General features: G+C 34.3%; 7 protein-coding genes across 9 annotated transcripts in view; 4 read left to right on the plus strand and 3 right to left on the minus strand.

Annotated features, from left to right (window-relative positions):
* The window catches only part of LOC120773953 (squamous cell carcinoma antigen recognized by T-cells 3), a 4,435-nt gene extending 3,922 nt beyond the window's left edge, over window positions 1-513 (plus strand). For both annotated transcript variants that reach the window (XM_040103181.1, XM_040103180.1), the window contains exon 13: window positions 39-513. In XM_040103181.1, coding sequence (XP_039959115.1) covers window positions 39-296 — 258 coding nt within the window. In that variant the 3' untranslated portion in view covers window positions 297-513. The remainder of the gene's footprint in view (window positions 1-38) is intronic.
* Window positions 497-2,003, minus strand: LOC120773954 (something about silencing protein 10). The gene has a single exon (XM_040103182.1). The coding sequence runs from the start codon at window positions 1,935-1,937 to the stop codon at window positions 597-599; it is 1,341 nt and encodes a 446-aa protein (XP_039959116.1). The 5' UTR covers window positions 1,938-2,003; the 3' UTR covers window positions 497-596.
* An 8,476-nt stretch (window positions 2,004-10,479) lies between these two features.
* Window positions 10,480-28,117, plus strand: LOC120773826 (hexokinase type 2). Its single transcript, XM_040102939.1, has 2 exons — window positions 10,480-10,989; window positions 24,368-28,117. Exon 2 carries the CDS (start codon window positions 25,290-25,292, stop codon window positions 27,042-27,044), a length of 1,755 nt encoding a protein of 584 aa, XP_039958873.1. The 5' UTR covers window positions 10,480-10,989; window positions 24,368-25,289; the 3' UTR covers window positions 27,045-28,117.
* A 38,093-nt stretch (window positions 28,118-66,210) lies between these two features.
* Window positions 66,211-66,680, minus strand: LOC120775087. Its single transcript, XM_040105084.1, has 2 exons — window positions 66,629-66,680; window positions 66,211-66,569 (listed from the first exon to the last, which is right to left on the minus strand). Exon 2 carries the CDS (start codon window positions 66,559-66,561, stop codon window positions 66,256-66,258), a length of 306 nt encoding a protein of 101 aa, XP_039961018.1. The 5' UTR covers window positions 66,562-66,569; window positions 66,629-66,680; the 3' UTR covers window positions 66,211-66,255.
* A 343-nt stretch (window positions 66,681-67,023) lies between these two features.
* Window positions 67,024-69,339, plus strand: LOC120773534 (ribosomal RNA processing protein 1 homolog). The gene has a single exon (XM_040102490.1). It carries the CDS (start codon window positions 67,121-67,123, stop codon window positions 69,227-69,229), a length of 2,109 nt encoding a protein of 702 aa, XP_039958424.1. The 5' UTR covers window positions 67,024-67,120; the 3' UTR covers window positions 69,230-69,339.
* Window positions 69,340-69,380: 41 nt separating this feature from the next.
* On the minus strand, window positions 69,381-71,111 carry LOC120773535 (mRNA cap guanine-N7 methyltransferase). 2 transcript variants are annotated; one of them, XM_040102492.1, is made up of 4 exons: window positions 70,963-71,111; window positions 69,934-70,905; window positions 69,721-69,873; window positions 69,381-69,572 (listed from the first exon to the last, which is right to left on the minus strand). In XM_040102492.1, exons 1-4 carry the CDS (start codon window positions 71,018-71,020, stop codon window positions 69,493-69,495), a joined length of 1,263 nt encoding a protein of 420 aa, XP_039958426.1. In that variant the 5' UTR covers window positions 71,021-71,111; the 3' UTR covers window positions 69,381-69,492. The 2 variants fall into 2 exon arrangements, with proteins under 2 accessions (XP_039958426.1, XP_039958425.1); XM_040102491.1 differs by having other exon boundaries at window positions 69,934-71,110.
* A 345-nt stretch (window positions 71,112-71,456) lies between these two features.
* The window catches only part of LOC120773536 (peptidoglycan-recognition protein LE), a 2,209-nt gene continuing 1,576 nt past the window's right edge, over window positions 71,457-72,089 (plus strand). The window contains exon 1 of the mRNA XM_040102493.1: window positions 71,457-72,022. Coding sequence (XP_039958427.1) covers window positions 71,797-72,022 — 226 coding nt within the window. The 5' untranslated portion in view covers window positions 71,457-71,796. The remainder of the gene's footprint in view (window positions 72,023-72,089) is intronic.

Genomic DNA, 72,089 nt, shown 5'->3' on the forward strand with positions numbered 1-72,089 from the left:
AATTTTGTTGTCGTGTATTAAATAATTTTAATTTACAGATTACAGTAGCGATCTCAGCACCGCCTCCAAAACCTGCTTCGACCGCCATAAATGCAAATAAAGTGCTTGGCATAAGCAAAAAACATAATAAGGCTTTTGATCAAAAGCCACGCATGTCACTTATACCAACAGTGGTGCGTAAACAACTTACCACCGCGCAAGATACTAATGTCACTAGTGCAACAACTAGCAAAGCTACAAATGGAGCGTCTCTTTCCAAAACAAATGAGGACTTTCGAAAATTATTACTCAAATAAGTGTGGCTTGTCGTCATTGAATGAAATTACAGCCACCACCGATATTATATCGGTAGTATTTATCTACCCCATTGTGAATTAAATAGTGATTAGATCGTAAATATTTAAACAAAAAACAAGAACAATGCACCATAATAATGTATTAATCTTTGTTTACATTTTGTCCTTCCTTTCAATAACACGAAATAAAAGGTAATATATATATTTTTTGTAAGAATCACTTTGTGTTTTATATTAACACTCTCCACGTAATATCTACTCGCCAACATTGTAAAATTAAAAATATATATTTTGAATTTATTATACTTTGAATTTGACACTCTTGCTGACCGTCGCTTTGATACCGGATATTTCGCCACCATACCGTTTTGTTTCTTTGCGTACGGTGCGTACTGCACCCTTGCGTCGCACCAAAGCTTTGCGGAACTTGTTGCGATGTTTGACGCGTGGATTGCGCAATTCTTTCTTGCGCGCGGGTGTAAGACCTTTGTTTTTGGCAATTTGATAGGTAATGCCACGACGCGTATCCTCATCCGCATATGGATCAGCTTCAGTAAGATCCATATCTTCATCTTCATTGTCGTCATCATCGTCGTCTTCAGACTGCTCATCAGCGGGTTTGATATCAACTTTACTTGTCTCATCATATTTTTCGAGTATACCCAATTTCGTCTTCTTCTTCGATTTAGTCCTGTCAGCGATATCCTTAACATCCAATACTTGGAATTTATCACCATCCACAATTCGCTCTAATAATGCCTCCAATTGTGGCCGTATTATATTATCGTATTTGTCTTGTAACTGTTTGATGAGTTTTTTCAATTGTAATAAACGTTTTGTAACTGGATGGTTGCGTACAGCGGTACGTTTAGCTTTCAAAAGCAAATAAAATGCTACGTTCGAGCAATAACTGAGCGCTATATTTTGATAGAGCTCTGCAAATTGTAAAGCAGGTATCTTTGGCACATTGTTTTGACGCACGTATAGCATAACGGGTGCTATAATCAGTTCCACCTCTTTCACATAATTTTCAAAATCGTCCACAAGTGGTGCGAACTCTGGTGAGTCTTCTTGAAATAATCTTAATTTATCTCGCTTTGTAATACCAGCAAGATCAGCTTTAACTTCGATTGGTTCTGCCGCTGCAGTTTCCATTTTGAGCTTTTTTTCTTTAGGTTTAACGGCATGAATAAGTGTGTCATCCAATAAAAAGTCCTCTTCTTTCATTTGTTTCGCTAAACGCATTTGTATCTTTTTCGCTTCCTCTTCCTCTTCCTTAGCCATCTCCTCTTGTTCCGCAGTATATGTGCCATAATCAGGATCCACAAAATCCGTATTGTAATAATTGCGGCTCTTATCGCCCCAATTTGTGGTATCGGGTAAGTCATCATCACTCTCGGCGCCCTCTATATCACTGTCCCGAATTAAATCGCCCACATCATCCTCATCATCGTCCTCATCATCACTTTCATCGAATGCCATCAATTCGTTTTCTTTGCTATCAACCTCACGTTTACGACCTTTTCGAACTTGGCGCAACAATTCTTTATCATCCTCACTATACTCCGCTTCAGAGTCTGTAGGTTCATAATCGTCAGCATCATCGTATCTTTTTTGGTCTATATGAATTTTATCTCCCATTTTACCAAAAATTAAAATTAATGGTTGGAAAAATAACTTTTAGCTTCACTTATCACACACGTGTGATTCGCGTCCAATCAAAAAACAGCTGTTTAATGATTCTTCCTCTTACTTCGTGACATTCACAGATAAATAAACAATTAGTAAAGAGTAGCCAACGTATTAACTATTTTAAAAACTGTTCTATAAATATGAGATGCATGTTGTTTAACTCATCTAAGAGATCCTAACGCCAACTTTATTCCGCCTTAGGCATCTCTAAAGGCCGTAATATTTCCCGGAAAGTCAGGAAACGGGCTGTTTCGACGGAATCGGAACAGAAGTAGATTGATTTAGCGAGCCCTGCACACAAATGGTCAGTGACATGCGGGGACTCTTTGCATACAAGACATAAGTTTTGTGTTAACCCTGTTTGGGTTGTAATGGGTTGCGTTCACGCCTCTGGGTAAGCAGTAATAGTCGTAGGACTATACCCAATATTTACTCTGACGTTCTCGCGCACTCTGGAAAAGACGCGGTAGCCAACCGGTGTGGAGCCCGTGGTCACGACTAAACTACAGGAAGTTTCAGTCGACCCACTCCGACATATTCGATTTAAGGGTTTGCTGAATAATAATCACCAGGAGTGCCCCCGCGCGTGGGTGTCGGTCTTGAAACAAGTGGCTCGCTATATAAATGTGTATACAAGCAAATTGATGTCCTCAAAAAAGTAAAGGCTGACATCACCGCCGTCCAACGGGACATGAGCGGAGACGAGTAGGTCCTTGTGACATTTGTTACAACGGCCATATAGTAAAGGAGCACAAATTCGGTTTGCGATTCGGGGTGGGAGAAAGACTTACTTCGCCTCACGTTCCAAAGGAAGAGAAGGACGATATGACAAGTCCCTCGTCATTCTCGTCCTGCTATATGGTTCGGACGCATGGACAATGACATCATCTGATGAGTCGGCCTTAGAAGTGTTCGAAAGAAAGGTTTTGCGCAAGATTTATGTTCCTTTGCGCGTTGGCAACGGTGGGTAGATCAAGGGTCACCTTATCAACGTTCCTAACAATATCGCCCCCTACAACTTATACTTCGTGAGCATCGTTAGATTCATTGCTGCACGTCATAGATCATTTGTCAATGTACACGCACAACAATAATTGCAATAACATTCAGATAGTTAATGTTATCACTTACTTTGCTGCGGCCGAGTTTAAAGCGTGCCCCAAGGCTCACTGTCATGTGATTATAGTTAAATATATATTCTGATATTAGGGTGTGTATTTTTTTATGCAATAACAAAGTACCGCACTGAACATAATACAGGGTGGCCACGAATTGTGCTATAAAAAACAAACCGTAATAACTTTTTTTTTTCTCTGCGCAGGTTATTATTAATATTTCTTAAATTAATGCTTGGGATACCGAAAAGCGGGTTTGGATAGTGAAGCGGTACCATGTTTTGCAGTCCGTCATTTTCGTGTAAAGGGAATTCAGACGGGATTTTGGCGGCACTATCCCGAGTAGACCGATGGATCATTATGAGGTTGGTAAACATGTTTGCCGAATCTGGGAGTATCGCAAGAATACCGTACCATCGAGATCCCTTTGTTTTCAAGAAACAATTGCGACTATCGCAATATCAATTATGGCAAATCCATGAGTTTCGACACGCAAGTTATTGGCGGATCTTGGAGTTAGCAGACGGTCATTACAGCGGATAATTAAAGATTACTTAAACCCGTTTCCGTATAAGGTTCAAATAGCAAGCCGATTAAAGCTTCTAGATTTGCTTATTCGTTTGGAATTTTGCCAAAAATTTATTGAAATGGCCGAACAAGACTATAACTTGTTAAATTACATGTTTATGTCTGATGAGGCCTATTTTCATCTAAACGGAAACAAGCAAAATTGGGGTATATGGAGTAAATCAAATCCAGAAATAATCCACGAGAAGGAACCACCCAGGACGAACCAGAACGAGCCATTATGCGGTGTACAGTTTCATCAAGGTGTATTGTCGGGCCGTACTTCTTTGAAGAAGACGGGTGAAACAGTAACTAGCAATAGGCACCGTTATTTAAAGTTGTTGAATGAGTATTTTTACCCAGAACTAACTGTGGAGAAGAAAATTTAGATCCTTTTTTGGCGGAAAGTGGCATCCTTAGCAGCCTGGTGTAAGATATGGGCTTGATATTATTTTTGCTACTCCATGAGTCTTCATTTGAAAACATAATAAAAAAAAATACTATCTATTAGTTAGTCTACGAAACTCACATGATTTTCATGAAGGTCACAATTTGAACGTTTCGAAAGTTTTGAAAAAGCAAGTCCGGCCCTGTAAAAAGTTGATGGCACATATCTCCCTCCTTAGTCCTGAATCTCTAAGAGGCACAATTTGAATTGTGCGAAATTTGAAAAATTATTACATATTTTTAAATACTAAAATTTAATTATTTTAAATAGCTTTTGAGTTAGAAGCTTAGTTCAGTTCAAACAGCTCTATTAGTTGATCTTTAAACTCATTTTTTTTTTTCGAAACATCTCTTGAATTTGCTCCAATGATTACTAGGAGATAACTTATCTGATCCCTGTGACACAGTGACCTACCAGTTTTTTGATATGGTTTATATTTAATGTTTAAAGACTCTGAATGATTTGTAGTTGAGAAAATTAGAATAGTATAAAAGATGATACAACTATAGTGGTACTTCATTCCCAAATCGCAATTTAGTACTTTTTAATTTATGATTAAAGAAGTTCTATATAAAAATATCTAGATTAACAAATCGCACGTGCGGCCGTCGCTGATTAAAATTTCATTTGATTTGTGTTCGTTGAGAAGAACTGCTGGCCCCATAGCATGATTTTTGGAAATCGCTGGGGTCCAGGTTAACAGCGGCACGGCTATTGGCGGAATATGTATATAAACGCAATCAAATATATGGGATCTGCTTTTAAAGATCAAAGCTCATTGCAACTTTTTGTATTTTACTTAGTGGCTCCCGGTGACAATTCAAAAATTCTTATATTTCTAAGGCTACTTAAGGCACACGACTGCTGATAGCAATGGATGATAATTGAATGTGTTTTATGTATGATGTGATCCGATGAACTGGCCTTAAAAAATTTTGACAAAATTAATTGGCAAAAAATATTATCAGTAAAATTCGGTTCATTCTGGAAAAAAACTTGAAGATAAGGGGTTTGAAAGTGAACGCTATAGAATGAATCTATTGACGTCACGCGCAGCTACAAACGTACATATTTATTTTATGTACAAGCACGACGTTAATCGATCGGAATATTCTTGCGGGTCAGGGTTTATTATAAAATTTTATAGATTTTTTGCAAGCATGTAATTGACTATTGGAAAAATTATGCTGGAGCTCTACATTTATCACTGTATTTTTTGGAATTTTTTCACCTATTAAATGAATTTAATTTTTATTTGAAAAATATAACATCAAATATATAAAGACGCAGTTGAATTAATAATAAAATCTGTTTACGCAGTCGAAACGGATGTTCTTCCAGATTAATATTGACCCATCTGAAATTTTACGAACACTTTTTTTTCTTGTTTGTACATATAAAATTTACTGATAAACAATTATTTGTTAAATTATGCTTTCACATAATTATGTATACATTTGTGTATATAATTTTTATACCCATTATCAAGAATACTAAAGTAGTTCATGGTCCAAGAGAGTAAACAAATATACATGAACTGTCTTTTTTACGGTCTTTATTATCGTCTTCAAAATCTTCCTGAGCCAATAAAAGTGCTGTATGCTAACCATTAAATCAATTTCTCATACACTTAGTATAAGCTTCTACAGGGATGGCCTTTAGTGCCTTCAGCAAATTTAGTTTTTTTCGGTTTTGACTAATTTTTAGAGCGCCATTCGCTAGATTCTTGGACAATTATATGGACCAATCGGGACAAATTTGATCAGATGAAATATGATTATTATTTCGTCTTTTAAATTATGACGCCAGAGAGTATAAATGATCGACGATATGCATGTTGAGTTAATATATCTATTCTTAAGGTAAGGAATCAGAATTTCAACAGCGATACGTCCGAACTATATTGAATTGGCGTTATTGGAACATGTTATACCAACTCAATCGGTTAGTTAATGTCAAAGGTATTCAATTCACAAAATAAGACGCATCCTGTACCATATATATTTTTTTTTTTTACTTCCCATAAATATATTTACACTATAGATGCATATGAATATTTTTAAATTTCTTTAAAAAAATTTCCAAAACATACGCTGGGTAAAAGAATTTTGAGTATAATCGCAATGAGCTGTGATGCCTTTTGCTGGGGGCACGTACAAACGCTGATCATAGTCCGGCTGATAAATTAATGTTAGCCGTAAAAATAAAAAAGAAGGTGTGTTTTTTACAAAAACCATTTTTTATATGTTCATACGTACATAATATATAGGGACTATGAATGTATGTAAATGTGTACTGTATGAAATCAACCATTATTGAGGATGATGTCCTCAATCAGGCGTATTTGTTATGAAATTATAGCCCCAAATAACATCAAAACCAGCGCATGCCACAACAAACTAAGGATTTATTATTAAAGTCTTTAAGTTCCTTTCCTTGCTATGAAGTTCTCTCCCCCTGCTAAGAAGTTCTTTCAGCAGAAACCTTAAATCCCATTAGACCAACATACAATATAGAATTTGGTATCTGGTGGAGAAATCCAGAAATCTCTTATGACTTGAGTGTGAAATCATGTCTATAGTGATTCTAATTATTTTTTTTTATTATACTCGAAGTATAGAGACAAATTTCTATACATATAAGCAACTATGAATTTATAGAATAACACCCACAACATCCATTATAGTGTTTAGGATAAGTAGCTATTTTACGAAAAAGGGAACAGTCCCTCTAACAATAAATCTAACTATCAATGTGTTAACTTGTGCCTTTTTTAATATACATACATACTTGTTTGTATTTGTAAGGTAATGATCGAAGGAGTAAAATTTTTGATAACCTTCAGAAAAAATTCCTTTTTTTGGGAAGCCGTCATTTTTTTAAACAAGAAAATTTGGACTAGTCCTCCGATCATTATCTGTATTAATCTATTGTTATAGTAATTTGTTTTAGTATCTCGAATTTGAGAAATGTTTAAGCAAAAAATCGTCCTCATCCCAGATACCATTTTTCGAAGGTCCACCTGGAGATCGGCTAAGGGATCAAGGGAATTCAAATTTTTTCTAAATAGATCAGCGCACATACTCGGCTATTTTGAAAGTTTTTAAGGAATTGTAACGATTGTTTCAATAAATTTTTTTAAATCGACTCAGCCCTATTACTTTCCGGACAAACCTTGTATTAAAGTTTAGAAAATTCTGTAAATTTATATTTATTATTTAAATAAAATGCCTTTCAAAAAAAAAACACGAAGAAAGTGAAAAATTCCTTAAAGAAACTAAAATTTCGATTGCAAATTTTATTAAAAGAAATATTTTCCAAAGGGTAGTTGGTCGCTTCAGTTCCTGGTAGAACAGAAAAATGATTTTTTAAGTAGAAATCGCAGCACTGTATTTCTTCTTTTTACAGTTAAAGATTGTAAGTATTTATATATATTATAGATGATAATAATATAATTTGGTAAGCATATTCTATGAACGCTTTAGTCTGGCAACGCTCTGCTTGTTGTACATATTTAAAAGCATTTAAAAACTAAAAACTAAAATAAAAAACACTATAACAACAAGCAGCTGGGCAAAATCTTATTGGTGGAAACTGATGGGCTCGTCTAGTGCAAATGCAAATATGTTGGTGTGCATGCATGTGTGTGTGAGCTTTTGATATACATATGTATAGACAGAAATGAAGGGGCGTGAATAACCAGCTGATTACGAGCGTCAAAATACAATAATATTTACTTCGCTATGGTCGAGTTGAGTTATTTTATTGTCATGAATGCACAATAAATACGTTAGTATGTATGATTATATGCATATGTACTACACATAGATATAGATAAGCGCATGTAATAAATGTCTACCCGATCGATGCTGTATAAAAAACTTCGAAAACAGAGGATTATCAACTCTTCATTCAGATTTTTGCATTTGATCGCCTCAAACGATTTTAAATATTGTATTATTCACAAATAGTAAAGGGGCTTGTCTTGGCATCGTTTTTTCAGTAAGGAAAGCTTTCAAATAATCGAAATTTGAAGTACGCGAACGAGAAAATAGCGACTCGAAATTTTTTTTGCTTAAATATATTTTTTTCTTTTTCAACTAAGGAACTATATAGAGATTAAGCAAGACTTAAAAAATTTCGTTTTTAGCTTCTTTATAATATAAAAATTTAGAGTATTAAGCGATTTCTAATCAAAATGGTATGCAAATAAGTGATATTTTCCGTATTCTTAAATAATTCAAAATTTTAGCCAAACGATTATGGAAAAAGTGGTCTGGAAGATAAAGAATATTCTGGCCGGCCAGACAGGTTTGCAGATAAGGAACTGAAAGTATTACTCTAACAAAATTATTGCCAAACACAAGAAGGGCCCGCAGAGTATTTGGAAGTCTCTTAAGCAGCCAATTCAAAACGTTTAAAAGCAGTTGGATACATTCAAAAACAAGGAAATTCGGTGCCATATATATTGAAGCCAAGATACGTTGAAAGACGACTTTGACGTTAGAAACGCTGCTTGAACGCAGCAAAAAGAAGCTGTTTGCTTCGGATTTTGACTGGTGATGAAGAATTGTTCCACGACAGCCATAAACGCTAAAAAAATCATATGTGAAACCTGCCTAACGAGCGAAAACAAAGGCAAAGCCGAATATCCATGACGCCAAGGTAATGAGCGGCATTTTGTGGCATTGGCAGGACGTGCTGTATTGAGTTTCCAAAACAGGACGCTACCCACAATAATTCATCAAATTGAAGTGATTGTCGAAAAGCGGCCTGCTATTCCCGACTAGACATGTTGCAACTTAAAAACTATTTGGAAAAGAGCGGCAAGGAAGTATTGTCTCACTCGTCTTATAGACTGTACCTTGCCCCTTCATTTCTTCCAGTCGATACAGAACGCTCTCATTGAAGTACGCTGAACATCAGAATAGGGTATCAAAAATTGGTTTTATTCATTCTTGGCCGCCAAGCTGGCATAGTTCTGTTGGGATGGAATCCACAAACTGTCAGAAAGATGGGAAAATGTTATAGTTTCAGATGATCATTACTTTTAATAATACAATTGGGCATATTGTTCTTAAATAAGAGATCCAATTTTTAGAAAAAACCACACGACCAGGAAAAACTGCAAGTTATACATAGATTTTTAAATTAGACCAAAACACTACGCATATTTTCATATTACACTAGTTAACTTGTAATGAGTACTTCAACACTGGAAACTTTAATATTATATTATTTATTTTTATTTATTTGCGACACTTTTAAAAATTAAAAAAAAAATATATAAATTATAGTACTTTTATTATTTATTTCTATAAAGACTGATTTAAGAATTTAAAACAATTAAGTTACATATAAAATTATATTTCAATATCTTCAGAATGAATAGCCATTTCAGATTTCACTGTCTCTACGTCCAACCCATCCACCGATTCCACCGTTAATCGACTAAAATTTGCAAAATTTTAATGAAACATGACTACGTCTAAAAAGTGCTATAATTTAGCTACAGAAAAAAAAAAATATTAAAAGTAAGCAATGCAAAACTAAAGAAGAAAAGAAAAAGAAGAAGAAAACACAATATATCACACGCACATAACAGTCTAGTCGATCGGTCTATAAGATGAGTAACAAAACGCTCAGAAACACGTGCTTTAGTAGTATCAATCAAACAGCAAAAGTAGCACCCACTTTGCAGTCGGTTGTATTTTCCTGTGGCCAAGGGTTCTCTAGTGTAGACGTGACGTTTGAATATAAATTCAAAAAATTTGCCTTTTCGCAAAATATTCCAATAACTGTACATGTATCAAAAAAATAGGTGGGCGGATGGGTGTGTGCGTCAAAAGCAAATGGAAAATTTAAAAACAACAAAAAAATACATTTGTACCAGAAATCTGCATATACTAAGTATGTAGGAGAATATTTATTTTTTCGCCAGATCTGCTTGGCCATCCCACATTTTCGTTTTGTTTCGCTTTTTCGCGCGTTCTTTTCATTTCGACGCTTTCTGTGGAGTCACATGAATCTGAATCTCTGTGATCTTGTTGACTTGCGTTTAAATACTATATATAGTATGTGCATACATATATTTATAGCAATGTATTATAGCAATGTAGTATAATTTTGTATATAAAAGAGGACTATCAACGGGGCACGTTCATATGTATATTATCAGTCCCATGCTTGATTTTAAGAACATACATTTCGTTTAGTACTTATTTCTTCCCATTTTTTATTGCTTTTTGTTTCATTCGAAATTTTTGAAATATAAAAAGCGCGTCGACATTTTGACACATCATTTGAAGAAGGACGACAATACCTTGAAGAACACACAAGAATTGTTTAGTGATTCAAGAAAAGTGCTTTTTTTAGTAAAGAAATTTAATATTTCAATATTTAATAAAGAAAGCAGTAAGGTTGAAATAATTGAAGGGATAATAAAATTATTTGTAATTAATCTGGTTTATATGAAAGTCCTTCAGCAAGTAAGGTTATTGGAAAAGCAGATTATTATAACTGCAGCGTTTTTAAATCGAGTTGACAAAAACGTACATAAAGAGACATTACACAAATATACATAAGTGCAGATAATAGTCATCGACGGAATACGCAAATATTGGCATTGATTATTGGAACAGCAATCTGAAATATTGCGTGGTAATAAGCAGAAATTACTCGCATGTGTGCATCCTGTCAACAACCATAATTGATTTATTTAGTTTAATACGCGCTAGTGATCAACTCGCTTGACTTTCAACTACCGATAAGGCAAATAAAATCAAGTGAAATTACACAATTCTCCAATAAGTATAGATACAATCAATTATATACATGTTATTGTATATATAGTTGCTGTGCAAATTTAAAAGTAAGTACTTTTACGTGTTCTATTTATTATACAAATGAGAGTACATACAGACATACGAATATAGCATATGCAAATTCATTCAACACACATTTTAGAAATTGTCTATTTTACTATGCAAAAATACCGCATGAACACTCGCTTTTGTTTTTCGATTGTTTTTGTTTTTGTTACTAAAACAAATATCACACGAATACGCATTGGTGGCCATAATACCTGTGCGCAAGACAGTGGTGGGCAGAAAATTGTGTCAAAAAATCATGAAGTTGTAATTTTTTTTTGCAAAAGTGACGGAAAATTAGTTAGATAAGGAAAGAATAAGTGATCTTAATTAGAATTAATATCGTGGTTGCAAAAAATGCATTAAAAAATAGTTGAAAAATAATTATATTAATTATTATAAATATGTAATCGATTTGTTTTTTTTTGTAATCCCGAAAATCCAAAGTACCAAATTGAGAGAAAAATTAAAAATAATTTTTTATGCCAACTACCGAATTGAAAAATAAAAAAAAATATATGTACATACATACATATATGTATAAATAAATTAATATCCTGGTTGCAAAAAAATGCATTAAAAAATAATTGAATTATTTCTGTAGATAAAAGATTTTTTTGTAATACCGAAAACCTTGATTAAAAAAATTTAAAATTTCTAATCCCAAATACCGAAATGAAAGTTAAAAATAAATTTTTAATACCAACTACCGAAAAATAAAAAAAAAAAATTATCCAATTTATAATTAAAAAATAATAATATTAATTTTTACACTTGCGTATTTCTAGTACACCAGTCTCAACTAGAACACGCACAGAGCCATCATCCTTCCAAAGTTCGAATTTAAAATGTAAACTCTGATTTTCATTCCAAAATGTTTTAATTAATGCTCAAATCGGATTAGTATACACTTGGAGACTTTTATCTTTTCATAAAAAGTTGATATTGGTTGAAATAGGCTGAATATGAAAACATTTTGACAGTACTCTTTTCTAATACAGCTCTGGCTTTCTAAATAAACATATCGTCACCTTAAATGCAAAACAACGCATGTACATATCTTCAAAAAAAATTGAAAATTGTTGTCAGATATAACAACGAACATCTAACCATTTTATAACGAAAACTCTAATTTTGTTTCAATATGAATGTATGATAACCAAAATATAACCATTTTATAACCAAAACTCAAATTTTGTTTCGATATTAGTGATTTATATTTATTATATAGTTATCCTTCGTATGTAAACTTATGAAAAATGATGTTACGTTATTTTGCATTTTAAGTGGCGATCTATAGTCTATATACCGACAACAATCTGCCGAAAAATATCTTCAACAATTTTTTTAAATGTTTTTATCTAATCGATATATAAACATTGACTACTACTACTATAACAGTTATAACTGAACTGTATGAATGCTTGTTCTGTCTACACATACTCATTTAATTTGGTTTAGTTGGGTGTATAAACAAAACTGGTCGTTTAAAGGTCAAGTTAAAAGCTTATAGACAACAGTGCGTTTACATATTTTCTTTGACTTTTATACATACATATGCATGCAGATGTGAGTTTGTGTATACATACAAACATATAAGACATTTATTATAATACTTAGAAACTTGCCAGATTTGCATAGTTAAGCAGGCTTAGAGAAATAGAAATTATATAAAAACAGTGAGCTTAGAGTTTCTAGTATTTCAGAGCGATTAATGAACATTTAGTCAATTAATTTAAGCTTTTGGTATGTTTGGCTTGATATATAGATAAAATTTAAAAAAATATATAAATAAATAAAAACTCACCAAAAAATTGAAGCTGGCGCAAAGGTGATTGATTGTTAAGGTGACACTGAAATGAAATGAGAAAAACGTATGATTTTATATGAATAATATGAATAATTTATAAACTTGTTCCATTGAAATTTAATTTTAATGGCATTAAATTATTTTTACAGCAAAATTTATGAAGATATGCCTTTTTTAAATATAATATTTCAATTAAATAATAAAAATTTATATTAAAAATAATTTAAGAACTGAAAATTAACTCATTGATGAAATAGTAGTTTATTTACTGCCTATAATACACATTAAACTATAACAAACAATAACATATTTTTTGGGAGTAAAAAATGTATTATATTATTCCTGAGCTGAGTCGGTTTTATATAAATTTTTCTCCCCAATTTGTTGAAACCGAAAATATAGGTCCACTGTAGCAAATTGCTGCCTTACAAACTGACCGAACAAATCAAGTTAATAATGTTTTTGTATTGAAAACTTTTTGATTTGACAAATTATCTACACGAAATTTGTAATGGATTATTGATCAAGGCAACAAAATTCTTTTATTCTATAAGAAAAGCATCTGTAAAAGATATTAAAGCTTCGGCTAGAGTAACCCTACTCATCTGACAACCCTCTCGCTATGGTCCGACCCCGTCGAAACAACACGTTTCTTTGGCCAACCGTTGGATGAAGTCGACGACAACTTATCTAATCCTTACCATACTAGCGAGGATTAAGTACCCGTTACAACAGCAACAGAGTAACAAGGCCTTGACTATTTCTTAATAGAAACGCTATTTTTATTTTTTTTTATTCTACTTTAACGGTACTTGAACTTTAGAATTGAAAATACCAAAGTCATTAATAAATTGCGATATATGTTTTTTTATTGTTTCAAACATTGAAAATTGCTTAAAGATGTGATTTAACTTTATTTATTTTATTCATTTTAGACTTCCAAAACTCCATACAAGTCCATTCAGTAAACAAATAAAACTGAAAAATTTTCGTTAATAATATTAGTAATTTTTTATAAAATAATAAATAATCATTTTACACGTATGTTTTAGCAAGTAACCACTTAAAATGCAAAATATGTACTCATATTAGCAAAGAACCGTTCATTCCATACCACAAAATTAATTAAAAATATTTAAAATTCAAATATCGTTAATTCAAAAATAGAATAAAACATTTTACTAAAATATGTTGCGCGCAAATTACCGGTTAAAGCAAATATGTATGATATACACAAGAATTAAAATATATTAAATTGCTACAACAGCAAAATAGAAACCGCTATTTGTACGCCAATACAACCGAACCCGTTTACGTCAACAGGCGCCAAGTGGAAATAAATCTCAAAGCCAATTTTTTCTCAGCGCAGATGCTCAAGCCGCTAGCAAATGAAATACTATATTTTTTATTTTTTTATATCTATTGCTTTTTAATTCCACTAAAGCGGCAATACATAAAAGACAACAACTTCTAGTTGTATAATGAAAAGTGCTGCGCATTTTTTCGCTAATCATTTTAGCCTCCTTACCACCTCTCGCCTTGTTTAGGTATCATACACATATGCATACGTAGATACCACAACAACACACCTACGTCAGTCAGCGCATTTTGAATTGTCATTTAAGAATGCGTAGGACGGTTAGAAACATTTTTTAGTTAAAAATATATTGGAAGAAAGCAAAATGTAGTCTGCGGTTTTTTTGCATGCAATAAATTTACAGTTCGCGGAAATTTTTATTTTTTGTAAAAAAAAAGTATATTTGGCAACAGACCAAGGTCCCAAACAATACTTCAACGGGGGAATAAGAACAAGCAGCACGGGACTTGAAAAGAGTGGGTGCAATGACGTGCCTTTCTTCGCTTTTCAAAGCGCAAAAATGTACACAACTACATATGTACGTATATAAATACCATTTTTTGTTGTATGTACATACATACTTATGTATGTATGACTTTAAAATCGTAAATATTGCAAGGTATGTACTGTTGTATGTACACGTGTACATAAATAAACGTGCGTCATAGAAGTTGACCACGTGAGTGGCTAACTCGGCATGTTTAATGAAATATTGACGCATTGATGTATAATATACAATGTTTCCGAAAATATTTGAAAATTTTCCATTGTTAGCGCTGTTTAATTATACAAGATGTTATTAATGAAAAACAAAATATAAACTAGTAAATTTTAATTACTTTGATAATTATATTTAATTCTGAAAGTATTCACAAAAAAATAAAACAATTTATAGATCACCAAACATTTTTTTTTGTGGCAGAATACTATGACTTGGTTTCCAATCAAAAATTTAAAAAATGTAGATTACTAAAAAAATTTTTTTGTTAGATACAACTTTTTTTCAATCAAAAATTTTTCGCTTTTCCATAAAAAAAAATATAGAAAACGAAACAATGATGACGAAATAATTAAAAATTTTGTGTTTCTCATTATTTTTTTATCTGACTCATAAGTACGACATAGAAATGTGCAATGATAACACAATAATGGAAATATATATACATACATATGTATAAATACATATCAACATGTTTAAATAACAGTATTATATATTTTATATACGTACTTACATATGTACATATATAATCTACAATATATAAACAAGTGTTTTGCGAGCGCACAAACGATTAGCTATTCGGTACTTTTCCCTACAAAATTTCCATTACCGCGCCCATTGCATGCTCTTCGTTGACCCGCTTGCATATTAAGTGCAGCCGAAGAAGCAGAATGCAAGCGGCAGCAGCGAACGAGCCCACTTTCTGTTGGCGCGCAGATGAAGCGACGTCATACGATAAGGCTGCAACAACAGTAACAAATTGAAAATAAGAAGCAGAATATGGTCAATAGTATATAGTATGAGTCTAAATGCAAGCAAGAGATACAATATATGTAATAATATGTACATACGTATGTATTCCTACAAGCAGGCCTCAAGTCATACATACATAACTACATCCATATACATATGTACATATATGTATGTATAGGAGTGTGAATGTAATTGAGAAATAGCGGCAAAATCAGAGTCCACTGTGAATTTCAGCTCCAAATGTGCGCATTGATAAAGTGCATGACAAAAAACAAAAACAACAACACAAGTGCATATTTTCAAAATATGTTTCTTTATACTTACATATGTATAATATTATATATGTAGATACATACACACATGCATATACTATATACGAAGGAATATTCATGTACAGACCAAAGTCCGTTGAAGTAGGCACGTTTAACCTCAAAAACGAAAAAATCAATTATTTCCCATATTTAACACAGATGTTTTTACGCTTGCACGCATACACATTTATATGTTAATGCATATATGTAGATTACAAAAATTGTGTATGTATAGCACAAAAAGTCACCCGGCCAACAAAATGAATACATATACACAAACAGTTCACATGCAAGCGCACATTTCGCACTTACGTACATACACAGGCAAGCGCGCACACTCGCGCAAAACGACGTCAGACCAACCTCCAGTATTTTGAGGCGAGCCCCCTTAACTGGATTTAGTGAAGAATGTTGTAGTCAAGATGACAGACACGCTGGCGGGGAGGAACAGCAAGGTAAATAGGCATGAAAGCAGAGACCGACAGCAACAACAACAACAACGCTATACACATAGTACATATCAGGGGCAACAACTACGGCATTGTATTGGGACAGAGCGCGGCAAAATGTGGAATCGTCGACAGCAATAAATAGCAGCTGTAACAGCAACAATAAATCAACTGTAGAAGTAGTGCAGGGAGTTAAGGGGGGCGCTGTCGGCGAACTCACATACCATATTTGTAGTAAACCAGCAAAACCAAATGCCGCAACAGCGGAGTATGCGCGATTGTTCAGGTAGGCAAAGAGAATGAGAGCCGTATACCGTATAGATATAAAGGTGCAAGCCACAGATATACTATATACATACATATATGCTATGTATATATGTACATATGTATGTATATGAATGTATGTATCTATGAACTGGCAAAGACGTCAGACAGTTGGCGGCTTTTGCTGAATGCTGCTTGGAGCGTTACAGCGCTGCAAAGGAACGGTTGAAAATTGCACGGCAGTGAGTGAAATCTATATGTATAGAGGCAGATGTGTGCTGCGCCGTCGCAATGGCAAATTACACTTTAGCCATAGGTTCACACATATACAGATTTCCGCTGAAAGCCACCAGCTTTGAATTTTTAATATACATACATACATATGTATGTATATCCGGTAAACACAGCTCGGCATATACTACAAGTATATAAACATGTTGCGCCAGGAGCATTTGTGCTGGCATGCCGTCGTACTAAAGCGCCACATCGGCTGTTGTGTAATTCACAATATAACTGATGTTATTCCCCACTCAGAACGGGAGTGTAGAGCGTAAGCTGAGCGCATCCGTGAGCAAAGTCAGTCGAAAGTCGTAGAAACACGCTGGAAAATGCTAAAAACTGTGCGAAAATGCTGCAAAGATTCGTCGTCATCACCATCAGTTCTTTACCTCCCCCCAACACGTGCATAACCTACATACATATTTATATGCATATATCGTTTGGCAGTTGGAAATGTAGTCTTTAGCTTTTGGGCGCAGCTCAGCTCCAAAATGGTGTAGGTGGGTACTATTTGGTCCATCTACGCGTTTAAAAATAGATCCAGTATATATTTACATGCATAATACACATATACATAGATGCAGAAGCGTGTATATATAGACTTCCAGTAGTGCTTGCGTATTCGAAAGCGTGTTGCGTCTAGTACGGAGAGAATTTATAATAAACTTTCAGCGTGCGGGAAGGTGTGTCCGCATAAATTCTAACCGCGTGGTTTTCATGTGTCTACAGCAACGCCAATAAAATAAAGAAATCTACTTCAAGTTCTTAACGATATATCCATACTACATATTTATGTATGCGTGTAGCTAACTATGAATATATCGTTGTTAATTTCTTTAATCGGATATATAGTCAATACAGGGGCTTAAGTGCATACAAGTTAATACCGATTAATTTATGTATGCACTATGAAATTACAAAGAGCGTCCACATACATATTTTACAAGTGTGCTGCATAGTCTTCACCAAATGTGATCAAACAAATTATATTGAAAATGGGTTTGTTAGAAGAGATCGCATTAGAAAACTAAAATTACGTTTAAATATTTCTCGCTTAACATTTTGAGTTAGAATTTATAAAATATGTGTGAAATTAGCATAGCTACCACCAACAACAAATACTTTTCAATAGTCTAAATAAGAAACGAAATATGTATTATAATAACAAGAAAAGCAATAATACCCTTCACCAATAAGTTTTCCATATAAGAACTAGATTTTTTCGGTCAGTTTGTATAGCAGTTACATATGTTATATGCTATAGTGGTCCGATCTAAAAAAAATATTTGGAGAAGTTAGTGTTGCCTTGGGCAATAATCTATACTAAATTTTGTGAAGATATTCAAATAAAAAAGTTTTCCATAAAAAAGCTTGATTTGGACCTTTCAGTTAGTATGATCGCTAGATATTAGAGGAGTCCAATAACGACGGTTTCGACAAATGAGCAGCTTCTGGGAGAGAAAATACGTGTGCAAAATTTAAGATCGATAACTTAAAATCAGTCTTAGGGACTAGTTCCCGTATATACAGACAGACGGACATGACCAGATCAACTCAGCTTGTCATGCTGATCACTCATACACATACATACATATGTATACTTTATAGCATCTCCGACTTTTCCTTAGTGGTTTAACAGGCTATAGTTCAGGGTATAAAAAAATGTTCAGTATTGAAAGTTGTCTGATAAGTCTTCTGCAAAGTACATTTTAAGCCAATGAATATTTATTTATATATTTTGCATATTATTAATAAACCTGCTTAAGCAGATGCAGTGTGTGTTATTAGTGATCTAATATAAACTTGTTCGGCTTTAGTGTCTAAATAAAAGATTTTTATGCATAACGAAAACATTAACAGACTTGTAAGAGCAAGCAAATCCAGCAGAATTGCCACTATTCACAGGCGTAGATTTTACTTTCAATTTATTTTAGGCAATACTAGCAGCCAAGCAGCCAAGCCCCCTTGGAACAATCCACAAGTTGTATTGTTGTTGTATAATATAACGGAATATAGCAAATTATTTTCAAATTGGGGGTCTCTTCAAAAAAATTAAGTAAAATTTTATTTTATAATTCCATGTTTTTAACTACGATTGACATTTGTTGTTTACTTATTGCAACCACTGTGGCAGAGTTGATGAAGAATTTTTTAAATGCCGACCAAAGTACACAAAAAACTATAAACTCAAATTTTGAGTGTCATTTCCTGCTTGTTGCTGATAACATTACATGTACATGGTAGTACATATGTATGCCTGTATGTATGTACATATGTTTGCATGTTGCCTCCCTAGCTATTATAAGAAGAACAAACTTTAATGAGTTTGACTGATTAAGCGATAAGTCAACCATAATAATAACGAAGAAGAAATGAGCTATCGACAAAATACGAAGATCTTTAATTAATTTCACTAACATAAAATGATTTTACACTTTCAATAAAGCAATTTGCAGAAAGCTTCTATATAATACAAATATTTATATATGTATAGTATATATGTATGTATATTCATACATATTTCTTTCCCTAGAGCCTGGTCATATACATATGTACACATATAAACATATAGTATACATATTTATTTATCACACCTCCTTTGAATATTTTTCCTTATCATACAACTATGATTCATATGCACACCCACTCAAACCCTATCAACGCTTATCAACGAAATTGATGAAATTTACACTCCAAAATTATCTCTCTTTAAACAGTTTGGCAGTATATCGTTCGATATTTTTAAGCGCCATCTCAACATACATATGTATATAGTATACCTCATAACGGTTTTACGTAAATGTCAGATAAATAGGGTATTAATATAGGAGTAATCTGCCAATGTTGGGAAGTCACCTTGCAATTTTCAAATAAATGAAATTTTTTATATATGTAACTTGATTTCACGATTAGATCAGTTCAAAGTCATTAAGAGTTTGAATTTCATATTATTTCACCATAATGCAATCTCCAGCTGACAGCTCATATGTATGATAATTTGACATTCACCGAACATCGAAACATCGAGGAAAGTTGTTCTAACAGTTTTGCGTCATTTGTTAGTACATAATTTTATGACTTGTCTAAGTATTTAACATTTGTTTGTCAAGCTTCTTTATTTGCTGGTTAAAGTCTATAAGTTGGAAGTCAAGGAATATATACATACATACGTATATATGTATATTTACTAGTCAGTACCAAAATCATTATACGATATTAGAACATTTGTGACTATTTGGAAGTTATATTTTAACTTTAAAGATTGAGAACTATACTAACAATTTTCTTATTATGATACATAATGTCATAAAAAATTAGCTCCTCTTGTTGAGAACAAGATCAAATTGGAGTATTAATGGTTAAGAATTTTGAAGTTTTGAAACTGCGTTAATTCCTAACTAGCTATATTTAATGGCAATTTTTGTTGGAGTTCTTGGAAAATATATACATATGTACATTGATTGACATGAATAGTTACATAAATATAAAAACATATTAATAGTTATAAAAATGTAATATAAATGTTGATATGTATGTGAGTTAAGCTCTCTTCAATTAACCTCAAAATGACTACTGGTGAACCAGTTCATAGTATATCTATGAATGTACATATGTATTTGCGAATGACACGACAAGAAACTTATGCCTCTTTGGGCCCAAACTCCATGCATTAACGTGTAGTATATGTAAAAGCCAAAACACCCACTAAAATATCACATACATACATACATAAAGCTGTCTAATACACACACATACATACACACATACATAAATATAGCGCACACACGTGTGCTGAAAACCTGTCGCTCACTCACACATGTGTAAGCACATCAAAATCCACCGCCATCGCCGACAAGCCAAGTACATATACATACATATGTACATATAAATATTAAAATATGTCGTATATTCATATGTATATATGTGTGTATGTATGCGCATACATACATATACATAGAGTATAAATTCCATTCAACCGGGCACCTACATACCTTGTAGCTGCTCGCCCGTCAAGGCATTAATCGGTGCGACCGAATATGCGACACGAGCACGTTTTACGCAAATCGTATGCACAGTTGCGAAAATATTTATACGCTTTTTAAGACGTCTGCGATGGGGAACTATTTTTAGTATACATACACACACACATATACTATGTACATATGTACATATGTATGTTTGCGTACGAGTATCGGTAAATATGCAAAGTTTAGGTTTTTAAGCAAAAAAACTATAATTTTGTAGTGCGCATTAGTTTGTATGCATAAGGTGTGTACCCAGATACATATACATACATACATATTAGTTGCTTATGTATGTATGCGAACATAAGTACCTTTGTGGCGGGAGCAAGTTGGAGTGCTAAAGGCCACTGCGTATACTTAAAAATTTAACGAAAATAAGAAATGGTTATATCTGTGTGTATGTGTGTGTGTGTCGAAAAAAATTCGTTCAACGTTCAAAGTAAGTCGAACGTCAGCAAATTGCCAGAGGTTTGGCATATGAGCGCGTGACGTTACCTTTAGCGAGTATGTATGCGTAAAAGGCGAAAGAAAATAATAATATAATTTGTGTATTCCTCACTTTTTGGCTTTTCACAAAATTGAAATATTCAGCTGCAGATTAATTTCGACGAATGAGTTAAACATACAGGAATTGACTCATACAAACGAGCATACGCGGTACATTCATACATATATGCATGTATATTCGTAAACCTATCCATACAAAAACAAAAACTCATACATATATCTGGTTTTCTGCATGCATTCATTATTTTGTGCTTACGAGTGCAATATCGCGTACGCACGAGCTTTTTGGAGAGCCTTCAGGGGTAAGGCACACATGCGTATACAAATATGAATATAGGAAATACATACATACATACATACTGAAAGCAACATCTGTGTAATATTGCAAAATAGAATGCTTCGTACTACCGTTCCATTTGAAACGATCAAAACAATACAAAAGGCGACTGTACGAGCTCATGACCGTTTCGTCATTGGCGGTCTGTGCATTTGGTTGGACAGTTGCAGTCGTACATAAGTATGTATGTACATATAAGTACGTACAACAATATACTGACAACTGAATATTTTGGCATTTTGTTTACTTTTTTTATGACACTGAATCAAACATTGATGGGCATTTAGTATCTGGACCTGTACCGGTGATGTGTTGTATTTCTGTTTGTACCTGAGCTGAGTTGTGGCACGTACGAATTATTTATGCCGTGGAAGCGGCAAAAGGTATACTTGAAGCAACAACTCACCTTTACCTACATATGTTTATGTTAACATACATTCATACATACATATGTAAGTCTGCACTCACATTTGCTTGCACGTGGGTGTTTACACTTAAATACAATTCATACAAGTCACTTCAATATATAAAAATGATTTAAGTGCATTCAACATTTCTTAACCTCAAGGTATGCAAAGCCGCGAAGGCGAGCCCATTTCTAGGAACAATAAATACCGTGGAATTAATATAAAACAAAGTACGGGGGTTTTTCTTCACATTTCCTCTACTTTACAGAGCGAACAATACCACCCAACCTGCTTTGACTAAAAATCCCCTTAGCTTGATGAATACTATGTATATGTATGGAAGTGTCGCATATGTACATACTACTATATGTGGCTGCCTGAACCGCATTCCAAGCATGCAACATGCGATACACTGTGAAAAAGTGACGTGAAAATTTGTTGTGAAAATGCAGTTACACAAAGACAAGAAAATTGAAATGAAAAATATAACGGTACTTTAAGAAAAATACAAAGAATTTAAACGAAAATAAATAAAATTTTATTTTAAGAAGAAAATATTTATAAATGCTATTCATGATCTTATATGAAAACTGTAAAAAAAAAAAATTTTTGTTGCTCAAGGAAGCTAATATTTCAGAAATATAACTCCAATAGAATTAGGAAAAATATATCATAACGAAATAATGTCTCCAAAACCTCCATAGTCTATTGTTTTGAATGTTTTACGGCAACTCGTTGGGGCAAGTACCGAATGAAGCATAACTTTGTATCATTAAAAGCGTAAATTTGTATAACTTCGCTCTCGGGTTTAACCTTCAAACCAAAAAGGCAAAATGTCATGGAAAATTTCAACACTCTTTTTGGAATCATCTTATGAACTGACTGATAAGTAGGTCAGTTTGGACCGGTTATTTTTTTATCATTACTTAATACTATTTCATGGATTCTTCGGCATAATTTTGATGTCTAAATTAAAATATAAATTTAAATTACTCAGAATTGCCAAAGAAGTGACATTCAAAGCTTCGCTTACAAATTTCCTCTCAGTGTAGATTTTTCGAAATCAAACGCGGCAAAGACTGAAACAATACAAGACTTCATGTCTATATAAGTAACTTAGCGTCCTAACCATAAACAACTAGCATTCTTTACTACCTCTGGAAGCAAAGAGTCACCTCAACTTATTGTAGTTAACATAATTATGGGTTGACGACAGACAGCACAACGGAGAACATGTCGTTCGGACTTTACGATAACACGTGTGAGTTGTGAGTTGAATTAACGAGGACGGATTTAATGAATTAGTCAGAACCGTGCCCACATTGAGAGCGCACCAGAGAGAGCGTCTTTATAGGGGAGTCAAAAATTACGAGCGAAAGAATATAATAACTGGCATACCTGCAGTAAACTGTACGAAAAGAGCATATACCAGAGGTAACACAAATTGATGTGAGGAGTTGAAAGAAAAAATGAACAAAGTCGGAGCAAGTGATTTTTTTAGAGAGCGTAACAAACGTGCCTCCAAACTCGGCACTACTACATAAATAAATCATATGTATGGGTGTATATATATGAATGTAAGCACGTGTGTTGCAAATACTATATGCATACATATGTATGTGCTATTTCCATGCAAAGCACGAGCTCATGAGTTAGTGACTACGCAAAACAATGCTCGTATGTGCTTATTAACTTGACGCTGTGGTGTTGGCAAGTAGTGTGGTGTATTTAAGGTAGATACAAATATATACATACATATATGTACATATACTAAGTATGTAGGTTTGTGTATATGGCCAGTACGCGCTCACACATAGGCTGGCGCGTATTTGCCCACTTTTTAGAAGTATGCTGACTCATGCGTACTCGAACGCTCTCGGCTCTCAAATTTTATTGCTCCAGCGAAATCTGTTATTGGCGTTTTTGTATTTTTGTTATTGTTGGGGCATACGTGGTCACATTTACTTTTCGATACATAATTTTTGTGCGCTCTCTTCCATAACATACACACAAACACATACATATACATATAGCTAAGTTAATATATAAGTATACTTAAGTACGTCTGTATGTATTAGGCATTTTTGTACTCTCATACAATTTTGTACGATTCATACGCGCTCTGTACATACAACCTACTAATTGTCAATTTTGACCTTCAAGGTTCCTTCAAACTCAACAACGGAGCCGCCGCTACGAGCTGTGAGCTGTGAAAACGAAACTGAAACGGTTATTCAACCAACAAACTGAATTGATTCCGAGGCGAACGCTTAAAGACGACGGTTGGTCGAGCGGGAAATTGAAAATATAATACAAATCGTACAATTCAAAAAGTCTAAGGAAATAATTCTGTAAAGAATACACTACTTTGAGTTTAAGACATTTTTGTAAAAGTCAACATCACTAACGGTGATAATTAAGCATTGCATTAGTTTTTGCAATAACAACAACAACGTGCATTTAACATTGAAACGACGAAGTTGAAATTTGTGATTCGTGCATTTTTTGGTTGTGTTCAATTTGTTTCTGCATTTTCATGAGTGCAAAGTCAAAGACTGCATTTTGAGCAAAACAAAAGTCAACAAAACATACGACATACTAGCAAAGTGTTACGAAAATAACCGAAACTACTTGTGCATTCAACAACAACAAAAATTCACACAAAGAATTGCAACAGCAAGCAGAATAAGTGCAGAGTGCAAGCAGAGAATAGAAAGTAGAAAGCTTTGAAAAAAAACTCTTGCAGCCAAGGAGATAAACAAGAGGCAGGAACAATAGCACAATCATATTGTAAAAAAAATCGCTAATAAAGTGTATATAGCTTACTCAATTCAAACCTACGCACACACACCCCACAGTACTGCGCAGGTCTTTGTAAAAAACAAAAAAAACAACAACTAAAACTAAAACAAAAAAAATATATTTCAAAGTCACATAAAGCTTTGAGAGCATCTAAGTAAAACGTATTTGTGCGAAAAAGCATACATACCTACAATTTGCATTGAACTAATCGCGGAAGCGAACGAATTGTGAAAAAACCAACACTAGATACCTCGTAGTGCAAAAGCTAAGCAAATCGACAGAGATGGAGAAAGATTTGAATGGTGCAATGCAGAGCCTTGCTATTAATAGCAGTGGCAGCGCTATTGTCAATGGTTGTTGTCGCGGCACCGACGGCGACGTTAACGGTAAGCTTTCGTGCCACAGTCAGCAACAACAATTTGACGATTGCAGCAAGCTGAGCAACAACCAAAACAGCGGTCATTGCGGCGCATGCAAGTGTGACGATAGTACACAGTCAGCGGACGAGACAGATAACGTACGCGTTGCTAACGGCGCAGTTGGCGGCGTAGCCAATGTTACATCCAGTTTCGCGTACAAATCGGCATCTGCGCAGCAGCTACAGCAACTTCAGCAGCAGCAACAGCAGCAAGCACAGCCACAAACACCACCGCCACCATACGCTAACGCTAGTGCCGCGGAAAAACACAAAATGGTTCACGAGTTATGTCAGCAATTAATATTAACGGACGAACAGATCAAGGAATTAAATTATCGCATCCTGCATGAGATCAAGCGTGGCCTCAACAAGGATACACATCCCAAAGCCGATGTCAAGTGCTGGGTAACGTATGTACAAGATTTGCCAAATGGCAATGAACGTGGCAAATTCCTTGCCCTCGACCTTGGCGGCACCAACTTCCGTGTGCTGCTCATCCATCTGAAGGAGGAGCATGATTTCCAAATGGAATCACGCATTTACGCTATACCACAACACATCATGATCGGTACCGGTCAGCAGTTGTTCGATCACATCGCTGAATGTTTGGCCAGTTTCATGTCGGAACATAATGTGTATAAGGAGCGCTTGCCATTGGGTTTCACCTTCTCCTTCCCACTGCAACAGCTGGGTCTGACCAGAGGTCATTTGTCCACATGGACGAAGGGTTTCAATTGCTCCGGTGTAGTTGGTGAAGATGTTGTGCAACTATTGAAGGACGCCATTGCGAGACGTGGTGATGTACAAATTGAAATTTGTGCTATTCTAAACGATACCACTGGTACATTAATGTCGTGCGCCTGGAAGAATCATAATTGCAAAATTGGTTTGATTGTTGGTACCGGTTCCAATGCTTGCTATGTGGAGCGTGTCGAAGAATGTGAATTGTTCGAAGGCGCATCTAATGGCAAATCACATATGCTCATTAATACAGAGTGGGGCGCATTGGGTGATAACGGTATGTTGAACTTCCTGCGCACCGAATTCGATGATGAAATCGACAGACACTCCATCAATCCGGGCAAACAACTGTTTGAGAAAATGATTTCTGGCATGTACATGGGCGAATTGGTACGTTTGGTGATAGTTAAGCTGGTCAAAGCAGGTGTACTCTTCAAGGGTCAAGATTCAGATGTGTTGATGACACGCGGCCAATTCTTCACGAAATATGTTTCAGAAATCGAAGCTGATGAACCAGACAATTTCACCAACTGCCGCATGGTGTTGGACGAATTGGGCTTGAACGACGCCACCGATGAGGATTGCGCCAATGTCCGTTATGTCTGCGAATGTGTCTCAAAGCGTGCTGCGCATTTGGTATCTTGCGGTATTGCGACGCTTATCAACAAAATGGACGAAAAACAGGTGACAGTCGGTGTTGACGGTAGCGTATATCGTTTCCATCCGAAATTCCACACGCTGATGGTGGAGAAAATCACAGAACTGATAAAGCCAGACATTAGCTTCGACCTGATGCTGTCCGAAGACGGTTCCGGACGTGGTGCGGCGCTGGTTGCGGCGGTAGCGTGTCGGGAGGACAATGTCGTCAAAGCGAAGTAAAAGCAATAGTCCATTACAAAAAGGAGTTTTAGTATAGTATGTGAGTAAGCCGATTTAGTAATGAAAGCGAGCGCAAGCTACCAGTGCCCCTCTCCCTCCTAAGCAAAACATAAATATGTAGGTGAATTAAGCTAACGCTAACACGCCAACAAAACAACAACAGTAATGTTAATTCATATGAATGTGACAACCGTCACACAATTCAAAAAGTAGTAGTAGTGATGTAAAAACAACAGCAACACAAAACATTTAAAGCAAAAACAAAGAAAAAACTACGATGCAGCAGCAATCACATGACATGACGTTTTACGCGCAAACTCAGTGGTGAAAGCAACAAAGTGATAGATATATATTATTAAAACAGGATACAAAGGATGGCGAGTAGATGTGCTGTGCGATATACATATGTATATTATATAATAATAGTGCAGAGCAACGTGTGAGAGATGGGGAAGGCCACACGGCAGCCCTCCAAAGCATGCAGTGAGTGATGTGACGAGTATTGCCGCAAAAGTTGTACAGATAAATAGGCAGTAGTAGCAGCAACAACAACTTCAGCAAACAGTTGTCACTAGCTATGTATATTTGTTGATTTTTTTAGTGATAAAAATAAATTAAAATTATTTTAACTATTACATAATGTAGAGAAATAATTATACAAATTTGCACTATTTTTTGTTTAAGAAATTCGTTAACTTATTCCTATAGCAAAGCGAAAGCGAATACGAATTTTAAACATTGTAAGATTTGGCACAAAAACGTATTTTTTATTTAGTTTTATGTTGCCTTAGCACCTTTTTAGACTATTTAGTTGGTTAAAATTAGCAGCAAAAGACAACTGCGTAAAACTGCTTTAAGGAAAATATGTATGTACGTTCAAGTAGATTTCGAAAAAAAAAAACAAACAAGAACACAAATGAATTATATACATTTTAAAACTTGTGCAAAGCGTAGACATTAAAATAAATAATATAAATACAAAAACGTTTAGTTAATGCCGTTTTACTTTGTAGCAAAGAGAATCTAAAAATATAAACAAAGAATTGAGTTAAATAACAAAAATTAAACAAAAATATATACTATATATATATATGTATGTATAACAGCTCGTCACTAACGACCTCCTTTATTTTCATTCATCAACTAAAGAAATGTTCACTCATACATTCATGAAATTTGTAAAAATGCGCATCCATATTATCTATAGTCTTAGTTTGTTAGTTAATAATATATATACTATATAGTTGTATCATTTTTTTAGTTTGTTCCCTTTTTGTTGTAAATTAATCTAAAGAAAACATGCAAATGACGAAATTCGTTGAAGCAAAATTTTATGATTATGAAAACCAAACTTTTTATTTTTATTTCGAACTTAATGTTTTATTTCGTTTAACTGTTATGTTAACCCAAGATATTCTTTTGCTTTACATATTTATATACAAAATGAAACTTATAATATAAATGTTTACATAAAAATACATACCTATACATATAATATATAAAAAATAAATACAAATTTAAGTTGAAAAACTCATGAAAGCAACAAATTGTTACTCAATGTTGAAACAACTTTGGCTTTGTGACTAGTTTTAAATTTATAAATATATATAAATACTTTAGAATCAAAAACTGCATAAATAAATTGGCAAACAAATGCATATTTTTAGAAAATATTAAAAACAAGTTTTCTTTTCTGTTTTGATTTCTATAAACGAGGTGTGTGCTGGCTGACTTTTATTTGCTTTTGGGTGCTAATTTTGATTTCGAAATTCTTTCTTCGGTTGAGTTGAGTTTCTTGGAAAGTGCCAGTTGGGCGTTGAAATAAGAGGAAAAACGGAAAATATTTTAATAAAAAAAAACATAAAATAAAACAAAATAAAATTAAATTAAATTAAATAATATAAAAAAAATTAAAATAAAATAAATATAAAATAAATGTTAAAAAAATTTCAAAAAATAAAATAAAATAAATTTAAATTAAAAAAAGAAAGGAAATAAAAGGAATAAATAAAAATCTAGAAAATAGCACAAAATAAGATAAATTAAAAAAATTAAATAGAGGGAATCAAATAAAATATTAAATGAAATAAAATAAACACAGTAAATAAAAAATTACAATAATGTTTAAAAATTAAATAAAATCAATAAACAAATAAAATTTAATAAAATAATATAAAAAGATTAAATAAAATGATATAATATAAAAAAATATAAATAAACTTATTTCAAAAATAAATTAGAGAAAAATAAATAAATAAACAATTTAAAAGGAGGTAAATAAAATTATAAAAATATAAACAATAAATGAAATTTTAATGTTCTAAGCTTATACATATATATATAATATAACGATAAATTTATTTAATGTAACAAATCCAAAAATTAAAAAAAAAAAAGAAAAAATGTTGAGAGCAAATTATAAAATTTCAAATATTTTAAATATCAAGCAAAACATGAAATAGTACTGAATTGAACAGCAATATAATAAAAAAAATAAAAAAATTAGTTTAACATGATTGACAATAGAATGCTTGAATGAAGAATAAATGGTAATGATAAGCTGTACACTCGCCGATAGGTTTTAAACTGTAAAATAATTATTTATAATTATTTTTCTGCTAAATAGAAAAAAAATTATAATTAAAAAAGAAAAATTTAACAAAAAAATAATAAAATAAAAAATAAAAGATGATACAAGAATAAAAAATTAAAAATTATAATTTAATAAAAAAAATAAAATATGAAATAAAAAAGGATACAGGAATAAAAAAATAAAATTTTAATCACTTCAAGTATTTAAAAAAAAATCGACAGCATTAATTAAATAAATTTAATTTCTTGATATTATTAAATTAAAAATAATAAAACAAACCAAAGCATACCAAAGTTTAAAAACAACTTGAAAAATTAAATAAAATAAATATATGTATATAAATGATATAATATACATATATAATATAAATAAATATACACAAATAATAAAAGTCCAATAAAATAACTGAATCAATAATAATTTAATAGGAAGCTAAAGAAAAAACTGATTCAAATCACCAAAAATATGACTAAATATCACAAGGTACATACAACACTAAAGTGTTCAAACTTTTTCTATGTATAATTTTATATTTATTTTGTTAATTTTGTGTATGTATGTAATTTTGCGCCAAACAATTGCCATTGACACACTCATAACGAACATATGTATGTACGTATTTAACCTTGGTTGAACTTTATTGTATTCAATTAAGCCCACTTCACTTTCTTCATTTTCGATAGATGTACATAGTATGTACACAAAAATATTTGGTATGAATTGGAAAACCATCCAAAATAAGCGCACAGAGAATCATATGGGATACAAGTACACAAGCATATGCACATGTACATGTATGTACATATATATGTATGTATATATTTAAGTACATACACAAAGATATGTTATCATGTGACTAAAATTGAAAGCAGAAAGTGAAAAAAGTCATCATGACAATATCGCAAAGAGCAGCATTCGCCTTTTCATAACAAAACAAAAGCAATCCACAAATAAGAATGAACAAAAACATATAGTGAATGCAAATAAAATTCAACAAAATATATTTTTTCATATAAAATGAAAAAGTTGTATTTACACAAATTGTAAATATTTATAATTATAATTTATGTAACAAAACAACAGTTTTCAGTTGAGTTTTATGCGGGCTCATGCGAAAATAATCTAAAAAGCCTGCGAGGTTTTGGCAGTGCGTAGCTTCATAGCTCAAAAGTCACCGCCAAGTTGCAATAAATACCGATTAAAACACACACAAACATATGTAGATATGTTGAGACGATAGTTATTACCAGTTATCGGCGCCATAGCCGAATAAAAAAACAAACAACAGATCGAAGCGGAACCAGCATAGCAACAATAGCAGCAGTAAGAGATATTTATTGATAAAGTGTACAGCAAAAATAAAACAAAACTGGTTATTGTTAAATAGTAATTTAATACGGAATTTATAATTTGCACTTTTTGAAAATTAATATTGTTATTGTAACAAAAACAATACGAACATTCCTCAGTAGAAATATTGGAAAAATGAAAAGAGGTTGGAAGGTATTGAATTTAAATGAATCTGATGCGGGTAAAGGCAGCTTCTGCATTGAGAAGAGGACATGAAGAGGATTTGAAGGCATGTGTGCAAATTAGTGGTAATTTCTATCATAATTAAGATGCAATACAAAGTAATGAAAGAGATGGTTACTAATTGATTGATGTATTTTCGGTTAGTTATGCTGTATTTTTCTTAATTTTTTCAAATATGCTATAAATTCTTACAATAATATCAAAATCACACTAAATACCACAGCTGTAAATTTAAAATCGGCGTTAATTATGGTATTGTATTGCAGCGATAATTACATTTACCAAATTGCAAACGATTTTGTATGAAACACAAAATAATTCCAATTACATACTTACTATAGAAATGAACTGAACTGAAAATGATTACTTGATTTCGGTTGTGGCACACAGAATGTGAATATGCTTTTGTAATCTTTTGTGGTAAACAAAACACAAATTGGTGGATTGCGCACTAAGATTGTATGAGAAGACCCTGTATGAGTTTATGAGTATGTACTAGATAATGTAATGAGCGAAGATGCTGCATAGTTAGAGATATTGTAAATTATATGAATGGAAGTGTACGGCAAGAAATTATGAAATAAAGAACGAAATCTGCTAGGAATGACAATTGGCAAAATTACGAAATAAAAAGTAATATTACATTGAATGCCTAACTGTGTTTTACTAGAAATATATTTTTTTTTAATTTTTTTTATTTTTTTTTGTGGTGGTGATATCCCTAATGCGTAAGGAGATATACACGCTTTATTCCACATAAAACACAGACGAATTAATGGAATAGCGAATATTTTAGCATAGTTTATTAGTTCTATGACTCGTTTTAGTCGAATAATAACCCTCTTTCTAGCATAACCGGCGTTATCTCGCTAATGACGCACTGACTTGTGGTTTCCAACTAGATATCTGAAGCTAGTTTCTTCTCGGAAAGCAATGGAGTCTAATCAAATAAAATTTAAATACACATTTATTGATAAGATTCGACCACCAAAGTGCAATCGTGATGACTTCACATCCTTTGTTTCTTATTGCATCGTTGATGCGGGGAACCAAAAATGGCCCATCTTGTAATTACGTTCCTATAAGACAGTCTGGTCCACTGCTCGCACAAACTGAATAGGCAACTGTTTATTTACGATGAGAAAAAACGATGGAAAAAAATTAACGAGTTAGCTAGAAATATTGTGTTTCTAAAGGAATCATGGCTACAGAATAATTGAGAATAACTCTTAAGTATTTTGGGTAGTCTATCCCCGCAAAACTAATACGTCTGTGTAAACCGACGTTGAGCAATACCAAAAGCTTCGTCAGGATCGGGAAGGACCTCTCCAAGCCGTTCGATACCAAACGAGGTTTCAGACAAGATGGTTCCCTTTCGTGCGACTTCATCCATTTGCTCTTGGAGAAAATAATTCGAGATGCAGAACTAAATAGGGAAGGTATCATCTTCTATAAGAATGTACAATTGCTGGCGTATGCCGATGATATTGACATCATTGGCCTTAACAACCGCACCGTTAGTTCTGCTTTCTCCAGAAGGGATAAGGCAGCGAAGCAAATGGGTCTGGTGGTGAACGAGGGCAAGACGAAATATCTCCTGTCATCAAACAAACAGTCGTCGTACTCGCGATTAGACACCCGTCTATCTTGGAACTAGTATTAACAGTAACAACAATGCCAACCTCGGTATCCAACGCGGAATAACTCATGCCAACAGGTGCTTCTTCGAACTGAGTAGGCAATTGAGAAGTAATGTCCTCTCTCGACGAACAAAAACCAAACTCTATAAGTATAGTTAAAAGGTAGCGGCTACGCTGGCTAGGTGTTGTCGTCCGAACGGACAAAAAAACTCTAGCGCTGAAAGTTTTCAACGCAGTATCCGCCGGAAGAAGCAGAGAAAGAGAATGACCTCCACTCCCTTGGAAAGACCAGGTGGAGAAGGACCTGGCTTCGCTTGGAATCTCCAATTGACGCTACATAGCAAAAAGGAGAAACCACTGGCGTGCTGTTATTAACTCGGCTATAACCACTTAAGCGGTGTCTACGCCAGTAAAGAAGAAGATTTTGGGAAGTCTACTTTATCGCGAACACAAATATGCTATCTATATGAAAAGTTAAAGAAATAGTCCTTGAAAATTGCATCAGAGGAATAGCAGAGCATCCCAACATCTCTAATGAATCGACTCAAGATATTATGGTTAATGTTTTGGGTGTGAAGCGTGTCAATGTTGGACTCGTAGCAAATGAGCTGCACCTTTTACAAAAACTGCCTTGAAAAGAGGTCGCAAAGATGCTTGACAACGTAGCAGAGGACCCTACATTCTTCAAACCAGTCCCGAGACGTTGGTTTATGAATAAGATCGAAACTGTCAAATAATTTAGCCAGCATAGCCGATGATTACAACAAGAGTATGGAAAATTGGTTTAAGCGTTGGATTTTTGTATTTGCTAAGGAGTCTGTTTTGAAAGCAATAAAGTACGTGCCAGTCCGGATCAAATTTGATTTAATCAAAAATATCTGATAGTATTCGTATCGAACCGGAGAGCTATTTAGTTAGCTTAATAATCGAAATAAGAAAATTTAATTAAATAAATAAAAATATCAAATGTAACGACATTGAAGAACCTTGGAGAATCTCGTCTCTTGAGCAGTAAAATATCGTAAAAACCATATGATCTTTGTTGTTATTATAATGAAATATGCATGTATGTACATATATATATACTCGTAAGTGGTCAATAAACCTGTATATATCCATAATAAGGGTTCATATAATTAAATAAACATATACGAGTTTTAAAGATTATTAAAAAAAACTTTATGAAATACATAATTATATGAATAAAAAAAGTATTAATAGTAGTCACCAAATTGCAAGGTAATATACAAAAATGCCGATTCATGCTCTTTGCAAATTCGTTGAGATTGTTTGGAATGAATGCAATCACTTGACGGGCACAAGTAAACAAACAGTGGCCGATTGATCTGTCATTGCTTTTAAATGAGTCTAAATAAAGTAAGCGACATAATTCGTAAATTCGCTACACAATTATGCAGTTTTAGTAAGTTCAATGTCACTATTTCTCAAAAGCTCGAAGCAAAAATATTGCATACTCGGCCCTAGTGACGCTTAAAAATATGAAAAAAAGCCATTACAAAAATAATCATATATACAATTTTTTAGAAATTGATGCTATCTGGGGATTACTGTTATTTAGATTGTTGTTGTTTAACCTCAATCGGCAATTGAACTTTGGGTTATAGCGAGTCAGGTATTGTTTATGTTCAAAGTGCGAAATAAACAGCGGAAGAAGACGAATTGCACACTATACGATGTACTTATAAATGCATCTACGTATCTTTAGTATGATATTGACGTATGCAATTTAGAAATAGTCATATATGAGAGGGATGGGTTTTCGCGTTTGTCATTAGATAAAGATCTTTCATTATTTTTTAACAAAAGAGCATGTGTAATAAATAGATGCAGTTTACATACATACATACAAGTATATGAATTAAGTAGTCGGACTACTCATGTGCTCATATGATAAATGACATATGTATATCATAAAAATCGATTGACAAGCTCAAAAACGAGTTTATATTCTGACACCTTTGGACAACAGGCTACTCCCTAAAGCCCCCACCTATCAACTTGCATACCTACATACACATATGAGTATAAAATAAGAATAAGAATATTAATATCCGACACGTGTATGCGGTCAAATAAGCAGTTGTAACTCGTTTTCGGTGACTCCAAATTTGTCACGTTCGATTTGAAAGCACATTCATTGAAAACTGGGAGAAAAAAATTAAAGTCAAATTTACCCACCTCATTTACGTCTTTTTCTGGATATGATTCAATAAATTTACATGTGCGAAAGAAGTTATTGCCCGTTTTTCAGTACTGTAATGTGTATTTACGTCGTTAATTAACACAAAATGAAGTATTTTTAATGACAAAAGTAAACATCACCGGAGTGCCGATTTAAAATTTTTTCTTTTATAAATCTTTGAGTTCTTTGATTAAACCATCTGATTAAATATTGCCGGACTGTTCCATTTAAACTGCGAGCGCAGAGCAAATTCATAGATTTCTTTTCCGAGATTGATACAACCTTTTATTATTTTCATGTAAAGTTTGCTATCCACATGCGAAGTAGTGTGTGTTCGACACCTGTTTGTTTACGATGCGAGGAGCTCGTCTAGCGATTTTTTATATGAAACACAAACCGAGCTTGCTTGAAATTTTGTGTTTCCAATGGAATCTTGGCTACGAAATCGTTGAAAATATTGCAGAAGTATTTTGCGGAGTTTTTTTTATCACGAACACAAGTATTTGAACGGCGCTAAGCATTCAGTGAATGTCGTGAAGTAATCGAAAACTTGGCTCATACAACTCGTCCATCCGCCTCTGTTAATGACGATCGAAAAAGTCAAAGAAGCAGTGCTTGAAAATCGTCATGTTGGCATTAGAGATATGACAGAGGATCTCTGGATTGCCACAACACATTTTGGTTAACGTTTTGAGTACGAAGCGTGTTCGTACTAAAAGACCTGAATCTTTTGCAAAAACGACGTGGAGTAGATGTCGCGAAATAACTACTTGATAACGTAGCTAGAACCCTATTTTCACTGTGACGTCGAAACTGTCCAAAAATCTAGCGAAAACCTCCAAAAATGAGCCGAAACCAAAAAAGCAAAATTCGCTGAAGGAACTAAAGAGAATAACGATTTTTTATTAATTTGTAACACGAAAAAATGAAGTTTTTTACTCAGTCCCGACAAATTTCGATCAGATGATATTAAATGTATAAGCGTTAATATTTCTTAGTTCATTTCAAACTAATGTGCCGTCATGCCGTTTTTCCAGTTTAACCGCATTTTAACATGCTAATTCCTTGCACTTGGTACAATATCTATAATATAAGATGTTGACAAAAATCAGTATAAACGAATATTTTATTGAATCATTACTATACTTGCAAACCGCATTTTAAGATGGGATTAGACTCATATTTGACTTTTCTACATTAAGAAGACATATTTTATTACACTTAAATTAGTGAAATATATGGTATTTTTCTTACGCCGATTGATTACGTTGCGAATCAAAGGACACAATTCGACTCGACCGGCTGAACTGAATATACAAAATAAATCGGTAACAAAAGGTCATAAGATTTCACAATACGCGAATGATACACGAACTATTGATTTGCGAATACGATCCAGCAACTCTTTATGTCACGTTTACTTAGATCAAGGTTTTGAAATTTGGGTTGAAATAACAGAATTAAAATTTTCAGAGATGCAGGTATTGAACTATGATACTTTGATTTATACCCCACTTACTGATCATAAGAAATACCAGTTCCCTTTGTATACGAATATTTTGCAAATTCAATGCGACACCCTATATGGGCGGAATATCCAACAACTTGCAGATATTTATTTAAATTGTACCTATGATATATTTGTAGAATTGTGTAGACGATTCGATTGAATTATATCACCAGACATTCACAAGTATTCATACCATAAATATAGGCACTTGCGAATATGATTTCGACAAAAACATTTATATATGTACATACATGTACATATATATGTAAGTAGGCGCATTCAAGCAAATATTTATAGTACAAATGAAAATTTGTTGTAGTGGCGGCGCTATTAATTTCAATTGATATAAAATTGCTAAACAACAGAACATATGAATGTGTCAAGTGACAATTGAGGACTCTGTTTCTCAATTAAGTGGACCAATGTGGATAATTTGCCAACTTGCCACAAGCTAGAGAAGTAAAAGTGTAGAAGTTTATAAAGATGTTAGGCTTTTCTATATTTACACATAAATAAATTACGTTCCTAAAGAAGGAAGATTACTAGAAAAGAAGCGACGTCTTGGAGGAATCGAGAGCATTCGTCGTGTAAGATTAATTTAGGTGCTTTTGGCACAAATCATCCTGGAACTGAATGTAAATCTAAAGAGCGGATTGAAAACAAGCAATGAACGCAGAAAAATTTGTGAGTGATTTCTATATGACGTCACACTAGTGTTCTGCTGAGAGGAGAGTTGAAAAACAAGGTTATGAATAATCAAAAAACAGATAATGGTACTGGTACTTCTTCGAGTGAGAAAACATTACTTGCATTCAATAAATTTTTATAAATTTTCAAAAAAAGTCGTCGAAAAAAAGTTAAAATCTAACTGACTTAAAACTGATATCTTGAAAAAAACCGATCTCTTGTAAATTTGGTATATAGAATCGTAAAGATATTTAAAAAATCGCACAGTGTTAATTCCAAGAAATTCAATATAATCGGGATTGTTAGTTCGGGATCGCATACATTCTCAAAATTGCACATCCCTAATATGTGTACATATATAGTTTTCACACACTATTGATCTTCATAATGGAACGACCTACATACATAGATACAAATGTACATAATTTGGCCATGACTTCCAATCGCCTTTTCACGAGGCGCAATAATTAAGTACTTCGATCGTAAATTTATAATAAAGCTTACTTAATTAATTGCATTATCAGACATACGTACATAAGGAGTGGTTTGGAATAATCACATATTTTTTACAACAAATTGAGACTCATCTACTTATTTACTCATTCATCGTAATTGAAATGATTCCAAAAATAACCACATCATTCCGTTTAAACATTAACGGATATATGTATGAAACTAGTATGTATGTAAGTATATACTGTATGATAGTATCACTATTTTTAACACGTTTCGGCACTGAGTCGACTTCAAGGAAGTTCCAACAATTTTCAGTAAATTGTGCATACAAGTGCAATTGCAAGTAAAAAATGTTCACCAACGATCCAAACCCTGTCACCCCTAGTTTGCAATAGTTATCATTAAAATTATAAAAAATAAAAAAAAAATTCACGCAAAAAATTACGCATTGCTGACGAAGCCGCGAGTTACTCGGGTGTGAGGTTTCCCACATAAAAATAATAAAAATTAAGCAGCTTCGTGAGAAATATGATACACTTTCTTAACCAATGCAGTGATAAATTAATAATCAGTTGCATATAGTCTTCGTAGAATTTGCTTGACAAAATCAAAGTTTTTGTTTTAAATTACTTACAAGGAATATGCAATGATGCAGACATTATATGAAAAGTACATCTTAGTTGTAAATCTTAAACTTACGACACATATCTAATAATATGTATACATATTCTAATATGATAACTGATAACACATTAAAATATAGTTGACATTTCGAGGAAGTTGCATTGTTTCTTAGAGTAATTCAACGTATAGTTTTTCTCGGCAGAACATTTTAATGACCCAATTAGTTTATGAAAATTATTTATTTACAAAATGACACTGAGGTCTTTGCAATCAAATAATTTTTTATGGTGAAATCATACAGATTATGTTTCAAAACATCAGGAAGTTCTATAGAAATGATTAATGGGCTTACCTCATGACAGAAAATCGTCGAAAAACGTGAATTATTGATTTCAAATATGTATAAGGTTTAGTGAAAAGAAATTGTCAATGTTTCATTAGATAGCTTAAGTAACCTGTGTATCGCGAAGCCAAAAGAAAATCCGCCATATTTTGCAGTTTTTAAACGATAAAGGCAAAACATAAGCCAAGCCGCTGAATATGCGAATATAGTTTATGGCGAATTCGAATTTTTTCGAAAATTTTAATGTCAAATATGCACCACGCTCTGGAAAGCCAATTATTGAAAATATCGATATAAATAATGGAAGCCATCGAGTCCGACTGGGATGTAAGCACTGTTTCGATTGCCTAAAATGAAGTTCCATCTATGAATCGCTGCTGAATGGTAATAAACTTGATCCATTTCTTAACTAGGGGGTTACCGGTAATAAAAATTCAGCTTACAAATGGGTATCAAAGATGGTCAAGCTAGGATTAACGGTCAGGAAGGTTTAGCCGTGTACATATTGGGCCTTTTCGTATTTTGTCATTAGATGTCGTTGCAGTCGCACATATTGTTGGAAAGCTGAGATTTAAAGCTTCATTTTACCAAAAAAAATTTCATACGGTGAAGTTGAAAAAAAGTTACAGCTGTTCCACGCAAGCCACCAATAAATATTGTAAAGTTTACGGAGACGATGCTGTATCAGTTCGTGTAGCACAACAATGGTTCGCTCGCTTCCGTTCTGGAAATTCGAAATGAAAGATGCACTCCACTCTGGTCGACCTATCGTTGAAAAAGTCGTTGAAATTATGGAAAACTATGGAAAAGATTGACCAGGACCGTCAAATAAGCAACCACGATATCGCTAAGGAACTTAATATTCATCATCAAACGGGTTTAAACCATTTAAAAGGGCTGGCTACAAACAGAAGCTCGATCGAAGGACCGAATTAACATCTGCGATTCTTTGCTGAAACGAAATGAAATCGAACCATTTCTGAAGCGAGTGATAACAGGAGACGAAAAGTGGATCAAATACGACAAAAATGTGCGGAAAGGTTATGCTGAGTGTTTGGTGGAATTGGAAAGGATTCATCCACTATGAGCTGCTCCAGCCTAGTCCAACGATTGATTCTACATTTTAATGTCGATAACCTATTAGATTGAAGCAAGAAATCTAAAAAATGGCCAGAACTGATCCACAGCAAGGGCTCGTCTTCCATAAGGACAACGCTGGACCACACACACCTTTGATGATTCGCCAAAAACTGGAAGAGCTTGACTGGGAAGTTTTGATACATTCACCATATAACACTGACCTTGCACCATTGGACTACCATTTGTTTCGGTCAATACCGAAATCCCTTAATAGATTAAAGTTGGCTTCAAGGGAAGCCTGTGAAAATTACTTGCCGCAGTTTTTCGCCGAGAAATCAGATAAGTTTTACACAGATGGAATAATGTCTCTATCAGAAAAATGGGAAATAGTGGTCGACCAAAATGGTACATATTTGGTTCATTAGTTCATTATAAATTTAAAAAAAAAATAAGTTGAAGTTTGATTAGAAATTAGAAAAGTCTTTTTCGACTACCCAATTGAAACGTCTAAAGGAAGCAATAGGAGATGAATTGTGTTCCATCAGGACAAGGCCAGACCACATACATCGATATTGGAGTGATAGTCCCCAACTGACCACACGAAAATTATGAAATTATCTTCAAAATACCAACAAGCTTTCGAACAAAACTATGCACACTTGATCTAAATTGGATCACGCTAATTAAAACTTTCAATTAAATACAAAAATTATGGATTTTTTATGCTGTTCATCATACATCATGCGTGAGTCTTAAAAATAACTATTCGGTTAATAATATATTAGGATCTTCGAAGTTGACCATTATTTGTTAGACGCTATCTAGCAGAGTAGTTACGAAAATTTATTTGTTCGAAAGATATTCACATTCCAACTACAATTAGCAAATATTGAAGGAATTTATTTAAAAATGATGCAAACAAAAATATATGAACAATTCAAAAAGCTTAAAATATTTCTAAATAAAACAAGGAAAATCAAGTATGTTTCACATCAAGATGATAAACGTAAACATCCAACCGTCAGAGAAATAATAAATAAACAATATGTATGTATTAAAAAAAACCACTTCGTCATTATAAAATTCCACTGAATTATTATAATGCAATTTTTTTTTTTTATTTTTTAATAAGACCGCGCGACACACCTCCTCAGAGGCAAAGAAGCACATGCATATAAACACATTAACACATACTACAAGTATATATAAAAAAATATAAATGTATGTGTGCTCATTTTGTTTTGGTGTCTACTATGAGGTTATAACCGTAATTCAAAAATCCCCAAAAATTAATTTCGTTTCTACATTTAATGTATGTACGTGCACATGGTGTATATTCGAAACAACAACAGATGTATGTATATATTACATATGCGTATATGTGATCATTTTATGGCAGTACATGAACTTTTTGGCAAGAGCGGAGATAAGCTCTCGTACATCGACCTGAAGGTGATTCGAAAGACATGTGGGTTTTTTGGACACCAGTACAAACATATTTACATAAACAAACTTACATACATATATACATACATATGTACGCCGTATTTGGGCTATGTAAATGCCAAAAAATAAAAAAGCTTTTTTTTGAATTTTTCATACGTATTCATTACTATACTTTATTGTCTGTAAATTGCCACCAATTTTACTCTCGTGCCTGTGCAGTCGAGCGTAGTCCACTTTGATTAGCAAGTGCGACGGTGGCAAGAGTTGTGGGTGGCAATTATCGAACACATTATGTATGTATGTACATACATACGCTGTATGTGCTTATGTATATGTAATATATGAAAATACATATGTGTAAATAGCAATAAATGAAAATTATATGAGGAGAATAAAAGATAATGGCAAATACAACAAAACACCTGTGTAAAATTTCCATTCCCCTAATATGGGGTATTAGCGCATTGATATTCCAATTACCTGTTGCCATATTTTAGTTAATTTGATTATTATTTTCACGTTTTTATTTTATTTTTTCTACAAAGTTTTCAAATTAAAAGCTTTTCTAAAAATTCTTAAATCTGTATTTTCTTTTTTCTGTTTTATGCTTATGGATGGAGTCATGTGTAGAACTTCACGCAAGTGAGGAATTTTCTCTGAGCGCTATTCACTTGTGAGTGGCCACAAACGACTATTTTACATACGTTTGTATGGTTCAAGCAGCTCACGACTTCCATTTTTAGACCAAGTATCGCTTGAGTTGCCACAGAACATTCATTTGAAGGCGAGCTAAAGTGAGAAGGGGAACCATCCCTCCCCAGGTTTGTGCGCTGTGTTTGGGACCCGCCACGTAATAAAAAGTCCCCAATGAAAAGGAAAAAAAACAGCCCTCGCTGTTGTGAATTCGGCTATAACCGTGTAATCGGTGTCTACGAAAATAAAGAAGAAGTATATAAGGGTACTGAAAATTCGAGCCCATTCCAAGTAAAAGTCATCTTTTTCGGAAATTTCGATTTAATTATTCACCAAAGTTTTCGTCGAAAGAGAAAAACGATTAAAATGATCTTCCATCATTTTCATTAAATTTTTGTAGAGCGATTGGTCCGTGGCTTCAAAAAGTGTAGGCGATTCCTTTCCAGTGAGCACTCTCTTGACGTTTGAGGAGAGAAAAAGTTCGTTAAGGGCCGGAAACATCGGAAAAGCGATCAAGTGCATTTCGCATACCCAAATGTTTATTTCGTCTGGAACATCGGCTTTTTGAAGTCCACTGAGTTCAGCATCTACTTTGCTCAGATGACCTGTACGGAATTCAACATACAGCTTACGAGTGGGTTGCTAGGTCTGGCGAAGAGGTCGGATAACCCTCAATTAGTCATAAACTATTTGATTATAGTTAATTTTTGACTTCAGGTATACTCGGTTTTTTTTTATACTAAGGTACTCATACACCAAGTTTCATCGAGATATCTCAATTTTTACTCAAGTTAAAGCTTGCTCGGACGGACGGAAAGACAGACAGTCACCCGGATTTAAACTCGACCCGTCATCCTGATTATTTATATACATATATAACCCTAAATCTATCTCGATTGGTTTTAGGCGATACTTACAACTATTTGGTAAACAAAATTATTATATGTACATATGTACTCTGTAGCAATATGTTGCAAGAAGAAAAATAAAAAGTTGGTAAAAATCTAAATAAACTCCCTGACTTATCAAGCTATCCTCGTACATATACCTATAGTATGTACATATGTACATGCAGTATGTACGAATGACAGTACTTGAAATGAACCATATTGTCACACACAGTTATAAAAATAAAATCAACACTTTGTGGCATGTAATTCCCTTACATCAAGCGAATGCATAAAACAAATTATTCTGAGTGTCTGGGGCACAGTGATATCTGATACCCGTTTGTATGTTTGCTGTGGCAATAAGTGAAAAGGGGGGAAAAGTAAAATAAATTGTACCGAATGTTCCGATCTAATGTGAAATGATCACATGAATTGCGAGTAGGCCTTGGATGGGCGTGTGGGGGTGTGTACTACAGTTATACCCGTACTGTGTTGCAGCTGTGGGCGAAAGGGGAAAGTGAAAGGCGCGTGACTGTAATAGACGACGCATTTGTTGATTTAAAGATAAAAAGTAGGTGTAGATAATTTTCGCAAGCCCGCGCTAATTAGTAGTATTACTAAATAAATAAAATAAACAACGAAAGATACAACTGTAAATCGATACATGGAAGTATGTAAAGTCATGGATGTACATATGCAAATATCAGTACATATACATACGTATATTCGAGATACAGGTAAATGGGTGTATTGAGCAGATCAGTTGATTTTGATGTATTTGACGCATTTCATTTGAAAGCCGGCCTACAAAGTAAGCATAGCATTTTATTTTCATATTTAGCTGGTTTACCAGTAGCATTACCGAAGCAATTGTGCAATCAGAATAGATTACGTGATATTGTTTACAGGTAAGTGATCAGTCGAAAGAGCACTAATTAAAGGGTGTTTAGAGGATATCTTGTCGAATAGTTTCAGATAGGTTTCGGTTAACAAATTAAAAATATAACAGATACATAAAGAAAAACGCTAACTTAGACTGTACTACGGCTATAATACCCTTGACAACTTAACAATTTTATAAAAACTTCATTTTGATCGACCAATATGTAGGGGAGCTGTACAGGGTTTGTCCAGAAAGTAATAGGACTGATTTTCTTCCGCCGCGACTGTAATTCGAAGCGTGCGCGCACCGACTAGATTCGGTAGAGGGCGTTCCGAGCTAACGAACGAGCTGGTCAATCAGTTGTCTCCGAGCACCTGAAGAGTCAGGACAAACATTTTCGCGCGACGTGTTTCTGTGAGTAGTGCGATTAAATTCTGCCCGAAACTCGGTAACTCTGCAACAGAGACGTTTGATATGATCAAGCGAGTTATGGATCTTTGAGTATGATCCCGAGACAAAGAGGCAATCTTCCGAGTGGCACAAGCCGGCGTCTCCTCACCCAAAAGTGAAAACGATGCTCATTTTTTTTTCTTGACATCAAAGGCAACGTCCACCATGAATTTGTTCCTCCTGGACAAAGCGTCAAAGCTACGTTTTACGTGGGAGTCCTCAAGAGACTCAAACGAAGGGTCAATCGGGTCCGACAAGACATCGCAGCCGATTGGAAGTTGCACCACGACAACGTCCCAGCTCACACCGCCTTTCTTGTGAAGAGCTACCTAACTAAAACCGGCGTTCCAACGCTCTACAGCCCAGATGTGGCCCCCCGTACTGTTTTTGTTTCCTTGCTTGAAAAGGCCAATCAAAGGCAAGCATATTGAGACGACAGATGGTATCCAAGCAGCATGCACCTCGGCTCTCAAGACTATTCCGGAGAATCACTTCCGTGACGCCTTCAATACTTGGAAATCACGCTGGCAGCGCTGCATCGACGCAGAAGGAGCGTATTTTGAAATTTTTTAAAGAATTGTAATGATTGGTGCAATATATTTTATTAAATCGACTCAGTCCAATTACTTTTCGGACAAACCCTGTATACTATAGGGGTCGAATCTGAACAATATGTTCGGAGATTTCAGCCCTACCTGGGACAACAATCTGTGAAAAATCTCAAAAATTGAGGGACTAGTACGCGTGTATACAGATAAAGGGACATGGATAATTCTACTAAGCTCGTCACGCTGATTATCTACATATAATTTATAGGATCTCCGCCTGACGTTTCCTTCTGGGTGTTAAAAACTTCGTAGCAAATTTAATGGACCATGTTCAAGGTATAAATACAATCAACCGGAAAGAATAGGCGAAAAGTATGTAGTAAGAATTATATGTTGCTGAAAAATCTAAAATTTTTCGCGGAATAAGGAAGTTCGCAAGGTTATCAATTATAGACTTGATCGACAGTCTGATGACTGATCACTACAAAGCTGTTTTTTCGGTGTCTAAAACCTCCGTTATTGTACATGCCAGCCAAAAATTAAATTATTACTTATACACGACACAAAATGTCTAGTATTAAACTCGCAATATCGGACTCGGTTGCTTAGATTTATCTGGGCTTCTTATACTGTTAACAATTTCTCACCGGTACAATCAAACATTAACTATAGTTAAAAGACCTTCTGCCTTTGAACTACTTATCATCAGTTTGGACATCTTGAGCATTTTATGATTTTGACACCACCGTCGGTACTATTGGCAGCTTTCGAGATGACGGCCCATTTCTAGAGACTTTTTTTTGATATCCAGAATTCAATTAGTGTTGTTTGTATTTCCAGCCTTAGCGCTGTTCCGAATATATTACAGTTGACTGGAGGCGAAGACGGTTTGAAGATATACACTCAATTTTAAATTTTACCCTGGTCCGTTTAAAGTGCGCGCATACCGAATTGATGAAAATTTTTTGGTTGTATTGGTACAACCTTTTGTATAAACGTGTAAAGCAAAAGTCTTTTGGTAGTACGAGTCTAGTATTGACACACTTCATTCACAAAACATTAAACAAAATGAATTGATCAACTCAATATAATAAATATAATAAGATATGTTGAGATCCTCTGCTATCTCTGTGATGATTTTCAAGCTGTGTTTCTTTAACGTCTTCGATGCTATCTTAACAGTGGATGGACGACTCGTACGATTTCGATGACTTCACGATTATCACTGAATATTTTGTGCCACTCAAATACTTGTTTTGGTCATATAATAGACTTTCCAAAACACTTCTGCATATTTTCTACGATTCTGTAGACGTGATTCCATTGCAAATACAAATTGTAAACCAAAATCGTTGTATAATTTTTTTTTCATAGTAAAAATCTCAAGACGAACTTCTCGCGTCGTAAACAAAAAGATATGAAAGGATAAGGTTAATATTGGAAATAGACCAGTCCGGATCAATTTTGATCTTTAGCGTACTTTGTAATTTCGACTTCGTACTTTGACGAGACGCGAGATGCTGGGGTCCCCGCGGTATGATACACTGGAGGAGGTATTGATGGTGAGGGCACAGAGTCTGTTAAAATTCGAGTCAAGCGCTGGCATCCTAAAGGATGACTACTCCTCATGGACCAAGTAACTGCACTCCATCTGGTGTCGCAGAGGACTAAAACTGGTCTATGCGTGGCTTATTGGCCTAGCCGATTAACCTAACCAAACCTAACCTAGACGAGACGTGAAAATATATTTTGTGTCATTGTGTTTATTTATTAGCAAAACAAATTCACCACACATCCTCTAGTGATTGTTTTGTGACGTAGAGCAACAAAAATTATCTGACTACAATCACCGGTTATCAATCATGTTTAGTTTTATGATTTTGTAATTGCATTTTTTCTCTTTTTCCCCCTAGTTATTACTGTGTTATTATTGTTGTTTATTGTCATAATAAAAAGTAAAGTGCGCAAAACGTTTGTAATAAAATATCAACATGATAAGATATATACATACATACATTTATACTATATTATATAGTATGAATATGGTTGGGAGCTGCGAAAGCTATTGGGCCCCATACGTTGTACTTTCTGTATGTTGTAGTTGTATAGATATCAGCTCAACGTTGATATGAGAAATTTTGCAGGTCCATTTCTTTTAAACGTAATAAAACATTCACTGATAAATAACAATTTAAGTGGTTAAATATACACAAGAACATGCATATTACTATATTACTACGTGATAACAGTTTTGCAATGTTTTTAAGCATCTACCTTGCCACAGAGCCCCTTACTATGCAACCACTAACAAAGAGATTGCGTCTTATCAAAATTAATGGTCGTAAATTCCTGTTTTTCAAATGCACAAATACTTAACGGAATAATTGTGGTATTAAGTCATATAATCCCGATACCCCATATAGCTTTATGGACTTGTATTTATTTTGCATTCAAGGTAAATTATGTGTAAATATGCTTTTATTAGATAACACAATATTTTATACTTTTGATGTTTAGATATTATACTATATAGAATAATAACTTTATTAGCAATATGTAAACAAACGCAATGAAACCAGCTTAGTCATAACTTGACATTGCATAAATGTCATTGGCAAGCCAAGCGGTGAAGCATTTTGGAAACATTCAAGACTCGAATGATGATCAATTCGAATCATACAGATGTTGTATTTCACAAGAGAAAAATGTAAAGCTTTTCAGGGTATATCTTTCGAAGCAGTGGTAAGAATTTTTTAGGATGTGGTGACCAGAGGTTGAAGAATCGACTGCAAGTTTGTGTGTACATTTTCGAAGTTTGCGTCAAGCAAACTATAAGATAATGTGAGAGAGATTTAAGCATGCTATAAACTGATCTTTTTTCTATTCTTAATATTTCGAAATCGCAATAAAACTTTTATGCATTAAATTTCAAATATCCATGCAATATACATACATATATCTCGCCAGAACTTCATTTTGATAACTCAAAACAACCAAATCAAGCTTAACTAAATCAGTAGTGTTGCCACATTAAATCTAAAATAAAAACCCCCGATTACATCGACATGGGACCTGATATACTTTACATATTTATATCAGGTCAGGTCTATATCTTTCTGGTGCAAAATAATCATGGTGCAATTATTGCACCACAAAAGAAAAGAAACTTGTCATTCTGATTAATGTGATATACCAACATAACCATATGTTATAACGCAATATCTATTTGCAATAACTCAGGGGATTACCCCCACTTGTGAGCTTCAAAATTGTTTAACTTTATATAGCAAACTTAATTATATTTGGTAGTCTTTTCGTATTTTATCAATAGATGTCGTTGCAGTCTTATATCTCAAATGCTACCAAAACTCAAAAAAGTGCTTATCTCGAACTGCTATTTTAGGAGGCGGTGCAAAAATTTGTTCAAAACGATTGGACATTTTCATATTATATTTGTCAAGTAATGATTACAGGAAGATGATAAACACTTTTAGAGTTTTCGGAGCTGATTACAGTAACAAATTAAATTTTTAACCCAACCAGAAGGATAAACATTTTCACAAAAAACGTTTTTTAGAAACCGCCATTTTGTCAAAATTAATTTTTCTTACTAATCTTTGAATCAATACCAGTATTTATCTAAGGAGATGACAATTTTAAAAAGAAAAATCTTCCTCACCGCCAGACATTTTTTTTTTTTTGGGAATCCCCCTGAAAATCGGCGGTCTGTCAATTACTAAAGTAAAGTACATTTTATTAATTACATTTTTTTATTTACTAAATGAAATGCTTCTTCGAAAAAATTTCACAAAAAGCATGTTTTTTTCTGACTGGTAAATGGATATATAATATGTACATAACCCCTTAAACTATTACTAAATTATTATAAAAAACTAACCCTCAAAACTTGTTAGATAAAAATATGCTGATTCTATACACGTACTCCGCCAGAGATCAATATTTACTAGAAATTCTGACCGGGAAGTTTACTTTTAATTTAGCAGAGCATACAAAAACTCATGGCTGGATAGCTAGCGTCTACAACTAGTTTTTAGGTGGACAGAAAAAATAAATAATAAATATGATAATATAAACACGTGAACAAACCAAATGCCTCGTGATAGCATTTGCGTGCAGGTAGGTACGTACATACATACATACATACATATTTGCATACAAATCTACACATACATTATTTTTATTATTTAAATATCACTATTATTAGTACATAGTTGGAAAATGTAATAAAAATTTAATATTTGTTAGACGCAGATTGAATATATTTTATCGGCTTATCGATGCACGATGCATGGCGATGCACGAACAAGTTTAGCACGTGACCTGCAATCAGGTTATACTTAGTTCAAAATACATACATATGTACATATGTCAAAATTATATATGGAAATTAAAGACTTCTTTCTTAGCACAAAACTTGCAGGACTTCTACCAATTTGAAACATCAACAAGGCATACGCCCACCTACTCGTCAAGAAGCGCGGCTAAACATCAAATATAATATGTATAATATCTCTCTCTACGATCAAGTGTCATATTAAATGCTTATAATATCAATAGCGCAAAGGAAGTAATTATAATCAAGTTATAATAACCGCTCTAAAATGTAATTTATAGTGCTGACTAACTTTTTTTTACTATATACATACATATGTACACAAATATTGGTATAAATATATTGTTTACAGTTAATGAAATTAATTCATCGCATGAAAAAATTAGTGTGCTAGCGGAATAGCGCTAGAAATTAGTTATTTTACAATTGCGAAGTTCTAATCTTTCGCATTATTGCCATTTCGCGCATACAATTCCGTGCATTTTTCATAGCTTTAGCAATTAGTGCTTTTGTCATTAGCTTACAAAGTTTAAAAATGCATACACACATACACACACGTGCACTTAAAAAGTAGCAAAACAAAAACAAGTGAGAAATGCGGCAACGTGATCAAAATATTGCCCGAACTCCGTTGAAAAATAAACAAATCGATGATTGTAGTGTAAAGCACACAAAACTGAAAAAAGTAGTCATAATAACAATAATGACAAATGTCTAATGTATTTAACTTAAATAAACTAATGAAAATTATGGTAATTACAATTTGTTGCATTTTATTTTGTTTTGTTCGTGCTTTGGATCTTGTTCTCCATATTTTCGAACGTGTACAAGTGCAGGCGCGAAAAATTTGTAGTTGAAAATTTTTTGAGTTTTGCTATTCGAATACTTAGTATTAGGAATAGCACATATAGCAGCGAATTCTGCACGAACAAATTTCATTAATACTTATTTCGGGAGAAAAAAATATCAATGCAAAGAAATGATTCAAAGAAATCGGCTGACATCGCGCAAAGTTGCCAATTTTTGCAAAAACAATTGCCGAATATTGAAGGAGACTGTCACAAAAATTTAATCGATTTAATCCTTATACTCTGAATAGGGTATTTAAAGCTTGCCACGAAGTTTGTAACGCTCAAAAGGAAACATCGTCTGTTTATACGTGAATTTATTTCTCAGTTTTGGAGATATCGATCTGAAAATTTTCACATCCCTTTTAAACCTGCTCATTTGCCGGAATTTTTTAGTTATTGTTGTTTAAGAAAATAAAAAATTGCTCGGTGTAGGTTCCCGTCGATAAGTGGGACTCAATTCACTCTCAAGGACTGCACCAAGTACCTTGGGGTAGTCTTGGACAGCAAACAGCTGAGGAAGCACAATGCTTTATATGTGTGCAGGCAGATGCTTAGCACAACTTAGGGGCTCTCTCACTCTCTAATGCACTACCGGAAACCAATGGAAAGGGTTCAGATGCTAAACAGCTATTGTAAGACCAAATCTGCTCTACGGTGCTGTAGTATGGTGGATAGGCGTGCGAAACTCCACCTGCCGGAACCAATGGAAAGGGTTCAGAGGTGCGCTGCACTGTGCATAAAAGGAGCTTTAAGAACAACTCCAACGACGGCACTTGAACTGTTACTAAACCGCGGAAAACTGCGCAACAAAATCGGCGAGACGACTAACGGCTGCAGGATAATAATTTACATATAGAACCTTCGGCTATGGCTCGGTGGGTAATAGCAGCTGGCCAAATACGGACCACATAATCTCACTTTCAACTGGGAAAGAAGGTTCAAAGTAAACATAGAAAAAGATGGCTGGTGTAAAGGCTTGTTAGCTACGCGCAACACTCTAAATATTTATAAGAGCGGCTCAAAAATGGACAATGGAGTTGGTGCGGGTATATACTGTCCAGAATTAGGTCTAAAGCAACATTTTAAGTTGCCAGACCACTGAGTATATTTCGAACCGAGGTCTTCGTTATTGCAAAAGCCGGGGAGCTGGCCTCAAATGCATCTGCAGACAATCCCTAAGTCAACCTCTAGAAGTACATAGACAGACAATCAAGGTAGTAACATCGTATCGCATATCGGCCAAAAGTGTCTTAGGAAGCAGGGCAACAGTAGAAAGTGTTGCCAGAAGCAAGCAATTTCACTTCTACTGGGTGCCAGGCCACAAAGGCATCGAGGGAATGAAATAGTGGGCGAGATTGTCTAGAATGGGGTACGGCTAACATGCGAAAACGTGATCAACATTGGGAAACATGCATTGTCTATACGGCGATTTCGACATAAGCATGGTAAAGTAAATCAAAACCAGATGGAACGACCTACCAAGGTGATCAGAAGTACAAAAAATTTCTTTTAGCACTCGATAGAAGAGACTGTAGGAACATGATGGAAATACTAACTGATCACTGTCTTGTGGCGCGTGTGCCGCGTGATGGATCCGACAGAACGAGAAGACTGCAGGAAATGTCTTGAGCAGGGCACCAGGGAAACAATGGAGCATCTCTTGTGCACTTGCAAGACTACTCTATAAGGGGTCCCCACGGTATGATACACTGCAGGAGGTATCGATAGTGAGCGCAGGTATCCTAAACAATGACTAATCTTCTTGGACCGAGCACCTGAACTCCATCTGGTAGGTATTGCAAAGGACCAAACTGGTCTATGCGTTGGCCTACCAGATTAACTTAACCTAACCTGTCGCTTTTACATATTACCATTATTAGAATACCTGGTTTAGCAAATAGAGTTTTAAATTTTATTCATTTTCAAGTATTGTGTGTAAGTTGACTGTCGTCGTTTTGGGTCTCAAAATTGTTGGTTCTAAAAATGACAACACTGAATAAAATTATTCCTTTAAACACTTTATACTAAGTATTGCTAAAACATTTGTTAATTGTGTTCATTTAAGAACATTTGCCAAGATTGTTTTATAAGTCAGCTGCTTAAACTTCGTACAGCGATTCTCGAGAAATTGTTGAGCTGAAAGTGGTTTTATGTAAATAGTGGTTAGTTTGTAAAGCAACAACACAAGACGAGTGGATAGAAAAAATATTAAATAGAAAATGGAAATATTTATATGTAGAAAATTTTTAAATGCAGCAAACGTGCTGATAGCAGCGTTGTAAATACATATTTGGCGATAAAAACGTCAAAACAGCTGGTTTAATTAAGCAAACAATTCTCGGCAGTAATTTATAAAGTAAAAAATATTTTAATTTTTACAAAAGTAGTATAAAATTTTTCATTAAAAAATACTCAACGTTTCTGGTCCATACTGCACTTTTCTAATACAATTTTATACATTTAATAGAATTTATATATCCAAACATATGTACATACTTCAAACTTGTATTAATCTGCGAAAAATATGTTATGGCTTCACAAAAAATATTTGTACGAAGAAATTGTCAGAATACCTCATATACCATTATACAACGGGTGAACCCTTTTTTTCAATAGCTTTTTTTGACAGATCAGGCGTGAGTCGTGTCAAGCTGTCATGTTGATTTTATTCGGTATTGTTTGGAATTTCATCATGGAAAAACTTCGCCTGAACAACATTTACAAATAGCTCAACTTCATTACGAATATTCTGTTCTGTAAAGAATGTGTTTCGCGCGCTTCAATCAACTTATGATCAACATAATCGGTCTACTGAGCATATTATTCGCAACACCTTGAGACCCAGCATTCATTATTGAATAATATTCGACCCGATAGACCACGTCCAGCGCGGTGAAGAAAATATGTACAGCAGCTGTAGCTGAGAGTGTACACGAAGACCGTGGTCGATGCGGCGCCGTTTGCAGCAACTCGTACTGAAGTATGGAACGACTTGGCGCATTTTACCTTGAGATCTTAAAATGAAAGCTTACAAAATACAGCTAGTGCAAGAACTAAAGCCGCTCGAGTTCCCCAAGCGACAACGCTTCGCTCTATGGGCTCTTGTTCAGCGATAGGCCTACTTCTGGCTCAATGAGTAAGTAAACAAGCAAATTTTCCGCATTTGGGACGAAGGCAACCTGAAGTCATTCAAGAGCTGTCATTTCATCCAAAAAAAGACAACGGTTTGGTGTACTTTGTGGGCCGGTGGAATCATCGGTCCGTTAGACGTTTTCTTGTGGGGGCATGTAAAGCCTAAAGTCTATGCGGATAATCCCGCTTCGAAATCGAAATTCTCGAACGAGTCTTCGAAAATTGGACTCAATGGATGGAAAAATGGATCAAAAAGATCATCTTCAAAAAATAAATGCAAACAAATTTTCTTTCGAATGATAATTCATTAAATTTATAGTTTCTGTGGTTTTTCTTTAAAAAAAAGTAAGAAAACTCTACATGGATCACTCTTTATATATGTATACCCAAATATACTCTTATTAGGTTTTACCCCTTTTATTATTTAATTGAATTATTTCACTTCTTAAAACTAGCAAAATATTGCCATATTACCTAAATCTGCTCAGTTCGGTGCCTACACAAACGTTTTTCTTGTCTCTTCCTTTTTATCTAAAAATTTCCAAGAAGTGTAAACCTCAATTGCTTTAAAACTTCCGAATTTTATACTAAAGCATAAAATTGTTTATCATTAACTAAAAAACTAGGAAAATTTTCACCACTGCAATAAATATGAGAAGAAGAGAAATGTATAAAATTCTTATCTATTGCACGTTTTTTTTTAAGTTTGTTTCCAAGTTAACTTATAGTAGCTCGCCACAACCTTAGGTTCGCATATTTCTACGTAGGCGAAATTTCGGCTCCAGACTAGTGGTAAGCGTATTAACTTAATACATATGTTTTGCATTGTCTTGGTATTGAATTAGAAATTTCCTACAGACGAGTGATAAGACATCGCTGTGCACAAAAAACACAATGCCAAAAAATTTTTATACATACATACATACATATGTATGTAGTATGTTTCCACCTAGCCGAACGCTTACGAAAAGGCAGATTATAGTCATATATGTATGTATGTATGGAAATTGAGAATCAGTATCAACTTTATTATCAGCACATAAAATAATAACAATGCCATACAAAAAAGTAACAAAAAAGTACACAAAGCTACCAGTTACCAATTAATCGTATAGCCTTTTATGTATGTATGTATGTTGATATGTATACATACTTAATTCCTTATAAATATTATATATTAATCTATTAATTTCGTAGCATTATTGCCATAATCAGTTTGCTTTCGCTTTCAATCGGTTATCTCGTTTAACCCATGCGATTGTTCACACTGACGCTAATCAAAGCGCTCAGACAAGCGATTAATGTAATGAAACTTTAATCATTTACTGACTCTTGACGGGAGTCATAAAAGTAACGGCAATTAAGGGTACACACTTAATAGGTTTATAGCTGCCTCTGGATGCATTAAACGTTCAAAGTGTCGTTGTTTCTTTGGTAAACATTTCTTTTATAGTTGAGACAATTGTCAAAGAGGTAATTAGGATGAACGTACGTACATATACAGGGTTTGTCCGGAAAGTAATAGGACTGATTTTCTTCCGCCGTAACTGTACTTCGAAGCGTGCGCGCACCGATTGGATTCGGTAGAGAGCGTTCCTAGCTAACGAAAGAGCGGCTGGTCAGTTGTCCTCGAGCACTTGGAGAGTCAGAACAAACATTTTCGCCCGACGTGTTTCTGTGAGTGGTGCAAGCCGAAAATGTAGCGTTCGTTAGAGCAGAGGTACGCGATTAAATTCTGTGTGAAACTCGTAAATCTGCGAAAAATACGTTTGATATGATCAAGCAGGCTTACCCAGATGTTGCTTTTGCAAGAAGTGGTGTGTTTTGGTGGCACCAGGCCTTTTTGGAAGGGCGGAAAGAGGTCGCTGACGAAGACCGTGCTGCGAGAACCTGCGACTTCGACAAACACCGACAATGTGACTCGTGTGCGCAAAGTTTTGAACTCAGAACGTCGACTAAGTATTCGTTTAATTGCCTAGATGTTAAATTTATCAAAATCTATGGTTCATGACATTGTGACGGAGCACTTGAACATGCGCAAGGTGTGCGCGAAGATGGTCCCAAAAGTGCTTACTGACGACCAGAAATTGCGATGAGTGGAAGTGTGCCAAAATATTTGAACATGTGTGAAAGTGACCCCTAATTTTTGTATAAAGTAATCACAGGTGACGAGTCATGGATCTTTGAGTATGATCCAGAAACAAAGAGGCAATCTTCCGAATGGAACATGCCACAGAGGGTGATCCAAGCAGCATGCTCCTCGGTTCTTAAGGCCATTCTTCATACTTTATAGGGTTTCCTTCTTGTTGTTGCAAACTTCTTGACAAACTTACTACACCCTGTTCAGGACATAAATATTAGCGTAAAAAATGGTTAACAAGATAAAAGGGTTGACGACTAGCTTAAAGGTAAAATAGTCAAAAAGATGAGAGGATGGCAAAATAGTTAAAGAGAAGAGACTGGCTTCACTAAATTTTTTTACGAAAAAATTGGACTTATTGTACTAAACACGAAAAGTTTGAAAAATCCTATAACAATTTACAAAACTAACACAAATGGTGCATGGATCTGATTTACAAAGACGTCAGCGAACTAGAACTTAGAACTTGGCCAACCAATTTAATATGACCTTTCAAGCTAAATAATAAATATTTAAAGTAGGCTGCTTATAATAGTTTTAATTGCTAAGAATTAGGCACTAGAGTTTGCGGTTTCAATATATAACGTTATGTAAACTAATTACTCTGTTTCAAAGCACAGCTCGTGTAAATATAATTAAATACAGCGTGATTTGTATAATAATTAGTCATTATATATGCAAGATGCAGTCTTGTGATTGTTTAAGAAAAATCCCCGAGGGAATAATTAAAATAACTGTACATAACAAACACCCGCACTAAAAGCGATAATAGAGTTATATATAGCGGTTTTTGTTAATATAAAAAATATATGTAACATTTTATCTCTAAAGCCATCAACAGACCGCAAAATATATTTAGAATGAAATTACTACACCCATTAAGATTATAAGTAGCAACCAGATAGGCTTAAAACTTTGCATGTTTCGTCCGAGACCGAGCCGACGAAGTCACGTGTATAAATTTCAGAGCTGTTGAGCTCACGAAAGTGTGACTTGATGAGTGTTATTCGGACTTTGTGTTAGCGGAAGCAACTATTCGAGAGGTTTGCTATATTTATTAGTCGATAAATGCACTCCAAAAGGGCTATTATGGAAGAAAATTTACAAAATCCACAAAATTTGGATAACAGTAAAAATAAATTGGAAATGGAATTGATAGCTGATACTTTGAAGGTATCAAATGATCATGTTGAACACATCGTTTATGATCTTTGGTTATATGAAAGCTCTGTAAAGATCCGGAGTACAATCATCCGAACAGACTTTAAGTGAAGATGGAAGGGAAAAATACATCAACCCAACTTTTATATTATGATATTGAACAACCCAAGGAATAAATCGAAAAAAACTGGACAATTTGAAGAAGAAGAAAGTGGTTTTCAAGCAAGACAACAAAAGAAGACAAAATTGAATGAACATGGCCTCGAGAATTAGACCGTATCATACGGATGTGGTCCTTAGTGAATGACCTTAGCAGAATGCCAGCTGGAAGCAAAATATATATTTTAAAGCAACAGATAAATCTTACGAAAAAGTCCTCTTAAAAAGAAGAAAATTTAAAAAAATTTTAACTTCGGTTACCATGATGGAGGAACACTCCACAGTTTGAAATGCATTGAACAGTGTTCCTCCATAACGTCGCTATAATCTTATAGTTCACATCTATAGCCCCTGAGTAAACAGTAAACTTATTGAACGTAGCAACCTATGCAAATTGTTAAGAGGTCTTAACAACGCTTTCATAATTAATTATTACGCTGATAGTGTCACACGAGCCATATTATATTGAATAGTTTGAATTTATGTAACAGTGCAATTATTTGATGTAAAAGATAGAAAATATGTATATATATAGTATATATGTACATATGAAGTTCAATTACTTTTATATTTTATTATAGCTATATATTTCTAAGAATAGACATGGGTTTTAGTCGACTCAGACATAAAATATAGTTTTAAAAATTTTTTCTAATAGCTAACCCACCACGTAATACAATAAATGGAACTTTCGTAACGGAGAGAAATGGTGAAATTGATGGAAGTGTAATAAGGGATGGAAATCAGATTTGTTGACCCGGACTTACAGCAAAAACTACATTTTCACGTACTTTAATAAAAAATTTTACTTCGTTTTCAAAAAAGAATTATCTGCTAATGCAGCATATCAACGCCTAATCCAATTTTCGATACACTTGTCATAAGCCTCGGTTAGGATGGTCTTCAGTGCTTTCAGCGAATATTGGTTTCTCCTGCTTCGGTTCATTTCTCGAGCGCCATTCGCTAGATTGTTGGACACTCTCGACGTCATATTCATAAACTCACAACTCGTCACCAGTAATTATGCATTTGATGAATGTAGGGATCTCCGCTACGTTCACAAACATTTTGCGACCTTTACTCGGAGTCGTTTGTGCAAAAAATGGAGGTTTTTCGTACGAGTATAGCTTTAACACCTTGATCCTTGATGCTAGCAATTTTCCTTTAACTTTTCCGATGTTATCGTCATTACTATGATGAATGGATGCATGACACAAGTTTTCGATGACTTCAGTGAATGGTTTTTGTCATTCAAAAATTTGGGTTCGTGATTTTCAACAATTTCGTAAACATTTTGTTCGGATGGTATATTATTTGTAAATATTTATATGAAGAAGCTAACTGAACAATAAAACTTAAGCTAAGCAATTGATGGGAATTTAGAGAATTTTTGTGATAGGAGAAAGTTAAGCCTTTGGAAATAAAAGTTGAATCTTGAAGGAAGACGTAGCAGAAATACGTGAGTTACATACTCATGAAATGTACCATAATCTGTTGTCAGTTGAACGAAGAAATAAAAAAAAAATTTGCTGAAAGAGCCATCCTAAAAAGTGCTTATGAAAAGTCTTTCGAGAACTAAAAAAAATCGTTGTAAGTGTATTACATCTGATTGGGATTACTTTGAAGACGACGAAATATGTAAATATTGAAAAAAAACGAAATATTTTGCGTTTTATTTACAATGCCGGGTGCTTTTTTGTCACAAGGTATATATTTTGTAATAGCTGCTGATCTAACCACTATCGGGGGAGAGGAGGTTAGGCTTAAGGAGCTAAGTTTACTTCTACGTCAGCTGTAGGCTTCTTGACCCTCGAGGTCGAGGGTAGCCGTAACCTTAAGGGATTACATTAAGAATTTTTTTATTGTTAGAAACATGCACTATTAACAAAGAAATTGTGAAATTTTTGAAAAAAAAATATTTTAAACTCAGACATTGGGTCCCCTTTCCGGTACACCTCAGAAAAAAATACGCCCGCGTTGGCAAGATAACTCCTTACAGGATCATCTAAAGTGAAAGAATACGTGTTTTAGTTAAAACCTTAACTTGGATCTTGGCCGAAGGAAAAAATGAAAATTAGATTTCTAGCAGACATTTTGCACAAAAATTAAAGTTACATTGACAATTTCATGGCATTTATTTTTTAAATAGTTGTTATCGGAAAAAATCTTTAGTCCAAGTCTTTAGAATTGTATCGTTTGAGCAGTTCTCGTGAAATCTTGCCAACCGGCGCACTTAGCCTAGCTACACTTGAGCTCATAAGTTCTCAAGGCTGTATCTCCAAAACTATTGCTCGGATAAACTTGATTGATTGAATTTAGAACAATATCCTAGAGGTGTTCTAGAACTTAATAAGAAAATAAAAAAATCGATTTTTTAAACACGTAATCCCATGTAGCCCCTTAAGCGATTTACTTTTAGTAGAAACGATATCCAACGAAGCATACGTAATAAGTAATATGCAATTGTAGATATCGGCATTTGTAATAGAAAATATTAATGGTGCAATGATTGTATGATGCAAAAATGAATTAAAAAACGATGGCATTTCACTTTGCAGTCTATAGAAAATACAATTTCACAACAACAATGGTTGCAATATAATATTGGCCTCAATTCAAGCAACTCGATGGGCTAATCTAATTCTAAGAATGCGAGTGTGATAATGGAAATTCTTGCATCACATATATAGAATAATATTTTAGAAGTTCGATTAAACACATTTTTTATATTTTTTATTTCAAGAGCTTTTAATAACAACAATATGTTCTTATAGAAATTGTTGAGCAATCCATCAAGGCTTGGAACAAAAATTCGCACATTTCTATTATTCATCAATAATTATTTCAATTATATTGCTCATAACTCGAAATGTACCGTACTAGAACAGGAAACTGCGCATAGCGAACCACTTGCAACGGAACATTTTAGCACCCCAGTTATTTATGACTTGATAAGGTAATATTTATTCCAAGAATTTGCACTGGCAATAATAAAAAATACGAATCGTTTGGAAAGCTGTGGAAATTGCATGAACTATAACAGGAAAAAAGCACACTCCTATATTGGAGGTTCGACTGGGCATGCACTTAGTGACATGTATGCACATATATACATAAAAACATATGCAAATCTTGTCGTACGATTTCGCTAATAAACAGAATGAACGCTTGCTAAATACATACATAGTTGAGAAAGCCATTTGAATTTGTATTTACATAAAAACAATTGCAAATACATACACATACACACGTGTGTACGTAAGTTATGTTAATTTGCATTTAAGTACGCATGAACTTAAAGTTGCAATCGATTGCATAAGCAAATGACTTTAGGAAAATTAAATCGGTTGCAAATAATTTATATTTTCAGCAACGGAAGCGCAGGCTTCCTGCTCAAGATTCTTCGTAAAAGCATATTTATCTAAGGAATTTCACGTGATGCGCATTCGCTATCTACTTTCGCTTTCTTATCTCTTTCATTACTGTAACTAATTATAGCCTAACGTCGGTATTATCGTTTAGTCGTGTGACTTCTGTTTCATTTTTTCTAAAATGCGCACTTATAATTTACCACACAGCGTTTTTTATTATCGCTACTTTGCGGGTTATTTTAAAAAAAAAACAAAAAACAACAAATATCTTGACTTGGCTTAATTGAAAGGAAGTGGGCGTGGATAGCACGATCGTTTCAAACGCTTGCGACTTGCCTTTAGATAATTAAATATGCAATAAAAGCATGACTAGAAACTTTTATGCGTTGTTTAATATTGACTCGACTGTTATAGAGTAAAATAAATAGCTTTTATAGGAGTTATATGTAATTAAAACAAACATTATTTGTTGAGTAGTCATGTTATGGATTTTTCTTAGTGTTTGTGTAAGTCATTAATTGTACTTGTAACTAATAAATAACTAGTTTTATAAGGGTGTATTCTAGTCTACAATCCTGAATTTCGAGTGTTTTTAGAAATTGATAAAATAAGTTGACAAACTTTACTATCCATTTTTTTATCATTTGTAAATATGAAACAAGAGTACAAAAAATACATTTGCATAAAGATTTGCCTTCCTGCAACACATGGAAGAAAAAGCCGGGTTCACGTCGTCACGACTTCTACGCTTGTGGTAATTTTAAAATTACAAAAATGTCAGACTCTTGATTAGTACAAATCGAATTATCATGGGAAGCCACAAAACTAAAAAAAAAAATTCATAAAAATAAAGGTCACCAATTTTTTTTTAATTACGTAACAGAAAATTTAAATTTGTGTTGGTTTCTTAGGCAAAAGAGATATTTAAGATGTTACAGGGGTTTACGGGTTTCAAAAATGGGGATCAAAAAGACTCTTTGTTCGTCTTATTGAACTTCAACACCTCTAGAATATTGTCCTAAATTTTTAAGTTGATCCGAGTAATAGTTTCGGAGATACAGCCTTGAGAACTTGTGCGCGTTTTTCTCGAAACTGTGTTTTTGAAGTCGGTTGGCAAGACTTTTCGAGAACTTTTACCGGAGGAAACTCAAGTAACCCCTTAAAGAATATTCGTGCCAAATTTCTAGTAAATCGACATAGAATAAGTTGAGATAAGACCGGCCGGAATGATAAAACGTCTATAACTTTGTAGATTTTCTTGAAAATCTAAAGCATCGAAATATGAAAAAAATCCGATTTTTTAAATTTTTTATTTTATTACCAATCAGACCGAAAACAATAATTAATATCAATAGATACTTTTATTTACAGTGAAATTCCCCAACACGGACAGTCTTCCGAGCTGGACAGTTCCGATAACTGGACAAATTCCATGAACACAACGTTTTCATTATTGCTTTCCTATAAAAGAAGTTCTTATAACCCGACATAAGCTCATTCAAATGGCCGGACACGGACACTATTTTAGTAATATTTCATTATCTCTGACAAACGGACATGATTTGTACAATTTATATGTAGTTTTTGGCGCTGTCTGGTTCGCGATGGCTCAACGGAAACTAATAATGGCCGACATTGTCTCGCATATATATAGTATATTCAGTAGAAATATAGGTCTGAACTGCTGCTTTTGACTGTAAGAATGCATTTTAAACACTCGTTTCTGTAACGCCCCCATGAACACCTCCCTTAGCCGGACAAAAATGGTATGTGTCCGGTTATGGGAAATTTCACTGTACTACCTAAAAAAGCATCCCACTTATTTATACTGGTGCGAAAGCTAGATAATTTAATCCCCTATTAGTTCACTTTCGTGCCCCCTCTGATCTATTTTTATATCAACCTGAGCACTGAAAAGTGCCATATTCTTTGAAAACTAACATAAAGTTAAGTTTATATGGTCTAACCACGCTGATATTGAGAGAAAAACCACAAAAGTAATAGGTGTTACACCCACGAACATAAACACAAAAATAACCGCAAATTCTTCAATTACTAAATAACCCAGTGGAGGTGGCTACTACATAGAACTTGTTTAAAGATGCCGTTCTCCTTCATTTGATTCGATCTGATCACGCCATAATGCCGAAAACATAAGAAAACACTAAAAATGGAAGTAAAGTCAATACACTTTTCATCGCGGAAGTGCGAAGTCACATGTTTTTCAATGTAAAGAAAATTATGTTACTCATACGCCCTAGAGCACACATAATTTTATGCGCTGGACAGGGTAACTTAAATTTGCTACACAGTTTGTAACACCCTGAAGAAGTAATGAATAATGAACAAGCTTATAAAAAATTCATAGTAATCTTGGAAACTTGCTAGATATTAGTTTGTTTCTTCATACTTGCACAACGTATGATTCAACCTTAATTTGACCTGTACTGTATGAAGATATGCAGTCTGTTGGTATGTATATAAAACAAAATTATAATTTTTCCAGATAAAGTTATTGTTTAGCATTTCAGTTCATTGATTTTTTGATTTACGACCTCGAAATATTTAATAACGTCCAAATAATGACAAAGTGCATTCATAATACAAATACATACATATGTACATAAAAAAAGCAAAAAAAATGCCTTAATGCTAATTTATAAGTCACATTAACCGCTACGTGTGGTCACAAACGTCACAACGTGGGTGGAGGTGAGTTATTTTTAAACTGTTATTTCGAATGGAGCTTTATAAAAAGTAAGCTGCTTGTCATGTGGGAAGGAAAAATATTTATCTCAGCAATGTCCAACACTCAACACTGAGTGGAAATTGAATTCAATCTGCTGGTGTACATGCCAACTTGCTGACCTGGACCTTTGCTGCGCGTTCAAACCACTTACAAAGTTTGTTGTAAAATTCTTAAGGTCCTTATTTGACAGCTTTTACAAATGGATTTTCCTATCAAATCCAGTCAGAGGTCAAAGTGCCGTACATTATAATATTTATTAGCTGAGCGTTGGGACAATATTATTGCGCAAAAGACAAACGTGCAATCTATGTATTGCAACCAAAGCGAAGTTAAAATGATAGAGCACAGAGAACGCATACAAAATATATACGAATACCGCCAATAACAGACTCCAAGTCATTTCACTGTTATTTAAATTAGAAGCCGAAGAATTTCAAGTGTTTCTAGCCACGACGAGTCACCTCTTCCAAGGTTAGTGCGTCGCCTACAAACGCTCATAGCTATTTCCAGAATTTATATGCGCGTCTTCAGCTGACGCGACCGGTGGTTTTCTGTGCCACACGCCGGTGGTAAACGCACCATGTGCGCCTGTTGTCTGCAGCCCCCTTGACAGCGCTATTGCCGCCTAGTCGCTGGTTCATGCCACGCGCGTGGCTGTTTTCGACTTTTTTTACACTTCTTTTAATGAGGCCAACAGGAGTCATACACACAGGTATACATATGCACGTGGTGGGTTACTAGTGATGCAAAAGCACTGCGATTGGCGAAAATCGTAGGAGTGGCACAACAACAATAACGCTGCAACAACAACAGAGCAAAGAATAAGCTGTGCACACGACAGGACACGAAGATGTTGTTGGGCAGGAATTGCTTGCTGTTTGTGGGTTGAAGAGATGGAAAAAAATGTTTGCATGCTTAAGGAAATGAGAAGCGTCATTCTAATTATAATGTTTACTTGTGTACATACATACATACATATATACATACATATGTATGGTGTGTTGCAAATACAACCCTCACGTGAAAGCCAATTATGCAATTTAAACTGAAAAAAGAACAGAAATATTCCGACTTAATTGCATCAGCCAAATATGGTGTGCTCATCACACTGGGGCCGCTTGTGCAAGCGAATACACATTTTATAGCTTCTCTCTTTATGGATGCTAACTGTAAAACGCAATTGGCTCATACCGCCCACATGTGAACCACTTCGACCATTCCTCTCAATTCGGTTCGCTCACATGCAGCGCCGCTCGTCCTCTTCGAAAGTACAATATATAGCGAAATGCCCTTGAGTTTGTCCTTTTCACCCTCAAACAAAAGCCAACACATATTATTCATTCTTTTTTCGTAATTTTTAGGTTTGATGTGATATTTTTCAGTTTTGGCCAGTTCCTTCTTTCGTGGTTTGCTACAAAGTCAGTGTATGGATGAGTGAAATTAACGAGTAAACTCAGAAACAAAATTCGAAATTTAGGCTCTCCGATGAAGTGCGTGAAGACGTGGTCAAGTGAGAGCAAATGTTTCCAATACATAAGTATGTAATACATACTTATGTACTTACGGTAGGCACGTATGCATGAAAAATCTGCAAAGAGCGGCAACTGTGTTGCAATCAAAAAGTTGCCACCAGCATTGCTGAGCAGAAAGCACAAAAAGCACAAAAAGCTTTGCCTGTCATGGAACCAACGAAAAAAGCAAACAAAATAAAATAATGTGACGATAATGATTACCAGCTAGACAGAAACAGCTGGTATAACAGTAAAGAAGGCTTGGCCGCAAAATTAAGAAAAACCAATACAACAAAAAGCAGCAACGAAAAATACTACAACAACTAGGGGCCACAAAAAGACGTGAGCACAGTCGCGTACATATGTATGTATTGAGAGTGGGCGATTTTGCTGGGTGGCATTGGCCTGGACTGAATGTGACCGCTTCAATGAATGACTGCCGCTGTATTGACTGACGCCAGTAACCCGTGACTCTCGCAAACAAAGTGTCGGCAAAAACTGTTGTAACACAACTCAGAGGCAATGAGCAACAATATGAGAAGGTGCATATAGCCAATACTGGTTAATGTAGCTATAAATTCGCGCACGTGTATATCTGTATAGATGCATAGTATATGCATATGACTGCGCTAATGCAAAGTATGACGCGTTCGTTGCCTTGGCGCGTGTGGGTTTTATGGATTTGAAAAAAGGAAGAGAAAAAAGTACTGGCACATACAAGCTTTTAACCCAGTGCTTGTTTATCTACATAAATTGACAAAATATACCAAAAATAGGTAAACAAATAAAAGGTGTATATTACAGCGGTGGCGTGGAAATAATAACCATGCAAATACATATATTGAATAACGAATGAAAATAAAAAAGTTGTAATGAATTTCATAGCAACAAAAAGTACGATAATAAAAAAAACACTTTTATTAATACTTGTATTTTTTAAAGCTTAAATTCAAACGGTTTTAAAACATATTAAAAATCCAACTAATTTTTATACAATTCAAATAAATAAGTACTTATAACGGAACAGCAGTAGACTATAATGAACGCATTGTGTTGCATACTTTTAGGCATACAAGTTTTTATATGCAAAAATGAGCGAAAAACTTCTCTACTTAAAAAAATATCATAAATACGCTCGAAAAAAATTCAATGCATATTTATAACAAAATAAAAAAAATAAAATGTTCATAGACATATTAAAACAAAAAAAAAACATATGTCCAGTGCCTCCAACAACGCTTCAACGCAGCCATGCGGTCTATTTATTCATAAAACAATTTTCAGCAGCAATTTGGTTCAAGAATATTGTTGTCGCACACAAAAATATTAATTTGCTTAATATATGCTTCAAAAATGAGAAACAATAAATTTTCTATAGTGCATAATTATTCAACACCATAATGCCATCCCCGAAATATCCAATGTATGTCCTGCATGCAACGAGTCTCCGCAAGACACTGACCACCTCTTTTCATGCCCTGCCCACCCTACTCATCTAACACCCCTTTCCCTTTGGTCCGACCCCGTCGAAACAGCACGTTTCCTGGGCCTCCCGTTAGATGACGTCGACGATAACCCTTACCCTTCTAACGGGGACTGAGAATCCGTTAAAGCAACAACAACAAGCATCACTTCGATTCCTACGCAGAAGTCGAAAATTGGGTGTCTGATTGGCTTACTTCAAAAGACGAATATTTCTATAGGTATGGTGTCCACAAATTGCCAGAAAGGTGAGCAACATGTTTAAAAAGCAATGGTCAATAACTTGAATAATTTTTTTTTTACTCATTCAAATATTTTCACATAAATAACGCTTATTTCATACCGGTACACCGGTACGCGTAGAAAACTTTCTGATTTTGAATTTCAAAATAGAAAATAGTCAAACTGATTTCACAGATATACATACATACATAAGACTTTTATCATCACATATTTTTGTATGCGCTATAAATGATATTGATGTTTAGATTTTGGACATTTTAGCAATTTTAACACATTAATCTACAACTTTAGAAAATTATTGGTTTGGTAAAACCTTATTTCTTTGGAAATCTAAACACTTTAAATTTATATATAAAATGTTTGGATTTCCATTACTTTATTACAAATTTCATATTTATTATATTATGCTAGGTAGTAAGTGTAAAAAAATTTTTTATTTATTTAAATATCAACTTATCATTATCTTAGAATTAAGCATTTTAAATATTCTCTTTATTGCTATCCGTCTCCTCTTCATCTTTTTTACCTTTCTTTGTGGATTTTTCCAGTAACACATCAATTTCGTCGCATTGACTTGATATGTCTTGAATAGCAATTTGAAATGATTCCAGTGTATTGAGAAATTCTTTTAGATACATTGCACTAAAACGTAACTGCTTTTCCTTTTGACGTAAAATTTCAAATTCATTATTTTTATGATAGTAATCGTAGTTATTTATGCAAAAATGAGTTTGTTGTTGCAAATCAGTGACTTTTTCCATTGCCTGTTCTATGTAAGGATTCATTATGATGTCTGAAAATACGTATATTTTTATTTAATATATTTACGGATAGAATATACCACAAACTTACCTGTTATAAGTTATTACAAAATAAAGTATCGCAAATTCTAATCAATTTGAACAATTTTACGCCAAAATTATAATTGCGCGGGTATTAATTGTCAAAATTTGTTCATTACAGACGAGGTTAATAACTGTGGCTGTGTTTCCTATGCAGCAAATTTATCATCAGCTGATTCCCGCGTATCCTCAATTAGTTACATTTATTTTAGTAACTTTATACAAGAATGTGTCTCATTATCGCAAAAAAATTTTGAAAATGTATATGGATCAATTTATTGTAATTAATTTTTCGAATTAACACTGTTAATATAACTACCATATAGAAAAAAAACTTATAGAGTACGGCATCTCTGTTGCTAACTTGAATTTGTTTTGACATTTATCAAAATTACTCCAAGATTAATTTTCGTGAGAATCGTAGCACGTGGTGACAGCGCAAAAGTTTCCAAACAAATTTTGCGAAGAGTTCTAGTGTATATTAACAATTAAATAGAATAAAATGGTAATAATGAAAACTAAAAAAGTGAAGAAACATTTTAAACCACGAAAATTTCAACATGCAACTGAAGAAGAGGAAAACGAGGACGTCGTACGTGAAGTAATTCCCAAAGATGTACGTATCATAGCCCAGGAAGTGCAAATTGTGCGTTCGCTTGCATGTAATGATCTCAACAAACGTAATCGCCAAATCCGTAAGCTACGCAAATGGCTGCAAATACGTGCACGTAGTTCTTTTCCTTTCTCAGAGGAAGATTTTCTGCGCATTTGGAAAGGCCTATACTACAATATGTGGATGTCAGACAAGCCATTAGTGCAAGAAGATTTGGCCGAACAATTAGGCAAATTAATTGAATGCTTCGACGGTGAGGTGGCAACTAGTGTTAATTTTTTCGGCGCGTTCATGAAAACAATGTGCAATGAATGGTTTGGCATTGATCAATGGCGTATTGACAAATTCATGATGTTGGTACGACGAATGCTGCGTTATATGTTCCGTGTTTTGAGAGGCGCTGGCTGGACTAAAGACTCCATAAAATTATTTAATGAACATATGCAAATGACAGTTTTGGCTGAGGAAAGTCCCGCTATAGGCTTGACTATGCATTATCTAGACATTTTCTTTGAAGAATTGGCAAAAGTATCTGAAGGTAAAATTAACGCTGAACAAGTGGGCAACTTCGTGCTTCCGTTTGTAACTTATATAGCTAAAGGCCGCAATGCTAAACTGATATCGCACTGCCGATCACAAGTGTTGGAACATTTACTGTATCAAAGTACTTTGGGTCGTGAATATTCTGAAAAATTTAATGCGTGGAAACTAATGGGTTTCCCTACTGAATCAATAAACGACTTAGAATTAGTTGAGGATGATGCGGAGGAAAACGGGGAAGGCGAAGATGGCGAAGGAGCGGAACTACAATCCAAAGAGAAATACTTAGATCCACGTGCAGGAAATGTGGATGTTTTCATGCCTGAGCTGCCATTAAACGCTAAATATGTGATTGATGAGTTGGAAAGACTTTTATATAAGGATGAGGATATAACCACAAAAATTAGGATGCGTTTGCGTAAGCTATTGGAGGTTTTCAAAACCTATCAGGGTGGTGAATTTCCATTGGGAGTAAAGAGTATGCCGCGCTTTAAGGCGGACAATGAGAAACCACTGATGAAAGAAAAAATAGAAAAATTAGAAAATGTTGAAAACGAACTGTTTGGTGTTGGACGAAAATTAAAGCAGCTGAACAAAAGAAAACGGCGCAAGTTGCTCAAATCACTGAATTTCACCGAAGTCGATGAATCGAATTTCGATCAAACTATTATGAAAGCTTTACCCAAGCAATATCTAAAGGAACGTAAAAGAAAATCGAATGCGTTCATGGATAATTGGGTAGAAGAAGAATTAGGTGCAGAAGATATATTGCCAAAGAAGAAACAGAAAAAGAAGAAGAACAAGACCGAAAAATCTAACGGATTTACAGAGCTTGAAGCAGAAGAAACTAGTAATATTGATGGCATTAAAGACAACGCTCAAGATGTAGACAAACTCAAGATTCCAACACAAAGCGACAAAATAGAGGAAGTAAAACAGCAAAAACAACCAAAAAGTAAAGACCTAAATTCTGCACAGGCAACAACAACAGAACAGCAGGCAGAAAAAGTTGATACCAAACCTAAAAAGCAAAAAGACGGTTCAGCTAAGACCGCTAAAACTGAGTGGGATACGCCATTGGCAGAAGGCGAAATAGAATACTTTATACCATCACGAAAAATACAATTGAAAAATGCCAACGCAAATCTTGTGCCAAATCCCTTGGCGAAGAAGCTGCAAAATAATGTGTCCACACCGGTGAATGCAAAGAAAGAAACGAGTACAGCGAACAACTCCACACCTACGGGCAGCATAAAGCGGGTGAAGATAGCTCTTAAACATAACACTGCGCAAAATCCCAGTGAGTACATAAAGCAAATTAAGAGTTCTCCAAATTTGCCATATGATGCGGACAAGAAGCCTGGAAAAGGCTTATTGAAACCCAACTCAATGCCTAGTCCAATTAATCCATTTTACAAAAAGAAAATTGGCTTACGCCTAGCTAATGATACAATTTGAACTGTGTGAGATGTAGCCAGCGATATCTGCGTGAAGATTTTTATATTTTAATTCTATAGAAGTTAAGTAAATTAAACTTATAATACATACAGACGTATGTATATGTTTCACGATTGAATTGTGTCAATTGAATATAAAATAAAACCGTGTATTAAAGTTTTTAAACATGTAAAATAAGTTTTATTGCTGCTGATTAGAAGTACAACACTTAAAGAAATAATTATAGCTTCCCCCAATGAACCTTGAGACATTATTATACGCATCTAGTCGAACTCGAAAACGGGTTTGCCTTCATTGTCCCATGTGTTCTTGCACTTACGGAATGCACACAAAAGATAAAGAGCTGTAAGAAATGATATGGTTTAAGTGCACAATCTATATATAAATGGTGGTTATATGTGGAACAAAAATAAATTCATGCAAATAGTTAGTTTGTAAACCTGTGTGGGTAATATTCTATATTAAGCCACAATAAATTGTTAGATATTTACTTGTAGCTTCCCATTCAGACTGAGAGAGGGTTCCTACGGATTTTGAAGAACCTCCTTTGAAATATGTCTGTAAATGCTGAAACTCGGGATCTTTCCCTCGTCGATTTGGTATTACAGTTTCCAAACCATTCATACGTTGCAACAGCGAGCGGCCTGTAAATAATTATTTGCATAAATATATTTGTATATTTGAAAAAAAAAAACATGTCTCACCCTTATCCAAAGACTCTTTGTAGTAATCAGCAAAAGTTGCTTTCCGCTCAAGTTTTAAACCATGTTTGCGACACAATTTAACCAATGTTGGAAAATGCACTAAAAATTCTGGGCAATCGACGACACCCTCTAAATGAAATTGATATTTAGCACCAAAAAGTGGTGGAGGATCTGTGTCACATATGAAATCGATTTTATAAATATCATTGCCGATACTGCGAGGATTTGGCGATTGACGCAAACGACGCATAATTTCATTTGCGTCCGGAATAGTCGCTATAAAATATCCACCCGGTTGCAAGCACTCGGCGGCATTGCGAACCATGCACTCGGCTTGAGTAAGAGACTCAAAGGAGTAGTGAAATGCAAATTGGCATGACACTAAATTCAATTTAAGTGATTTATCTTTGTAGCGCTCACGTAGACGTACTAAAGTGGCATCACAGGCAAAGAATTCAGCAGAAAATTTGGTAGCGAATTTTGATTTATCCGCACGCGATTGCATTTCCTCATAACGCTTTTTACATTGGTCCACAGACACCTCAGCAATATCGGTACAAATAAGATGAGTTATATTGGCTTTTTCCCATTTGAGAAGATCACCGCCTTTACCGCAACATAAATCTAGAACGCGCATAGGATCACCTATACGTTGTTGTGCTTTAATGCGCGCTAAATACTCTGCGATTAGTTGACTCTTTAACCAATTGTTAAAGTTTCGCATGTACACAATACGCGACTGAAGGCGCTCCTTGCGCCCGGTTTCCTTTAATTCATTATAATGCGAAGCAACAATGCGCATATTGCCATCAGTTACGGGTTCAGCAACATCCTCCTCCGGACCGCCGCTGTCACTTTCCTCATTTGTAGCGCCTTCTGTTTGTTTGGCAGTGTTTTCAATAAATCGCCTCTCTTTAGGAACAGGATCGTCGCTGTCATCACTATCGGCCGAAAGCGAGACTACCTGTTGTTCTAATCTAATATTTTGATACCCAGTGGAAGTTGATTGTAATTTTTGTGCATTCTCACCGTCGCTACTGTCCTCGTCTTCATCTTTACTACTATAGCTTTCAGTTATTTCAGTCATTGAACACGATACAATAAACAATAAAGAAATTTAACAATCAAGAAAAATTAGTATGTAATTGGACTGAAAATAAATTGACAACTGATTTTCGGCAATCAGATGTGTCAAACAAAAATGGAGTGTGTTTCATGTGTTCTATGCTCACCACTTTTGGAACAGTTCCCATTAAGGCGCTGCCACTAATGACAACGTAAAAATTAATCAATATTATTTACTTATACCAAAAGCAAACATTAACGTACTCATGTAATCACCTACGCAAGTCTATTGATATATTAGCTTTAACTTTTATTTTATGTTACACTTTGATATCTTTCGATGAATTTTACTAATTTTTCTTTACCATTTGGTCCACTTCTGGCCACCTTAAGAATTTTTCACCACAGCTTTGTTTAATTTTTATTTTTTTGACAGTGGTCAAAGACTACATTGAATGGGACATTTTGCTCAGCAATAGTATTTGTTTTTATTGTTGTTTAGATTCAACAGCTTTAATAACTTACAACGGCATAGTAAAATAAAAAGCAAGTATCGCGTATAATAATACATATAGTGTGTATATGTATGGATGAGAAAAAAAAATAACTTTTTTAAAGTAAATTTTCAAATCAGGTTCATCAATATGGAAATCTGAAATATGCATAAACACTTTTTAAGTTTGGCAGATAAGATAAGCCAAAGTCTGCGCGTGAATTATGATTAGTGATAAATAATATTAAGACAAATTAAAGATTGCTGTGGTACAGCCAACGTGAAATTCTTATACCAAAGCAAACATGTCGGAAATTGGAGATCTCAATGCTACAAAAGTGGCAGCAACAAGAGAATGGATAGAGCAGCAGGAGCAACTTGGCCAACCGGAAATAGAGGAGGATGATATTTCGTCCATAGCGGAATCTTCAATAATTTCCAGCAGTGAAGGAGACTATGTAACAGAAGCTGAAGAGGATTTTGATCTAACGAATAATACATTAACTACTACAGTATTGGGCAGTCAGTATAGTAAGTATCGGTTGTTTAATGTAACACAGTAAAATATTAATTTGTTTCTATTTTTGGTAAAATTAAA

The sequence above is a fragment of the Bactrocera tryoni genome, chromosome 4 (genome assembly GCF_016617805.1).
Source record: "Bactrocera tryoni isolate S06 chromosome 4, CSIRO_BtryS06_freeze2, whole genome shotgun sequence".
NCBI classification, from domain to species: domain Eukaryota; kingdom Metazoa; phylum Arthropoda; class Insecta; order Diptera; family Tephritidae; genus Bactrocera; species Bactrocera tryoni.

Excerpts from the sequence above, each read along its gene's own strand:
- LOC120773535 (XM_040102491.1), bottom strand. The coding sequence starts at position 71,020 with ATGACTGAAATAACTGAAAGCTATAGTAGTAAAGATGAAGACGAGGAC. Across the intron at positions 69,874-69,933 it reads CAAAGAGTCTTTGGATAAGG|GCCGCTCGCTGTTGCAACGT; the intron begins GTGAGACATGTT and ends AATTATTTACAG. Across the intron at positions 69,573-69,720 it reads GTCTGAATGGGAAGCTACAA|CTCTTTATCTTTTGTGTGCA; the intron begins GTAAATATCTAA and ends CATTTCTTACAG.
- LOC120773534 (XM_040102490.1), top strand. The coding sequence starts at position 67,121 with ATGGTAATAATGAAAACTAAAAAAGTGAAGAAACATTTTAAACCACGA.
- LOC120773954 (XM_040103182.1), bottom strand. The coding sequence starts at position 1,937 with ATGGGAGATAAAATTCATATAGACCAAAAAAGATACGATGATGCTGAC.
- LOC120773826 (XM_040102939.1), top strand. The coding sequence starts at position 25,290 with ATGGAGAAAGATTTGAATGGTGCAATGCAGAGCCTTGCTATTAATAGC.
- LOC120775087 (XM_040105084.1), bottom strand. The coding sequence starts at position 66,561 with ATGAATCCTTACATAGAACAGGCAATGGAAAAAGTCACTGATTTGCAA.